General features: G+C 45.1%; 1 long non-coding RNA gene across 2 annotated transcripts; it reads left to right on the top strand.

Annotated features, from left to right (window-relative positions):
• The first annotated feature begins 13,132 nt into the window (after positions 1-13,132).
• Positions 13,133-71,344, top strand: LOC137383659 (uncharacterized). Of its 2 annotated transcripts, XR_010977431.1 has the most exons (3): positions 13,133-13,469; positions 49,389-49,449; positions 71,148-71,344. It is a non-coding gene; the product is annotated as an uncharacterized lncRNA (long non-coding RNA). The 2 variants fall into 2 exon arrangements; XR_010977432.1 differs by lacking the exons at positions 13,133-13,469; positions 49,389-49,449 and adding an exon at positions 70,087-70,198.
• The last annotated feature ends 745 nt before the right edge of the window (positions 71,345-72,089 follow it).

Below are 72,089 nucleotides of genomic sequence, written 5' to 3'. Positions count from 1 at the left end.
TATGATTATCACCACATCGATCTCTTACCAGTGCCTACCTCAAATTTTATGAAATGGAAAGACTACTTCTGGACCTCACCCATTTCCACATTATCCTCTCTTAACCTAATAGTCTTTGAGTAAGCTGGAAACTATTCACTGATATTACTCACCCTTATGTTTCACAGCTGAGGGGGAAAACTGAATTTTAGCTACAAGTACAGTTTTGGGCTTTGAGGTACATGATGATATCACTCATCATATTATAGAAACTCATACATTACTCTTAGTAATATTGCTACATAGTTATGTGGTTTCTGTTGTGGTTCCACTTTCTGCATATTTTACATTTTTGACCTACTGCGAAATAATTTTCTGTGTTTTTCTCTTCAGCTTTAAGGAGTTAAGGCAGACAGCTTTTCCTAAAATGGCATTAACACCATCACTCAAAGCAACACTTTTTATATTTGAACACATGGGTAAAGAGGGATGCCAATTCTGGTTCTGTGTATTCCTGGAGGTATCGTGACATGCTTTCAACAGCCTTTCCGAAACAGCCTTTTTTTCCCACCTTTAATATTTTTATAACTATTAAACTAAAGTATTCAAGGATTATGAAAACACGTCTTTTTTACTGCCCTGGTGATTTTTCTCACAGGTTGTTTGCAGCAGTATCCAGAAGATTAAACTTTAATTCCTAGAGACTCTAGAACAATCCTAGAAGTTTGGCAGTCCAAACTGAGCACTATTTTATCACAATACAATGCACGAGCAATTCATTGAAGCTATTTTTAAAATTGAACTCTTTTTTTTGTTAAATTTCTCTGCCTCATTTCTTGCAAGTATTGACTTTCTCACTGAGGTACAATTTTATGGGCTGGTACGTAATCCAAGTGGCTATAACTGATTGATATATTGATCAAGCGGAGAGTTTCTGGGGAATGAAGTAGGGCATTTGAAGTATGTCTCAGTGGGAGAACATCTGGGTAACAGTGATTGTAATAAAGTTACGTTTGAACTAGTTATGGAAAGGGACAAAAAAAATCAAAGATGAAAATACTATTCAGAAAATAGAAGCTCACAGTATTAAAGAAACAGAGATAACCTGGGTATGTAATTAGCTAACAGAGAGGAGACAGAGAGTTTTCTTATTTGTTCTTGGGATGTGGGCCTCACTGGCCAGGCCAGCATTTATTGCCCATCCTTAATTGCCCTTGAGAAGGTGGTGGTGAGCTGCCTTCTTGAACCATTGCAGTCCATGTGGTGTAGGTACACCGACAGTGCTGTTAGGGAGGGAGTTCCAGGATTTTGCCCAGGGCGATATATTTCCAAGTCACATTTTTGTAAGATTACAATTCTACCCCCCACTAGGACACGTGCTTTACTTCCAACAGTGCCATGGGATCATTTAAGTTCAACAGAGAGGGCAGACAGGGCCTCAGTTTAACATCTCATCTGAATGGGTGGGATTACAGGCATCTACCCATGCCATTCTACTCTGTAGCACTGCACATTGGTATTCTAACTCTCAGCTTCACAACTGAGTCCAGATTTAGATTTTTTAAATTCTTTCAGGGGATATGGGTGTCATTGGCAAGGCCAGCATAATTGCACATGAGAAGATTGTGGTGAGCTGCCTTCTTGAACCACTGCAGTCCATCTGGTGCAGGTACACCAACAGTGCTGTTAGGAAGGGAGTTCGAGAATTTTGATCCAGCAACAGTGAAGGAACAGTGATATAGTTCCAAGTCAGGATGGTGTGTGGCTTGGAGGGGAACTTGCAGCTGGTGGTGTTCCCATGCATCTGCTGACCTAGGTGGTAGAGGTCACAGGTTTAGAAGGTGCTTCGAAGGAGCCTTGGCAAATTGCTGCAGTGCATCTTGTAAATGGTACACACTGCTGCTACTGTGCACTGGTGATGGAGGGAATGAATGTTTAAGATGGTGGATGGGGTGCCGATCAAGTGGTCTAAGATGGTATTAAGCTTCTTGAGTGTTGTTGGAGCTGCACTCATCCAGGCACGTGAAGAGTATTCCATCACACTCCTGACTTGTGCCTTGTAGATGGTGGACAGGTTTTGCAGAGTGAAGAGGTGATTTACTCACTGCAGAATTCCCAACTTCCCCTGCTCTTGTAACCACAGTATTTATATGGCTGGTGCAGTTAAGTTTCTGGTCATTGGTAACCGTCAGGATGTTGGTGGTGGGGGATTCAGCGATGGTAATGCCATTGAATGTCAAGGGGAGATGGTTAGATTCTCTCTTGTTGGAGATGCTCATTGCCTGTCACATGTGTGGTGGGAATGTTACTTGCCACTTATTAGTCCAAGCCTGAATTTGTCCTGGTCTTGCTGCATGCTGACACGCACTGCTTCAGCAGTGATGAACAGAGGCATGCAGTATGTTCGAAGTGTGTGGATGGTACAAAACTTGACAATTTAGTAATTAGCGAGCATGATAGTAGCAGACTTCAGGAGGACGTAGACAAACTGATGAAATGGGCATGGCCAATGCAATTTATTCTGGCTAAGTATGAAGTGATACACTTTAGCAGGAACAACATAGAAAGGCACTATAATCTAAATAGTATTATTTTGAGTGGGGTGCAAGAACAGAGAGACCTGGGGGTGCATATTTACAAATCTTTGAAATTGGCAGGGCAAGTTGATAAGGTGGTTAAGAAAGCACTTCGCTTTGTTACTAGGGACATTGCATCCAAAAACAAGGTAGTCATGCAAAACCTTTGCATGCTCTGGTTAGGCCTCAGCTGGAGTACTATTTACAGTTTTGGGCACCACACTTTCGGAAGGTTGTCAATGGTTTAAGAGAGAGTACAAAGGACGTAGCTTGTGCACACTACTGAGTCAGCGGCGCTTGAGATGGCTTGGCCATGTGAGCTGCATGGAAGATGGCAGGATCCCCAAAGACACCTTGTACAGCGAGCTCGCCACTGGTATCAGACCCACCGGCCGTCCATGTCTCCGCTTTAAAGACGTCTGCAAACGCGACATGAAATCCTGTGACATTGATCACAAGTCATGGGAGTCAGTTGCCAGCGTTCGCCAGAGCTGGCGGGCAGCCATAAAGACGGGGCTAAAGTGTGGCGAGTCGAAGAGACTTAGTAGTTGGCAGGAAAAAAGACAGAGGCGCAAGGGGAGAGCCAACTTTGCAACAGCCATGACAAACAAATTTCTCTGCATCACCTGTGGAAGAGCCTGTCACTCTAGAATTGGCCTTTATAGCCACTCCAGGCGCTGCTCCACACACCACTGATCACCTCCAGGCACGTATCCATTGTCTCTCGAGATAAGGAGGCCAAAGAACAAAGGACGTTTACCAGGATGATACCTGGGATGAGGGATTTCAGTTATGTGCAAAGATTGGAGAAGCTGGGAACATTCTACTTAGAGCTGAGAAGGTTAATATACAAACTATTAGCAGGAGTAGACCATTCGGCCCCTTGACCCTGCTCCACCATTTGATAAGATCATGGCCTCAACTCCACTTTCCTGTCTGCCCCCATAACACATGAAGAATCAAGAATCTATCTAAGAAGAGATCTAATAGAGGTGTTCAAAATTATGAGGGGATTTGATAGAGCAAGTAGAGAGACATTGTTTCTTCTGGCAAGTGGGTCAGGAACCAGAAGTGATAAATTTTAAATAAGTGGTAAAAAAATGAAGGTGAAATTAGGAGACATTTCTTCACAAAGAGGTTTGTTAAGATCTGGAACACTACCTGAAAGAGTTCTTCTTCTTTCTTTTGGGCCTCCTTATCTCGAGAGACAATGGATACGCGCCTGGAGGTGGTCAGTGGTTTGTGAAGCAGCGCCTGGAGTGGCTCTAAAGGCCAATTCTGGAGTGACAGGCTCTTCCACAGGTGCTGCAGAGAAATTTGTTTGTTGGGGCTGTTGCACAGTTGGCTCTCCCCTTGCGCCTCTGTCTTTTTTCCTGCCAACTACTAAGTCTCTTCGACTCGCCACAATTTAGCCCTGTCTTTATGGCTGCCCGCCAGCTCTGGCGAATGCTGGCAACTGACTCCCACGACTTGTGATCAATGTCACACGATTTCATGTCACGTTTGCAGACGTCTTTATAACGGAGACATGGACGGCCGGTGGGTCTGATACCAGTGGCGAGCTCGCTGTACAATGTGTCTTTGGGGATCCTGCCATCTTCCATGCGGCTCACATGGCCAAGCCATCTCAAGCGCCGCTGACTCAGTAGTGTGTATAAGCTGGGGGTGTTGGCCGCTTCAAGGACTTCTGTGTTGGAGATATAGTCCTGCCACCTGATGCCAAGTATTCTCCGAAGGCAGCGAAGATGGAATGAATTGAGACGTCGCTCTTGGCTGGCATACGTTGTCCAGGCCTGAAAGAGTAGTAGAATCAGATTCCATGGGAACTTTCAAAAGACAATCGAACATACATGTGAAAAGGACTAATTTGCAGAGTTGTGGGAACACAGGACTAAATTGAATAGCACTTTTAAAGAGGCAGCATAGACATGAAGGGCAGAATGGCCTTCTTCCATGCTGTGAGATTCAATCATTCTATAGTGAATACCATCAGGCTGTCCATCTGCAGAGTCTGATTCTGTGCTCACTAGACGTGCACACACGTGCACTATCAACACAGTGGGGGTTTACTGTTTGATGAGAAGGGCCCTGAAATTCCTTGGGGGCTCTTCTGGCCTCCCACTGTAACTGCTGCAGAGGATCAGCCATATCCTCAGGGAATTTCAGGTAATAAAGTTTGTTAAATGGATCCAAGCCAAACACTGAAGAATGAAGCTAGATGCAAATCTTTGCTGGCCAGTCAGTTTATTGACAGAATACAGCATTACACATCTCTGCCTTCTGTTCACCAGCCATCCTTGTGTCCAGCAGGCTCGCTTTATATTCCCTTCATATAATTAATTGAACAATACCCTTCAGCTGTTTACCTTTAACATAATTAACTATTAATAAAGTTGTCCAATTTTTTCTTCTCTAATGCAGAGGCCAATTGCAAAGCTCCTAACATTGCCCTGCTGAGGTCAACTAACTCAAGACAGATCAGGCATCAAATGCTCTGTATGGTTTACAGATGTAGAATTTACCCCTGAACCATTGGGATGGTTATGAAGTGTTTTAATGAGATTTATGTCATTGTGATGTATGTTTACCAACGAAAGGTTTTCTCATGGAGATGATCTTCTGCTCTGAGGCACTGTTTACACATCATTTCAAAGACTTAATTGCCAAACGGTGACATTTCAACACTGATCCTTGGCCTCCCAGCACTCCCCCACTCCTTCAGAAACCAATAGAGCATGTCTCAAATCAAAGCTTTTCACAATTTTTACAGCTGGGTTTCCAAACATATCCAGGCGATTCCTTCAAAGGTGTGTTCCTAAAGCTGCTTTTCAGCAAATAAAGCCTATTATAAAAGGGCTAAAGGAAATCTATTAGAAAAGGGCTAAAGGAACTCTCCCCTCCAGGGCATTTTACCTAAAGTCTGCTTCCAGCCGTGTTTTGTTATGTGCAGATAAAGGCAATTGCAAAATCTGCACTTCTTTAACAGCTTTTCAGTTCCATTTTCTTTGATGGAACAACAAGAAACTTGGAGTAGCTAAAGCCGATCACTGAAACATCACATTCCCAGTCTTGGAAATCAAACAATAAAGGCATCAATTGGGCTACAGTCATCACAAGCCAAAAATGTCAGGTGGAACTTTCTGAGGCACCATGTTAGAGGAAGGGCTATGTGTACAATGGGAAACCTATTGAACGTTATGGTTGTGTAGCCTACGATTTTTGGTCCACCAATATCTAGCACCTATGATTTTTCATTAAGTTGCCCACTGCACACAATTATTGTGGGGCCTTGATTTAAATAAAAATTGAATGAAACAAGCCAGCAATAAATTAGGTCCTGGTGGGCAAGGGGAGTGGGAATCACAAAGTGGGGTGGAGTCCTGGAGAAGTATTCCTGTTCCTCCTGGCCCCACAAAAATAATTTTGAACTTACCTATTTGGTGCCTCTTGCGTTGTACCGCCAGTAAAACTAGGCAGAGTCTGCACAGAGCATTCTTCGCCCAGATGACCATCAAAATTGCAATTAGAATCCTGTGTATGTCATAGGACCGTGATTTACACAATTAAAGGGCCTATCACCTTAAATAAGTGGACACTTAGAGTGGCTGGCCAGTGAACGGTACCTTTAAGGATAGCAGTGAATATTTTCTGGGCTACGACTGCTCCATTTACGGGGCTGGCCCAAGTTAATGTCTAACTTGTTATTGAACCATACAGGCCAGAAAGTCATGGGTTCAATTTTCAATCTCAACCAGGATGGTGATTCGGTGATTCAATTGGCCTTAGCATCTTTGAGCCAGGGAAAGGAAAATTAGTTAGGATTTGTTTACATCCCACTTTATCACTATGCAAACAGGTTGCCAATGCTGAGTGGATGTATCCCTGGTGCTTTCATTATATGTCCCGCTCCCACACTCCTGCCACTAGTCGCCTGACACGACTATTCTCATGGTGCTCTGCTTTCCCAGGCGAATAGGAAAACAAAGAGACTCTTCATTACCTGATTCGATGATACTTGAGTGTCAGTCAAACATCTTTTATTTTGCCCCAGAACTAATATTTTTATAACCAATAAACAAAAATGTTCAAAGAAAATGAAATAAGCCCACTGTTTCTTTCCATGCCCCAATGGTTTTGCTTGGAGTAGTGCTCAGGAGATTAGGTATAATTCCTGGAGATTCCAGGACAACTCGGGGAAGGCGGGTGGTGGCGGTGGTTGGCAAGCCTATCATGTGAGTCAGCGCCTTCTGGAAAGGAGATGTTAATGTTGGAGGGAACAGCAAGCTGGAGTATATTGTTTGAAGGAACACTCATAGATCTGCTATAGGCCTCACTTAGAACTGTTCCTATAAAATGTGATTTTTGTGTATTAAAAAATACTTCCTTAAATAAACAGAAATTCTTCTACCTTGTTAATGTTTAGCTAGTATACTAGCTACCCTTGTATTGAAGTCGTGCCCAGGATTAGTAGAAACTTTTCAGCTGTTTTGTATTGGAGAGATCAGAGTCATAACTTCTTTTCAGCATTGCCACAACGTTTGATTAGCAATGTTGCTGCTACTTAGTGTTACAATCACCATCTTCATGCTTTGTATTAATTTTCTACAGGTAACTTTGAATTTGGGAATTGATTTTTTTTAATGCAAGCCAAATGAGAATGCTTGGCTTGAGAAGCTGGCAAACAAACCTAGAGTGGTTACAAATCAAAGGGTGGCCCATGTTTATTTAGTAGGGTCATAATGGGGAGTGTAAAGACCTTAAACAATGGGAACTTCTCTGAATTTCTTGATGGAGACAATGTGTCTGCAGCTGCCTCAATCAGGGGTTTAATTTATTCATATGATTTCTCAGAACAAAGAGAAGATTTGGAGTTGGAAATAACTAATTTAAATTGCTATTTAGGACATCCCGCACGTAGCACATGCTATGGAGATAAATGTTGTTCAGAAGATGCCTTTTGGGTCAGGTTTTTTTTTGGTGCTTGCTGACACAGTCAGTTGGCTTTTGGAAAGCTGTTGGACACAGACAAACAGTTGGCTTTTGGAAAGCTGTTGGCTTTGAAATCAACTGAGCTCAGGAGCAAAGAAGTGTTCAGGAACCAGGGGTGTTTCTGTTTTGAGTAAGGCTTGTGTTCAAACTGGGAAGTTCACATTCGGGAGGGGAACTGGAGGATTTGCCAAGCTGGATGGCTAGAGAATCCCCAAGAGATCTGTTACTTCAGAAGACAGCTGAGAAATTAAGGAAAATTAAAATGAATTCCTAAGGGCTGTGGTACACTTTGGATTGGTCCCAGGAGACATGAACAAACTGCCAAAGTCCCGTAACATATAGGGGAACTCTTGGGGTGGAAGTAACAGTCGAACAGGAGTGTTTTGTTGAGATTTAGAGTTTCAAGTATATGTTTTCATGTTTTGTTACGATTTTAAGTTTAGAGAGTAAGTGTTTCCAAATTGTAGTGCTAAGTTAGTAGTGTTTTGCTTTGTTTAACTCTTGTACAGTAAAGCTTTTGTTTAAAACATGAAATCTTGTGGCGTAATTCTGAATATTAGTAGACAGCCTATCTGGAGACAGAGGTCAAGTGTGTACATGTGGCGGCGCATGGCACTGAGTGTGGATAATATTCATTATAAGCTCACCCACTCTCATGGATACCTTGACTACACTTCCTCACACCCTGTTTCCTGTAAGGACTCCATCCCATTCTCCCAGTTTCTCCATCGCTGACGCAACTGTTCCAATGATGCAACCTTCCACAACAGCGCTTGTACATGTCTTCCTTTTTTCTCAACCGAGGATTCCCCCCCACTGTGGTTGACAGGGCCCTCAATCTGCCCTCACCCCTTCCTCTCCCTCCCAGAACCGCAACAGGGTTCCCCTTGTCCTCACTTTCTACCCCACCAGCCTCCACATCCAAAGAATCATTCTCTGCCATTTCTGCCACCTCCAGCATGATGCCACCACCAAACACATCTTTCCTTCCCCTCCTCTGTCAGCATTCCGAAGGGATCATTCCCTCCACGACATCCTGGTCCACTCCTCCATCACCCCCGACACCTCGTCCCCTTCCCACAGCACCTTCCCATGCAATCAGAGGAGGTGCAATACCTGCCCTTTTACTTCCCCTCTCCTCACCATCCAAGGCTCCAAACACTCCTTCCAGGTGAAGCAGCGATTTACTTGTACCACTTTCAATTTATTATACTGTATTCGCTGCTCAATGTATGTCCTCTTGACAACTTACTTTCCTACCTATCTTTGTGTCATCTGCAAATTTAGCAACCATACATTCGGTCCCTTCATCCAAGTCTTTGATGTAGATTGTAAATAGTTGAGGTCCCTGCACTGATCCCTGTGGCACTCCACTGGACACATCCTGCCAACCCAAACATTATGCATTTATCCCTACTCTCTGCTTCCTGTTAGCTAACCAATCCTCTACCCATGCTAATATGTTACCCCTTACACTATGAACTCATATTTTGTGTAGTAACCTTTAATGTGGCACCTTATTGAGTGCCTTTTGGAAATCCAAGTACACCACATCTACAGGTTCCCCTTTATCCATGTTGCTTGTTACTTCCTCAAACAATTCTAATAAATTTGTCAAACACAATTTCCCTTTCATAAAACCATGTTGACTCTGCCTGATCACATTATGATTTTCTAAATGTCTTGCTATAAACTCATTAATATTGGATTCTAGCATTTTCCCTATGACAGATGTTAGGCTAACTGACCTATAGTTTCCTGTTTTCTGTCTCCCTCCTTTCTTGAACAGAGGTGTTACATTAGCTATTTTCCAGTCTGCTGGGACCTTTCCAAAATCTAGGGAATTTTGGAAGATCACAACTAATCCATCTACTATCTCTGCAGCCACTTCTTTAAAGACCCAAGGATGTAGGCCATCAGGTCCTGGGGACTTGTCAGCCTTTAGCTTTAATAGTTTTCTCTGATGATTGTGATTGTTTTAAGTTCTTTCCTCCCATTTATCACTTGTTTTTCAGGCATCTTTGGTACTTTTTGTGTCTTCTAAGGTGAAGACTAACACAAAATACTTGTTCAACGCTTCCGCCATTTCTTTGTTACCCATCATTAATTCCCCAGACTCACTCTCGCCTATGTTACTTGAAAAGGAAAATACTTGTAGAAACTCTTACTATCTGTTTTTATATTTCTAGTTAGCTTTCTCTCATACTCTAATTTCTTCCTTCTTATTTTTTAGTCATTTTTTGCTGGTTTTTAAAATCTGTCCAATCTTCTGATTTGCCACTAATGTTCGCAGTATTGTATACTTTTTCTTTCAATTTGTTACTATCTTTAACTTCCTTAGTTAGTCACTTGTGAAAGTTCATTCTGCCATCTGTGTTCTAGTCACAAAGTAACAGGAAGTTACTAATAGAACATTTAGATATGAAGGGTTTTTATACTTTCTGTGAAATATACATTCATAAAATACAAGCACACACGGACACATGCAACCATACAGAGTCTCCTCTATTTCAGCGATTAAGTGCACTGCCAATGTGAAACAGAATGGGAAGGTCCAAAGCTGTAGCCTGTTAGTTAGCTGATCCCAAGTTATGGACAGTGCAATTGGCCTCTGGACCTGGGAATAAATGTGTTCATCAGCCTAGGCTGCTGTTCCCGTGGGAAAATGCTCCTGACAGTGACCGGTCAGTTTGTGGCTACTTGGAATCGTCTACGGACACTCAATGACCCATGAGCAAAGCCGAGGAACCGCAACCGCAAGGCATTAGTGCAGTGAATAAAAATTAGAAGAAAAATATAAATAAAATTAATAAACAAACCAACTATTACAACTCATGAAATACTTACTTGGTAGAACAGTTATGAGGAAAAGCAACGCTTTGAAGGGTGCTGTTTTGGTCCATAAGGAACACTAGGAATCAGAAGCCATGTTCATGTTTTATTCTGTGTGTAGGTTCTATATTGTACCAAAGTATATGCTGCACATACAAGAAGTTTATTATATCCAACTACCGCGTTTGTCTTTACATGAGCATTAATACGAGATTATGGGCAACATTCAAATCACAGCCGCTAGGTTATTTTAAATTACAAGTTTAAAGACTTGGAGCAAGACATCTAAAATTACCGTGGACCTCAAAATTTTTACCATGGCATTGGTGTCTGTGTACGGACATGTTGCCGACCCCTGACTTCCTGAATAGGATGGAGAGTGGGGTTATAATGAGGGACAAGGGATGCAAATCGCATTGGGTGCAATATTAAATATTAACAACTGCTTGGGCTAGAAATTTGTTTGACTTAGACCTCCTACAAGGTACTACCCCAATGGCTGCAGCATGGCCTCATAAGATGCCTTCCAGCAGCTTTGGGCCTTGCAGGTCTGGCTTTGGACTGCACCCCTCAACATGGACGGCAGCAGTCTGGGCTGGCTGGCTGAGAGGCAACAGCAAGGGCACTGGCAAAGTGGCAGTGGTGGGATGACGAATGCTGTTCTCCTGCAAGAGGACAACATGTTCGTTCTTCACGGTGCCACTGCCACTCCTATGGGTCTTAGTAAACTGTTGAAGGACAGATTGCTTTAAGAATCTGCATACTCCTTTGTGCACTGAGATCTGCACCCATAAATCATGGCCCCCATGCCCAAAAAATGGGGCTATCCAATTTCTAGCCCCCAGCATATATATTGTGCCTTCAACATTGGAAAATTCCCCAAGGTGTTACAAAGTGATGATAGGGGAACAGATGCCAAGCCATGGAGTTCTAATGGCTGATGTCTCATGTAGGGTTTAGCTATAACTTTGGTACCTTTCCCACTTACCCATGCTTCATGTAGGACCCTAGGCAGTGAGTGTTGGCTAGGAGCATCACAGCTGAGCTTGATCTTGCTCTGAAGCAACATTCACATGCACTCATTTTCTACCAAGAGTTACTGGATAATGATCAACCATAGAATTGTACTGCACTGAAGGAGACCATTAGGCTGTCATGCTAGTGCTGGCTCTCTGAAAGAGCTATCCAATTAGTCCTACTCCCCGGCTCTTTCCTCATGGCCTTGAAATTTTTACCTTTTCAAGTATATATCCAATTGTCTTTTGAAAGTTATTATTGAATCTGCTTCCACTACTTAATCAGGCAGTGCATTGCAGATCATAACAACTCACTGTTATAAAAATGCCATCTCACCTCCCCTCTGATTCTTTTGCTAATTATCTTAGATTTATACCTTCTGGTTACTGACCCTCCTGCCATTGGAAACTGTTATCCCCTATTTAGCCTATCAAAACCCTCATAATTGTGAACACCTCCTGTTCAATCTTCCCTTAACCTTCTCAGTTGAAGAACTGTCCCAGCTTCTCTACTCTCTCTGCATAACTGAAGTCCCATATCACTGGTATCATTCAAGTAAATCTCCTTTGCACCCTTTCCAAGGCCTTAACCTCCTTCCTAAAGTGTGGTGCCCAGAGTTGACACAATACACCCTGGCTGATTTTTCTTCATCATTGTTCAAGGGTACTGAAGTCAATTCCAGTAGCTTCCACCACTGAGCTCAGCCTAAGCAGACACACTTGGATCAAACCTGGGACCTGTATGTCTCTGTAGTGCACCAGGTGAAACCCTCACCCATCAGGAAATAGGGGCAAGTTAAGCTAAAAGCAGGTTCAGTAACAAAATAGCTATTCCACTAAAGGGTTATCCAGGAATGAACTATGCCTGGTATTCATGTTGGCAATTCTCTTTCAGTTACACTGTATTTAAGATAATAAATGAAGTTCAAAACTCTGTATAATAGCAGAGTAGCAGAGGCAGCACAATAGCCACAGTTACCAATGTCATGTCAGACGTACATTAGTGAATATAAATAGACACGTGCTACTGATCACTGTGTGTCAGGAGGTTTGAAAGTTAGCACTATAATGGTGAATCAATAAGTAGAACTACAAAGAAATGCCTATTTCTCTCTCCCTTAATTTTCCCTGTCTCCTGCTCAACATATTCTCTCCCCCTTGTAAACACACAAGGGGACACTGCAAAAATGCAAGTTATAGCTGGTTTAAATTGGGCTAATGGCATCTGGACTCACCCTGGCTGATCCAGCTACTTTATGTAGAGTATCTGACTTTTGGCTTGGTTTTGAAGTAGATTCTGACATTCCAGTGAACACTCCTTGGGCTACTCTTGACCGAAGTACACATAAGTATATGAGTGAAATTCCAGTGATACAGATCACTTCCTATGTAACTTGGTTATGTAAATTCCTCATCCAGGAAAAACATTGGTAGGAATATTCTTAATCCAAGCATAACAATGATTTTCCCTGGATTATGTTTTCAGTGCTCAGTGGGTTAAATCTCCCTTCAGCTATCTGCTGCTACTGAATCTTTTAATTGTACTCTTCCTTATAAAGTGTATGTTTAAAATTTGCTTCAAATTATATTTGCAAAATGGCAAAATTCGTGTTATGAACAATGGACCTTGTAACATGATTATGTTTAGAAAATTATGATTTTTAAAACTTCAAGATGGAGTGCAGAAGGTCAGGTGATTTCACCTCCACTCTGTGGAAGGTTACCAGGACAACAGAGAACACAGATGAAAGATTTTCTTTTGCAAATCAGAGAGGGAGGGCTAACAACGGTTACGGCCTCGAGAGAGAGACAGAGAGGAGAGACAGCTGCTTTTGGAAGCCTGCTACCGTAAAAGGCTGCAAAGTCTTGAACCTGTTTTGAGAGTCGTAGCTTGCACAAAAGTGGAGGACCGGTAGGAAATGCCTTATTCATGGACACCCAGGTCAGAAGTGTTTGGAGAAGTGAGCGAAGAGAACATTGATTTTTGAAATAGTCTGGGAGATCCACACCATTGCTACTGGGAGGAATTTGGGACTTTAAACTGCAAAGGATTTCATAATTAAAAAGGACTAAACATGTAAGTGTGGTGTGACGTTTTCAAGCACTTTTAATAAGTAAAGAAAATACCTTTCTTAGTAATTTGAGGTATCAGCCACTTACAAAGTACTATTCAGTTAATTGGGGATTTCTTTTAGTTTTGTTGTTATAATAAAAGTCTTAAAACCCGAAATCTTATCGAGCAATTCTTGAAATTGGTCTGGGGTTCATATCTCGTATTTTTTCACATTAACGATCTCACTGTGGTCGTAACAATTGGTTTTGGTTGAAGTATTTCAAACTGGTATTAATTTCTTGCATGCAGTGGGTAAGGTACCTGCAGAAACCATGGTTGGAATTTTCTCATTAGGTAAGTAGTCGTGCCGCCAGGACTAAACGTAGGGCCCCAAACCCATGCCAGCAAACGCCGGGACCCCGGGTGACATTTGACCGGCAGTGCCAACTAAGAGGCAGCACTGGGACTGCCGTCCAATTGAAGATGGTGGTCCGCTTCCCAGAGCTTCTGGCCAAATCAGAGGACTGGCAGTTTGGCAGACTCGGCAGCACCACCAATAGAGGTGGCCACTGCTGAGGCTGCAGGAAGGAGAGAGCATCTCAGCATGGATAACGAGTTTCCTACTTTCAAAGCTTCCCACTTCCCCTATTTAAGCCCATCTACTGCTGAAACCCTCGCCCATGCCTTTATCACCTCCCAATCAATTTCCTCCTGGCTGAGCTCTCACCCTCTACCCTCTGTAAACTCTGCTCTCTCTGTCCTACCTGCACTCAGTTTAAGTCACCCATTCTTGCTCCTGATCTCTGAAGGTCTAGGCACCTGGATCACATCTTCAGAAACCCAATGGTTGATGGTTGCTCGTGTTGACCTGTGGCAGGTGTTGTACTTCTCCTCTGCATCCATGTGTGGGTTCCTCACGGGTGTGAGTACCCAGGTCTTTCGTGGGTAGTCCTTGGCTTCAAGTATCCATCCCTGAACTCATGCGGGGGATCAGACAAACTGCGGCACCTGGGTGTATGTAGGCATCGTGGCTGCTTCCTGGGAAGTGTGCACATTCTTGAAGGATCCGCCTTCAGTGGTTGCAGACCAGTTGGACATTGCTGGAATGGAAGGCCTTCTTGTTGATGAAGGCTGCTAGCTGCTCCATGGGAACCTTGATGGCAATGTGTGCAGTCGATGACGCCTTGCACCTGGGGGAATCCAGCGATGGCCCTTCTCCGACTGACTTCCCGGATCGGTGCGCAGTGCACATAGTCATGAGCCCTTTTGAACGTGGCATTGGTCACCTGCTTGTTGCACTGAAGAGCAGCAAACTGGGAGATCCCACATATTTCCTCAGTGGATCCCCGTAAAGATCCAGAGACGTAGAGGTTGAGAGCCACAGTGATGTACAGGGCGATTAGCATTGGGTGTCCACCAAACCCCATGGGTCTTAGCTCGTCCTGCAGCATGGTGCAGAGATCAGTGACGGCCTCCCTGGAGAGCTGCAGTTTTTGCTGGCACTGCCACTCAGACATTTGGAGAAAGTACAGCCTTGTGTGGTACACTGTCTCTTGTGGATAGTCTCTTCTGCACGCAGGTCCCTGTTGGCATGTCACTGTGCCCTGTTCTGACATGGCCACCCTGAGGCTGACTCTCTAGCTGTTCTGAAGTTGGTGAAGTGCCCCTGCCAGTGCCTGGACCTCACGCCCTCTGAGCTGCGCCTCCTCCTCAGTGGGGGCTCCAAGGCCTGGGTGGGTGAGGCCCATGGCAGGTGTCCTCTCTTTGACTCATAGGCATTCTATGTAAATGGTCCCCAATCCCAAACCTGTCCCTCAGTTCTTTCCTTGGACCAAGTGCCACTGCCCCTATGTGATCCTGGCAACACGCCTCCAGAGTAGTGGCACCTTCTTCCCCCTTCTGCCGACATATGGCAGTGCCATTTTTGCATCACCCTTCCTGCCATTGCACGCTGGCTCTCCCAATGGCTTCCTGAGAGAGCCAGTTCTTATCCCCCTCACCGCCCTGTTTCACCAGGCAGAGCTCCAAAGACCTATGGGTACTGTGCGCCATTGATAAAATTAGAAATATGCCATAAAATTAGAGTTTATCGGCCTTTCAGGTACCTTAACTGGTATCCCGCTGCCTCGATTTCAGAAGTCTGTCCTCCATGGTTCCCGCCGCTGGTAAAATCTGGAAGCGAAGTCAAGACATCAGACTTCTGGCCAAACACGGTCTGCTCCCATTTTATGGCACCTCCAAACATGTTCTAAATGGCCCGGTAGAATTCTGGCCTCTGTTACTATGGCCTCTTATGCATTCCCTCTCATTTTGCCCCCATCATTGGTGGCTGTACCCTTAGCTGCCAAGGTCCCATGCTCTGGAATTCCTTTTCTAAAACACCCATACCTCTCCACCTCCCTCTCTGCCTTTAAGAGCTTCCTTAAAACTCACTTCTTTTTGATCACTCCTCCTAAATTCTCTTCTTTTGCACTAGCATCTATTTTCCTCACGTTTCTGTGAAGCATCTTAGGATGTTTTTATATGCAAACGTTGCATATAAATGCAAGCTGGTGTTGTAAATAGGATTATTATGTGCAAGTATTGTGCACTTAAATTGCCGTATTACCAAATTTTGTCATTAAAACAATTGAGAGTTTTAACTCCACAGCATGCGTGTGATGTCACCGACAGGTTCCCCTGCCTGGAAGCCAACCTGATCAGGCTGGGGTATTGTCATTTCTGAGTGGGGGTCCAATTCTGGGTTCCCAGGGGAATCGAATCATGGGGTCCTCTGGGTGGTGCTTGGAGGCCTGGAGGGTGATTGGAGGTCTGGTTGGGGTGGGGGGAAGAGGGAGATCAGAGGCCTCAGGTTGGGGTTTGGAGGCCTCAAAGGAAGATCAGAGGCCAGGGAACTGAAGTGGGGGAGACATCAGAGGCCTCAGTGGGGAGGGGTGGGGGGGCGTGGGAGAGGGAAGGAAATTGTAGGCTGGGGAGCTGGATGGATGAGGGAGAGATAAGAAGCCTGGGAGGGGGTTTGGAGGCTTCAGAGGAGAGACTATAGGCTTGTTGTGGGGAGGAGGTCAAAGGCCTTGATGGGGAAGGTAAAGAGGAGGTCAGAGACCTCCATGGGGGGGGGAACAGAGGCCTCTGAGGGTGGTGGCGGGGGGGGAGGGTGGAAGAGATCGAAGGTTCTCTGGGGAAAATCAGGAGGGAGATTGGATGTGGGGGTGTCTAATCATGGGGGTGGAGGTTTGTTCAGGTAGGCACGATGGATCCAGTAGGTAAGTGGAAAATTACCTCCTGATCCAACAAGCTCTCGTCTTGGTTTAGCTGGCGTGTTTCCCAAAGTCTGTGAAACCCAGTTGGCCAGAATTAAATTTCAAATGGTGACTTTAAATGAGGCACGTAGCCAGATTATAATATTTAAAGTACCAACCCGCTTCCTGTCAGTTATGGCTCAGTTGGTAGAACTCTGAGTCAGAAGGTTATGGGTTCAAGTTCCAGTCCAGATATTTGAGTACATAAATTTAGGCTCACACACCAGTGCCATATGAGAGAGTGCTACACTGTTCGAGGTGCTGTCTTTTAGATGAAATGTTAAACCGATGCCCTGCCTGCTCGGGTGGACATAAAGGATCCCATGGCGCTATTATCACTGGTGTCCTGGTTCTTATTTATGCCTCAATCAACATCACTACACAAACAGATCATCTGGTCATTATCACATTGCTGTTTGTGGGAGTTTACTATATGCTGTATTTCCTACATGGCAACAGTAACGACACTTCAAAATTGCTTAATTAGCAGTAAAGAGTTTTGGGATGTCCTGAGGTCATGAAAGGCGCTATATAAATGCAAGTTGTTCTTTCTTTCCTTGGAGCTGGTTGCTCTCCCCCCGCACCCCCTGTCCCACCTCCATTAAAACTGGAAGTGTGTTGGAGGCAGCTACAAATAGCAATGTGATAATGACCAGATGATCTGTTTGTATAGTGATGTTGATTGAGGCATAAATAATAACCAGGACACCAGCAACAATAGCGCCCGCCCCAGACCAATCAAGGCCCTTAAGTGGCCACTGAACGGCCATTTAAGGGCCTTTGCCCGCCTCCACGCGGATTTTACATGGGGAAAGCAGGCGGCCAAGGACCCAGAGAAGCCTCATAGAAATACCAGGCGGCTGCTGATCGTTCCGGTGGGGTGATGATCGGGTGCCCAATGGAGGGCCACCCCCACTACCCTGACCACCCTTGCCTTGCCGGGACCCGACCAATTATCCCAGGCGAGGTACCCAAAACTTACCTTAACTCTCGGCTGCATGTCTTCCTCTGCGTTCGGCTGGGCGGCAGTCCCAGCAGTCGCCACTGCTCTCAGATCCCCAGGCGAGGCGGAAGCGGGTTCACCACTGGCTTTTCAGTCGGTGGCCAGCTCCTGTCCGCCCAACGTAAAATCCTGGCCATTGACTGCACTTTAAAAGTACTTTGTTAGCTGTAAAGTGCTTTGGGACGTGTTGAGGTCGCGAAAAGTGCGATTTAAATATGAGTTCTTTCCTTTCACAATCTGTTCTGACAAATGGTCCATACCCACAACTTTAACCTGTTTTCTTCGCTTTTGATCATATCCAAGTTGTATATTTTCTGTTTTTATAGCACAACGAAATAATAATAGTGACTCTTCATACAGATACAATTAAATACTTGTAAAAGCATATTGGTAGAAAAATGAGGATTTTCACCAGTCTCTTGTTGAATACAAATAATGGGGCGAATAATTCAGGTGCTGGAGGTTTTGGTGCTCCTTAGATGGATATAATTTGTGTTGAACATCTGACTGCTAGTTCTCTGTTTATTTTCAAATCTATTTTATTGGGAGGGAGTTTTTCTATATTTCAGGTCCTTTTTCTAAGAACTAGCTGTATACTGAAAGGTCGGGGGAGGGGGATCAGGGACAAGGGAGTTGGTTGGGAAGGGTGTTGTGGGGGAGCCTGGGACAAGGTTTTCCTGTGGGCTCTGTGACAAAGTTGTCAATCTGGCCGTGTTCTGGTGGGTCACTGAGAACATTCCTAGAAATGAGGCCTAGCTATTAAGATCGGGCCAGGCCTCCAAGTTCTTGGGTTCCCCAATTTGGCTCCATCTAGGGCTTGTGCAGACTGCACCTGTTCCCCTCCCTTTAAAGTCAGGGCCTAGGTCTTTCAAAACATTCTGCAATGTCACTAATAACTGGTGTTGTGTTCAATCATGTGTTATTAATTCCTCAGGTCACCTTTGTTAAGCAGTCATTTGAGCTTTTTCCACAACCATAGAATTTTTAAACAGTTTCTGCAAAAAGAGACAGTCTAATATTTGAACCATCCAGAGGAAATGGAACTAATTACTGTATAAACCACAATTGTGGTTGGATTAGGATATAAACATCCATATTTGCCGACGGGATTCAAGTCACTTGCCTTTATTAGTCAGCTTGCTTCAGGGTACGTGATTACCATAGTATTTCTGATGTTTTAGTTTTTTTATGTTTTAGAGATACAACACTGAAACAGGCCCTTCGGCCCACCGAGTCTGTGCTGACCATCAACCACCCATTTATACTAATCCTACACTAATTCCACATTCCTACCACATCCCCACCTGTCCCTACATTTTCCCCACCACCTACCTATACTAGGGGCAATTTATAATGGCCAATTTACCTATCAACCTGCAAGTCTTTGGCATGTGGGAGGAAACCGGAGCACCCGGAGGAAACCCACGCAGACACAGGGAGAACTTGCAAACTCCACACAGGCAGTACCCGGAATCGAACCCGGGTCCCTGGAGCTGTGAGGCTGTGGTGCTAACCACTGCGCCACTGTGCCGCCATATATAGCAGAGAATCTTAAATAGAAAACGACATTTATTTCTCTAGTTTGTCTGTGCTGAGTAAGGTGAAGGAAGGGCAGTCTAAAAATACTCAGTCACCTGTTATTAAAGGTTATATTTTTATATCAGTAAAACAGATGATCTGGTCATTTCATTGCTATTTGTGGGACCTTGCTATGCACAAATTGGCTGCTGCATTTCCTACATTAGAACATGGACCGCACTTCAAAAAGCACTTAACTGGCTGTAAAGCAATTTGGAATGTTCTGAGGTTGTGAAAGGCGCTATACAAGTGCGAGTTCTTTCCTCCACAAATAGGCCGACAGTTCAATCCACAGGAACTATCCAGATAAGCAGAGACACTGTAAAACAGGAAAGCTTCCTGTCAGCAGTTTCTTTGGCTATCTGGAGAGAGACCAGCAACGTTTCCTAAAAAAGCAAATGGCGTTCTTAATTTATTGGTTTGAGGGTATAAACAATCCTCTCTGATAGGGTGATTTGCTCTCCATGGTCAATTATTTTTATCTTCCTCATTAATATTTATGAGATCCAAGTCAAGGCGAGCCTCAGCAAGTAATCGTGTCACAGAATCCTAATTCAGTTGTTGTAGAAGAGGTGGGTAGACTATTAGAATAATATTTATGAATGCACGAGTTTTTGGCTGGTCCTGTAAAATTTCTAATTTAATTGCAGCACAGATGATCATTTTTCCCTCACTGTATTTCTGAAAGGTTGTCAGTTGGGATTTCAGTTACGTTTAATTGAGTGAATCGTGACACTTTGGTTTCAGGCCAGCTGATTATGCGTATGCATTGGCTGAACTCAAAAGTGTTATCGCTGTGCGTTATCTGAACATGGGAGTATTAGCACTGTATTATCTGAACTGGGCAGTGCGAGCACTGTGCATTATCTGAACTCACAAAGGTTAGTACTCTGCCTTGTCTGAACTGAGGAGTGTTAGTGATGAGATGCCATGAAGCAGAAATATTCTCCTGCATCCTGCTACAACTCTGTAGCCTGCCTGCCATTGACTAGATCAAATTACAATAACAACAGCATTGTTGTAGATCAAATTACACTGAATTTAGCCATGTAGAGAACTTCAAAAACACTAAAATTCTGGGGTCAGCCTAATGTGAATAGTTTTGGCGGGCACTTGATGGGATTGCTGGCATTGCAAGGGAATCCTGATAGGGGTGAAGAGGGAGGCGGGGCCAGAGGAGGGATAGGCACTGACATGTTGCACCATGGACATTTGACAAAATTATTGACTCAGCCATGGATATGGGGGCAATTAATTTGTATATAAAGTGTATAACCAACCTAATATAATCAAAACACAGTCCGATTTAAAATGCATTTCTCCCTATTAAGTGAGATACCTGGCATTGCTTTTGCTCGTACAAGTAATCAATGTCTGCCTGCACACTTGATGTAGTGATGCGGAGAATTCGGATAGATGCCCATCTGTCAGGTGTGATCTTGATCTCTTGCTCTCGCTCGCTCTCTCCCTCTCTGTCAATCCCTATTCCCTCTCTGTGTCCATCTCTCACCCCCCTCTCTCCTCCCTCTGTATCCATCCGTCTCCCCACTCCTGCCCCCCCCTCCACTTTCCCCTCTCTATGTCCCCCCTCTCTTTCTTCCCCCCCTCTCTTTCTTCCCACTCTCTTTCTCTGACAGTGGCAGAGAGCGGGAACTCTCCTCGGAGCAACTTTGTAAGTGGTCAGTTTTTTAAAACAAAATTCACAGCTGACAGGTGCTGGGAGCGGGAACAGTACTTTGGGGTTTTCAGCGGGCTTTTTAAAAGGAATCGGAACCCGCTGGAAAACCCCGAACCTGTCCTGAGTTCTGAAGTCGCTGTTCCCGCTCCCAGCACCTGTCAGTGACAAACTGAAACTGAAGCTGAAACTGACAGCTGTGAATTTTTAAAAAGTTGGACTTGTCTGGGGAAAGAAGAAGAAATCATTGGGAAATTTCTCATTCCTGAAATTGCCAGTCATGGACCTCAAACTTTTTACCACGGACACCAGTGTCCGTGTACAGACACGTCGCCGACCCCTGGGCCAGAGGGAAAAAAACATGAACCAGCAGTGCAGGGCTGACTCCTTCTGTGGTAGTGGGCCTGCAGCAAGGTAAGTCCAAGCAATGGGGAAAGGCCACTGTGTAAGGCCCTCCTGCCGTAGTATACCGAGGGGCTGGAACCTGTGTAGAATCCCTTGGGCGGTATGCACCAGAGAATATTTGGCATGTTATGTAAATGTACATTGTAAATATAACCTGTAATGGCAAGTGTAATGAGACACCTCATTGAAAGAAACTGATTTGTATTGCACTTTATGTAATGTCGAATTTGAACAGTTATTTTCTGTTTTTCACAAATTTTATGGATAAAGTATATTTTTGGAAAAAAGAGTACAACCCCTTGTGGGGTGTGGGGGCCGGGGAGAGTGGGTTGACGATGGCCTGGGCACCATCACCCTGAAATGGAGTGCTCCTGATTTATTTGGTGGGGCCCAGAGGAGTATTCCTTTTCCTCCTGACCCCTCCAATTTCACTACTCTTCAGCTCTATTGCTAGTGAAATTGGTCAAGGAATGCATGATGGACCTGCCAAGCAGATCATGACTATAATGAGAATCAGGGTTATATGTATTTTTTTCCCAAAAATATATTTTATTCATAAAAATCTGTAAAAAATACATTACAAAACAGTACAAAACAGCACCGAGTTGACATTCCAAAAAGTGCAAAGGACAGTTTTCTTCAACACAAGAGTGAGTTGCCTCACTACCCTTCCATTCCATTTTACATGCCATGTACATTTTACAGCAAACCCATCTTTGGTGTATGCAGCCCGAGGGGTTTCCCATGTGTCCAGCCTCTCGGTTCACTATGGCGGGAGGACCTTACACTGTGGTCTTTCCCCATAGAGCCCTTGCAGCAGCTGCCCCAAGCTTTAGTGTGTCCCTCAGCATGTAGTCCTGGACCTTGGAATGTGCCAGTCTGCAACACTCGGTCGTGGACAACTCTTTGCTCTGGAAGACCAGCAAGTTTTGGGCAGACCGAAGGGCGTCTTTCACCGAGTTGATGGTCCTCCAGCAGCAGTTGATGTTTATCTCGGTGTGCGTCCCTGGGAACAGCCCGGAGAGCACAGACTCCTGTGTTATAGAGCTGCTTGGGATGAACCTCGACAAAAGCCACTGCATCTCTTTCCACACCTGCTTTGCAAAGACACATTCCAGAAGGTGGTGGGCAACAGTCTCTTCCCCACGACAGGGCAGCATGTAGAGGGGGTGAGACTCTGGGCATGCAGGAAGGATCTGACGGGGAGGGCCCTTTTCATCACCAGCCAAGCTACATCTTGGTCCTTGTTTGAAATTTCTGGTAATGAGGCATTCTGCCAAATGACCTTGGCAATCTGCTCGGGGAACCATCCGACAGGATCCACTACCTCCTTATCCCATAGGGCCTTGAGGACATTCCATGCGGACCACTGCCTGAGAGATTGGTGGTCAAAGGTGTTTTTCTGCAGAAACTTTCCCATGAAGGATAGGTAGTACGGCACGGTCCAACTGGATGGAGCTTTCTGCGGCAATGTGACCAGATCCATCCTTCACAACACAGATAGAACCTCAGCACGTAGTGACACTTGGTGTTTGTGTAATGGGGCTCTACGCACAGCTTGATGCAGCCACACACGAAGGTGGCCATCAGAATGAGGGCGACATTGGGTACATTTTTCCTGCCTTTATCCAGAGGTTTGAACATGGTGTCTCTCTGGACCCAGTCCATTTTGCATCTCCAGATAATGCGGAAAATGACTCGGGTGACTGCAACGGTAGAGGCCTGCTTTAGGTTGGGAAAAGTAACTCGGCCCGAACCCGACGGAACCACAGCGGGCCCGAGCCTAACCCGGCCTGAGTCCCTATCATTTTGCTCCGAGCCCAACCGGACCCGAACCCGCCACTACACAGCCCGACCCAATCCCGACCCGACCATCCGTTTACTTACCTTCCTGACATCGAACCTGCGAGAAACTGCAGCGCATGCGTGAGACGTCATAGTGACGTCACTCCGTTTTTTCCAGAACTCCCAGCTCAGGTAAGTTTTTTTATATTTAATACTAACCAGCAGAGCACTTACCTTGTGTGTCCGGCCAACCCGACCTGTCTCGATCTGGATTTAGCCCGACCCGAGCCCGAAAGCTGGCCCCGGAAGATGTGCCCGACCTGACCCGAACCCGACACATGTCGTCGGGTCCCGTCGAGTTCAGGTCGGGTAGCAGGCCTCTAAGCCACGGTGCAGGCGTGGGGTGTGGGCCAAACCTGCACCACATACAGCAACAACGTGAGCGTCTCGCACCTGATGACCAGGTTCTTGCCCACAATGGAGAGAGAATGCTGCTCCCACATGCTCAGTTTATGGCTACTCGCTCCTTCCAGGTTTTGGCGCATGTCCCGGCCCTTCCAAACCATATCCACAGCACCTTCAGGGAGTCTGACCTGACGGTGAAGGGGACAAAGGATCGGTCGGCCCAGTTCCCAAAGAACATGGCCTCACTCTTGCCGTGGTTAACTTTGGCTCCCGAGGCCAGTTCGAACTGGTCGCAGATGCTCATCAGTCTGCGAACAGACAGTGGATCCGAGCAGAAGACGGCGACATCGTCCATGTCCAGGGAGGCTTTGACCTGAGTGCCTCCACTGCCTGGGATTGTCATCCCTCTTATGCCCGCATCCTTCCTAATAGACTCAGCAAAAGCTTCTTTACAACAAACAAGACAGGGGAGAGAGGACAGCCCTGTCTGACTCCAGATTGGATCAGGAAACTTTCTGATTCACACCCATTGATTGAGACTGCACTACTGATGTTTGTGTAGAGCAGTTTGATCCAATTGCAGATTCCCTCCCCAAACCCCATTTTGGAGAGCACGTCCATCATGTAAGTGTGCGATATCCTGTCAAAAGCCTTCTCCTGGTCCAAGCTGATGAGGCAGGTGTCCACCCTCCTGTCCTGTACATAGGCGATCGTATCGCTGAGTAGTGCAAGACTATCAGAGATCTTCCTGCCGGGTACAGTACAGGTCTGGTCAGGGTGAATCACCAACTCCAGAGCAGACTTGACCCGACTGGCCATGACTTTGGACAGAATCTTGTAGTCTACATAAAGCAGTGAGATGGGCCGCCAATTTCTGATTTCTGCCCTCTCCCCCTTCCTCTTGTAGATGAGGATGATGATGCCATTCCTCATGGATTCTGACATGCTGCCGGCCAGGAGCATACTCTCGTATACTTCCAGCAGGTCGGGGCCGACCCAGTCCCACAGGGCCGAATACAACTCAACTGGTAAGCCGTTGCTTCCAGGAGTTTTACTCATCTCGAAGGACCTGACGTTGTTTGTCAGCTCATCCAGAGTTAGCGGTTTGTCCAGTCTCTCCCGCACACTGTCATCTAAGACCTCTGTGATAGATGACAGGAAGGAATGGGAAGCTGTGTATCCATGGGCTTCACGTCGTACAGCCCAGCATAAAAGGATTTGCTGATCCTTAATATGTCGGACTGTGAAGACATTACCGAGCCATCCTCTTCCTTCAGGCTGCTGATAACAGAGCTCTCTCTCTGTACCTTTTGGAAGAAGAAACAAGAGCACATCTCATCCTGCTCAACGGAGTGGACTCTGGACCGGAAGATGATCTTGGAGGCCTCTGTGGCAAAGAGGGAGGCCTGCTGGCTCTTCACCTCTTGGAGATCCTCCTTGACCTCAACCCCCATCGACTGCAGCTGGAGCAGATCTTGCATTCTTTTCTGGAGTCGGGACATTTCCCTCTGTCTCTCGCCCTCTGAACACCTTTGAAGATAAAGAACCTCTTGATGTTCTCCTTGATCGCCTCCCACCAGTGAACTGGAGACTCAAAGAGGGGTTTCACAGTTCTCCAACCTTTGTAATCTCTTTTGAGTTCCTCAACGTTCTCTGGGATTAGCAGTGTAGCATTGAGCTTCCATGTCCTCCTGCCAACCCGCTGGTCGTCCTGTAAGTGACAGTCGGCCAGTAGGAGGCAATGGTCAGAGAAGAACACCGGCTTGACATCGGTGGATCTGACCATGAACGCACGGGACACAAACAGGAAGTTAATCCTGGAATGGGCAGACCCGTCCGGTCTTGACCAGGTGTATCAACGCTTCACTCTGTCTGCAGGGTTGCTGAAGATGTTGTGCAGCTTGGCATCTTTAACTGTTTCTATTAGGAATCTGGACGTAGCGTCCAGTTTGCTGTCGTCACTGCCGGATCGTCCAGCTGCATCGATGATGCAGTTGAAGTCACCGCCTAGAATGACCGGCCTGGACGTCGCCAGCAGCAGTGGGAGCTACTGGAGGACCGTCAGCCGCTCGCTGCATTGAACTGGGGCGTACACATTGATTAACTGGAGTGGAGCATTGTTGTACATTACATCTGCTACGAGGATGTGACTGCCCACCACCTCCTTAACTTCGGAGATGATGAGGTTGCCTCCCACCACCCCCCCCCACAGCAGAATACCCAGGCTGGAGGAACGGGAATCATTTCCCCCTGACCAGATTGATGGCCCGTGCGACCACCATCGTGACCATTGCCTGTAAGTGTTGAGGTGTGGTATTCCACACTCCTGCAGAAACAGCAGGTTGGCTTTGACCTTGACGAGGTAGTCCAAGGTTGAAACACATCGTGTAGTGGATTTAATGCTATGCACGTTAATCGAAGCAAACTTCATATCCATTTTAAAGTTGGGTGTTCCTTCCCACACCAGTTGTCCTTGCTAGTCCCAGTCCTTGGGTATGTTCCTGCATACCCATAGTGTACACAAGCTGTTTCACATTTGTTAGGCTCAGACACCCATCCTGGTTATTCATGGGGGGTTTGTTCCACTGGGGTGACATCGGGGAGGCCTTGAAGGCAGCAAGGCGTGGGCTGTCCTCTGCTGTTGCTGTCTTTCCCCTCTGTTCTTCCTCGAAGACATCACTGCTCCCGGCTTCCCGGAGCTGGAGTGCGCCACAAGCTTCTTTGCCCTCGGTGTTCCGGAGCTGGGATGCGCTGGGCATGTTGCTGGGTTCGGCGTTTTGGGTTTGGGGTGCGCTGGGCCCATCACAGCTTCCAGTGCCCCGGAGCTGGGGGGATTTATCTTCCAGCTCCTTGGAGTTCTGCTGCTTCTTTTGCAGTTGCCGTTGTTCCGGTCCTTTCTTGTCCAATGAGGAGGAGCTGCCATAGTCTGTCTCAGACGGTAGCTTCCTCTTGCCACTGGTTTGGGTGGTGACCTATTCCATTTTTGGAGGCTTTTTCTTTGTGGTTTTCCTTTGTACCACTTGCCACTGACCACTTTGTCCATCTGCTGCCTCCTCCTCCATTGATTCTGTCTGTAGAGGAGGGGTTTCCAGGCACAGGGTAGGTGCTGGGTCTCTGGTTTCAGCTGCCTCCCTTTTCTTCTCCTTCTCAGGTAGACTTTCCTCGCTGCGGAGAGGGTTGCTTGTCTCCTTCCCAGCACCAGACGCATTCGTCATTCCTTCTCCCGGCCTTTTCTTGGACCTTGCTGCTTGAGCATAACTGAGGCAGCGTTTGGGGCAGGTTTTGTAGAGGTGGCCTGCCTCACCGAACAGGTTACAACACTTACTCTGCCATCAGTCCGTGGTCTGATGGCCTTCCTTCTTGCAGTTCTTGTAGATGACTGTGCTGCAGTTAGCTACCATGTGACCAGATTTGCCACAGGTGCGACAAACTCTGGGCTACCCCGCATAGACCAAGAAGCCTCGACTTCCCCCGATAGCGAAGCTGGAGGGAGGATGGATGATAGCTCCGTTGACATCGACCTTCAAGGTCACCTTGACCTGCCACTTGCTGGTCCAAATCCCAAATGGGTCCTTGCCATCAGTGCTGCTGCCGGCCACCTCGACATACCTGGTGAGGAAGGTGAGTACATCCACGACAGGAACATGGGGGGTTGTAGAGGTGAATTGTCACCACCCGGTCACATTGTGAAGGCAGCGTGAGGAGCGGCTCCACTGTGAGGATCAACAGTGGCACCTGGTTTCCCTTCTCCTTGAACACCTTCAGGAACTTGATGCATCCCGCCACGTTCTGGAATGTCATGTTGAAATAGCCACTGCTGGGGAAGTCCTGCAGACAGAAGATGTCTGCAGCCTGGAATCCACAGCAATCAATAAGGATTTTCCTAATGAAGGAGGTTTGGTCAACAGGTGCATCTCCTTCCTTATCCTTCACAACCACCCGAACGGTGTTACACACTCCCTGGCCTGAAGCTCTAGAATTGGTTACAGCCATTTTACTCAAAACCTACCTGGAACAGGATCAAAGGCCACTGATCATGGTTTCTCCCCTGCCAGGTAAGTATCTATGTATGTCATAGCACCTGATATGCTTATTAAAATGAGCTTTCTGTACCAAGTCAAGTAGCTCTGACTGATCATCTGTATCCCTGAACCTTACTCATTTGAATGCTTCAATAATATCCCTTCTCATTCATCTCCTTTTAACAAGGAGAGCCCCAGTTTTGTGGATCTCTCATCTGCTTTGTTCTCTATTCCCCTAATCAGTCTATTCGCCCCTCCCTGCATCTTTTGCACCCGACGACATTCTTCCTGAAATAAGGGTTCCAGAACTGCACAAAATACTGTACTGCATGTGGTTGGACCAAGACATGATAGGAAGAAAGAAAGACTTTCATCTATAGAACACTTTATACAACCTCAGGATATCTCAAATGACAATCAATTAAGTACTTTTGACCTGTAGTCACTGTTGTAATGTAAGAAACATAACAGTTAATTTGCACGCAGCAAGGTCCCATATGTTAACTGGATCAAAGTCAAATGGTGAAGAAAGAAGCTAGACACAGATCCTTTTCTTGACAGTTGGTTTATTCACAGAAAGCACCATTACATGGGGCGGCACAGTGGCGCAGTGGTTAGCACCGCAGCCTCACAGCTCCAGCGACCCGGGTTCAGTTCTGGGTACTGCCTGTGTGGAGTTTGCAAGTTCTCCCTGTGTCTGCGTGGGTTTCCTCCGGGTGCTCCGGTTTCCTCCCACATGCCAAAGACTTGCAGGTTGATAGGTAAATTGGCCATTATAAATTGCCCCTAGTATAGGTAGGTGGTAGGGAAATATAGGGACAGGTGGGGATGTGGTAGGAATATGGAATTAGTGTAGGATTAGTATAAATGGGTGGTTGATGGTCGGCACAGACTCGGTGGGCCGAAGGGCCTGTTTCAGTGCTGTATCTCTAAACTAAACATATCTCTGCCTCCTGCATTTCCCTCTGTGCCCAGCAGGCTCTCTTTAAGTTCTTAATTAAGCAATGCCCTTCAGCTGTGTATCTTAAACAACATGATTAACCTACCATTAACACCACAAACAGCAATATGATAATGACCATATAATCTGTTTTTCAGCAATATTGATTGAGGGATAAAAATACATCTCATTTGACAAATGGCATCTCCGAGAGTGCAGCACTTGACTCTCAACCCTGAAAGCTTCTGACTCAGAGAGGAGAGTGTGACCAGTGAACCACAGCTGAGTCTATACCATACTACAATCATTTTCTTTGATCTATGCTGTATTCTCTTTTATGCAACCTAACATCCCATTTCATAAAAGCAGACAGACATTAAAGTGATGTCCTGAGGAAGCAATCTACTTTTCTCCCAGATCCTTTTCCTGATTTGGCCCTGACAACATTCCGCATTAATTCTATAATCTTTACATTTATGTACATTATTTTCTATATACCAATTGCCCACCCACCTCTTCAAGTAGTTTAAGTCCCTCTGTAACCATTCACCATATGAATCACTCCTACTATTATCGTATCATCCATAGCATTCAACATGATGATTAGGGTGGGTACGGGAGGGCTGCCAGTACCCGTTGGAACCATATACATGCCACGTTGCCCTAGCATAAGTCAATATCCTCAGGGGAGGAAAGGTAAGTGAAGATGATCAGACAAAATGAAAATAAACTGAAAGTCAAGGCCTGTACCTAATTCCAATCAAAAAATAATCACAGTCACATTTCTGGATCCTAAATCTGGTGCAACATTAGAACAAAGAACAAAGAACAAAGAACAGTACAGCACAGGAATAGGCCATTCGGCCCTCCAAGCCTGCACGGATCCGAATGTAAACAATTTTTAAAAAGGAGTTACGCGAACAGACAAGTTACATTCTCCGTGTGGAAAAATGCTATGAAAACACAGGAAATTATGTAAAACCTAAAAATAATTCCTGAAAAAATATGTTATAAATAAATCACTTTTCTGCAGCAGTAACATGGCTTTGATCTGAATCACTGGCTTCACAGGAAATCTTAAATCTTTAACAGTAAGTGAAACCAAATGGCTCCTTTGTGCTGAATATGCTCCTTATGGAGATCTCAAACACACAATCCACATATATGAGGGAAACTCATAACTGACAGATTTTTTTCTTTCCCTTTGTGCACCAGTTAGTACAAAATGTGGGAATAATTTTGTGGTAGAGACTAATATTCAGTGGGAATTAGGTTGATACTGTCCAAACTCGTCTCACACAACAACTTTGTATTAAAGATCCTATTAGCTCACCTGTCTGGGCTGGAATCACAGAATTGTTACAGCACAGAAGGAGGCCATTTGGCCCATTGTGTTTGCACCAGCTCTCCAAATGAAAGGAGATCAAATGACAATGTCCTTGGCACAGGCTGTTAGCTCCAGTAGCAGGGCATTGGAAAGCCCAAGCAGAGGCTGACAAATTTGAAGTTCAACCTCCATCAATTTTTATATTAGAGAGTTTTGTCAGTTCTCTAAGCATTGATTGGCAGATAGCACTTAATCTTTTAACATTCATTCTTGGGACATGAGCATCACTGGCAAGACCAGCATTTATTGCATATTCCTAGAGAAAGCCCTTGAGAAGGTGTTGGTGAGGCTTCTTCTTGAACTGCCGCCGTGCACGTGGTGAAGGTGCTTCCACAATGCTGTCTGGTAGGCAGCTGCAGGATTTTGGCCTAGCGACAATGAAGGAATAGATGATCTATTTCCAAGTCAACATCTAGAGGGAAACATAGAGATGATGGTGTTTCCATGTGCCTGCTGCTCAGATCTTTCGAGGTGGCAGAGGTCGTGGGATTGGTGCTGCCACAGAAGCCTTGGTGAACTATTGTTAGTGCTTCCTGTAGATCGTATTCATCTCAAATGACACTACTCTACAAAAGCTCACACTGCATGGAACACATTTGTCCAGAAATCTGTAGCCTTAAAAATTCCTTCCCCCATCAGAGGAAGCATGGAGGCAAGAAATATGGAAAAAGTAACATATTCAATTGATTCCTCAAAGCTCAGTGACTAAATGGTTGCTAAGTTATACAAGTAAGAAAGTCCTAGAATTCATTCATGGCCTATGGGGAGTCTAATGACTCTAGGCAGAGTGGCAATAAGTGTACTACGATCGGCCTCCATATCACTAGTTTATAACTGTAACACTACTACCAAATAATTCTCAGCATGAAAATTTGTTGTGGTGATCCAGACAGCCTAAGTAATAAAAAGAACAACATGCACGTACATTGCAGCTTTAATATAGGAAAACATCCCAAGACTTTACCATGAAAATGGGCATCAAAACAAAACAGAAGACATTTAGATGATGGCCAAAAGCTTGATCAATGAGATGGGATTTAAGGAGGGTCTTGTGGCAGGAACTAAAAATGATGGTTAGCTAGAAGAAATTGCGGGTCATCCAAAATGGGATGTCAGAACATCAGGCTGACAACATAGAGACAGTGGAGGGGTTAAGACAGGTGGTGCAGAGATAGAGCTGGGTCTCATCAGTGTTCATGTGGAAACTGGCCTGATTCTGTGGATAACGTTGCCAAGGGTCAGTTAGTAGATGGGGAAAAGGAAGGAGCCATGATTAGGTCATGGGGGGATCTGGAGGTAGCGGTAAGTGATGTGTTTCCTGGAGATGTTCTGGCAATGATTGCATAGGGTAAGAGTGCAACCAAGTGAGCGCAGGCTCACCAAACTGGGCAAGGGAGGAGAGATGTTGGAGGAGGATGGTGTGGTTGGCCATGTTTGCAGAGAGATAGAGGAGGATCAGAAAGGATAATACACAACGGTCGCAGGGTATTGTGACTGTAATCAATTTCTTAAATACAATTCCCCTTTAAATCATGTCGTGTTGAGCAGCTACAACAGTATGTGAAAAGGGATTGCTGCAAAGTTACACAGAGGTGAAATTTTATACTATTGCGTGATGATTTTATATGAATTCTGTGACATAAGTCACCACCTGGCGCAGAATACATTATTGTTGGGGATGCCTCATTTCCTGTAGACCTGCTGAATGGCAGCAAATGTTATGTTTGTACATGCAGATGAACTGCTTTAGAGCTGTAAGGTTCTGACTTTCTATGCCTTTCACAAAGATGCAAGACAGAGATTGATCCACCCTGTATGTTGCTGTTGAAATCAAATCCCAACATGGGTATTGGATGTGCGGTGGAATAAAACATATCCTTCTTGATAAAGAGGGGCTGTACAGGTTTATTGACTGCTCTGACCTGCACTGTTTTGCGAGATTTGGATTCACCTATAAACTGTTTTGTGATTATTTGAGAGAATGTAGAACATCAGCTGTCATAAATTATGCATTGCAAGAGACAATAATTATTGCTGCCACCGATTTTCTATGGCCACTGTCTTTGTTACTGACAACTATGGGCAATCAATCAATGCCCCAAAAGTCATTTTTAAATCAGCATGGTACTTTCTCCCCAGTTTCTCCTCTTAAAATCTCTCCTGAATGTGGTATTTTATGGTGGGCTAGGATTCTACTTTCTAGTACTTCACACAAACGGTCATTTTTCATATATGAGCTCATAAAATAAGGTCCAACACAAAGTATTTCACAATGGGATCTGTGATCCTGTCCTCATCCGATGTGCACTTATAGCAGAGTTCACGGGACTAGAAACAAGAACTGGAATGCTGAGCCAATTGCAACAAGCGAATGTTGCCTTATCTGAGACCAGCTAACTCAGCATAGGTTAGCAATCAAGTCTGGGAATTTTCTAGTCAGTGCCAGACCATGCAGTTCACTTATCTACAGAGCCACTGGGGAAGAATCAAGTAGTTCATTTTGTGAGATTAACTTCCCAACCTCTCATTAACAGCAACCGATTGATCAGGGGTTATTTGCCAATTATGGCTTATCCAGTATGCTAGATGCTATTGGTTATATTTGCAGACTCATTTATGTACATACACTAAATGAATATGCTTACTGTGAAAGGCTTGTTCCTGATAAATACAATGAGCAGGTGACATGTGGTTATCATCATGGATATGAGCAATTTCCCAACTTCAGTCATGCCTCATTCATTCTTGTCAAAACATGACTAGGCAGAAGGCATCTTGAAGAAGAACCTTTCTTTCTTATCTCTACGTAAGGGACATGCTGTCTGCAAGTTAGTGTCACTGTGTGTTTTTGCTGCAATTCTATGCTCCTGAAGTGTTACAGAGAAAAAGGACATGGATGGAAACTGCTTCAAGACTCCTATGTCAAGTGTCTAAAGCTGGAGAAGCCATCAGGACTTTACTAAAGCTCCTGAGAGCTCCTGTTGACATTTATCACCGTAAGAAACTATGTATGGTCACACATAGATTAATTCTCAAAGGAATTGTTGCAAGATGTCATATATCAGTCTGGAGAAAAGCTAGCTTCGGAAGTAAACCTTGCATTGTTAACTGTAACAGATAAAACATTTTAAAAGTAAATTAACAGTAAGAATCCTTATAATGTCTTTCTATTCTTTGGTGTCAACCTGCCACTTATTCATAAGAAGGTGGATGGTCTGCATGCTCCCACCCTCCACTGATGCTGATCCCTGAGGAATCTGTCATGCTTTTTTTAATGCAATGTTATGTAAAGTGCAACATACAGTGAAAGGTGTTGTATGGTTGCATTTAACAGTGATGTCCCTTTAAGATCTCAGTGTGCTAATGAGCTGAGCACCAACAGGTAGTCATGTGACTACAAGCCTTATTGACTCTGCAACTGTAACACCCAGAGTAAGGTTCTGTAAATAGTTAGCTCTGTACTGTGTATAATATTTAGCTGTAATAAACCTGTTAGACATCTTCAACCAACTGGATTCCATGTATCTCATTTATACTGCATCAGACAACATAAAAGAACTCATTACAATAGAAAGGCTTCTGAAGAAGCAGGCATTTGCATGTCACTTTGATGCCACTGAGTGGTCTGTTGGCACAGCTCAATGGGAAGAGGAACTTCCACCAACATCCCTCAATGCCACCTATGGGAAAAAACACACAAGGAAGGCCTTTAAAAGATCTACCCCAATTAGATTGAAAATATGTGGACCTTTTAAATATCCTCCCATCTGCAGATATGTCTGAGGACTTGTTGCCATCAGGTTTCAGTGTGCATGCTGGAGACCCATCTCCACCACTTCTTGTATATGCTAATATTGCTCCTGCCTGCTTTGGACAGGGGCTTCTTGCCCCAAATCCAAACAGAAGAGTGGGACCTTAAACATGCAGGAATCTAGTGAAACTGATTTCCGCTGAATTTCCAGATCATTACTATACCACTGGCACCTTAAATCGGAGTGGGTAGCTGGATGAAAATCACCCACATTAAGTTCCAATGTGCTGTCCCACAACAACGTTTCTTGTATCATTCTCTGTGTCTATGTTGCTCGTGTTAAAAAATAATTAAAATATGTTGCATGCAAAACATTCGAAAGCCTTAAATAAAAATCTTCAAAATGACTTGAGTTGTAATTTTGAAGGATGTGCTGGTATTCAGCTGTTTGCTTCAGTCCTGAGTAAAACAGCTTTATTTGCAAGCCCTTCAGCAATAATGGCAGAGTTCTGAATTACACCATATTTAGGTTTTCTACTTGTGCACTTGCCAGCTGTGATTTAATTTTGCTTTGGCCATAGTCCCAAAGGACCATTAGAGAGAAACAGTTGGTGATGTATAGCTTGAGGGTCACCACTCCTCAAGCACAGGGCAGGGTGAGGAGGCAGTCCTCCATGAACTACCACAGCTGGTAGGGGGATTGAACCTGTGCTGTTGGCGTCTTTCTGCATTTCATGCTAGCTGTCCAGCCAACTGAGCTAACCAACCCCCACTTGTGATCTAATAATGGACAGGAAAATCATCGGCTAATGAACTTGCAGTAGAAAACTCCAACCAAGGTGTTTTATAACTGCAATTTTCTGCCCTCCTTTGCTGAAGGCCATGGTACCACAGACAGGTGATACCTGCTGGTACCTTGCTCAATTTACCATATGTGCAGTAAGTGTGCATAGACTCTTTGGTCTGGAAGGCATCACAGTTGAGCCCAGTCTTATTCTCAACTGCTGTCCATATGGTACTTTCAGCAGGATTTTAATGATCTATATACATGGACCCCTAAGTGTCTTTGGACTTCCACTGTTTCTAGCTTTTCACCATTTAGAAAGTAACCTATTCTATGCACTGAGGTCCAAAGTGGATGACCTCACATTTGCCCACATTGAAATCCATTTGCCACAATATTGTCCATAAGATTAATTTATTAACATTTCTTTGTAATTTTAAGCTTCCATCTACATGGCTTACATTGTCACCTACTTGTGTCATTGGTAAACTTGGATATGTGGCTCTCTACTTCATCATCTAAGTTGTTAATAAATATGGTAAATAGTTGAGGCCCTAACACAGATCCTACTGAGACAAAAGAAAGCTGAGATTGTTCTCTTTAGAGCAGTGGAGGTGAAAAGGAGATTAATAGAGGTGTTGAAAATTATGATGGGTTTAGATGGAGTAGATACAAAGAAACTTTCCATTGGCAGGCAGGTTTGTAACCAGAGGAAATCTTTAAGGCAATTGGCAAAAGAACCATAGAAGAACAATTTTCATGTAGCAAGTTGTTATGATCTGGAACACACAGCCTGAAAGGGTGATGGAAGCAGATTCAATAATAACTTTCAAAAGGGAATTGGTTATATACTTGAAAAGGAAAAATTTGATGGGCTATGGGAAGAAAGCAAGGCAATGGGACAAATTGGATAGCTCTTCCAAAGAGCCAACACAGGCATGAAGGGCCGAATGGCATCCTTCGCAGCGGTAAGATTCTATTATCCTATGAATGTCTGGCAATCATTTGCCACCATATTTTCCCTCCCATTCATGAGGGAGTGTTTAGCCACAACTCACTCTTTCCCCACTGTGTCCTTTTAAAATTTGCATAAAAGATAAATGCTCTATTTATTAAGTAGCATTATGGTTCTGACAGTGTTGTGATATTCAATTTCTACTTTGGAACAGAGGAGAATATGAGCCATTAAGCAACTCCAAGACTTTGAATAAATACAGAAGCTGTAGGCTGAACTATTACTTCTGGCTCTGTTTAATGTCAAATAACCTCCCATGTTCCACTACTCATTGCTATTAAAAGTGCATAACATCATTGAGAACAATCAAATATTTACAGCTAATTTATGTTGCTATAATGTCAGAGTATAGAGGCGATATTTTCTCAGTTGGGTCAACAGCTGGCAGAATATGGAGGCTTTCCGTCCAGGGTGGGGTTGGGGCGGGGCCCAGTTTTCACTGCCTTTGCCTCTGCTATTCATGGGGCACTAACATCATCAAAATGGGGTTGGCAGTTTTACCACCCCGTTAACATTGGCGATTGCAGCCGGCTCCACTTTGAAAGGGGAAAGGGACCTACCACCAGGTGTGCAGAGTGCCCACCTATTTCATGTGATGGGCCCTTTTTAATATAGAAACTGGGGTCCTATGATGTAAATAGGAACCCCGATTGCCATTTTACGTACAAACTCAGACCAGTTCAAGGAGCAATGCAACTGAGGGGCTGCCAAAGGTAAGTGTTAAATTACTTTACCAAAGGAGCAGCAGGACTTACAAAAATAATCTGAACCACTGCTACCCCTGGACCCCCACCTTTGTAATCATGATCCACCCAACAGTAGCCCTCGCATCCACCCCCACCTCCCCCCCCACTGCCCCCCTATCACTAGCTGCTTACATTGTTGGTGAATGCTCCACCCCAATCTTGAGGTGACCTAGAGGCTGCCAAACTAGCAGCAAGGTATGTGCAGGCCAGGAGGGGGAATTCACAATGGTAGGGGATAGAGTCCAATGGACCAGATTATTTTTGTGAGCCCCAAAGGTGCAATACTGCTTCTCCTGGTCCTGCAAAAATAATATTTTCACCTTCCTTTGAGGGCCTTCACTTCTCGGACAACAGGTTCCAATGAGTGGAGGATCCACAGCAGAAGATTCACCCAGTAACCCAACAGAGCCCAACAACGCAATAGGACTCCAATTTAAATGTATTCATGAGGCACTCACCTGAGTCAGGAAGGCATCTTTGCTGCCTATTAAACCAATGTTGGGAAGCTGGTGGAGGGGCAGACAATGAGTGGGAAGTTACACTTACTGCTTGGAAGAAGGGAATTAAAATCTTTCTTCTGTATCTTCTGATGTGCATTTTTTTCTCAAAAAATATACTTTGTTCACATATTTACAGTATACATTTTATGTCAAATATTCTCTGGTGCATCCAGCCCAATGGGTTTTACACAGGTTCCAGCCCCTCGGTATACTATGGTGGGAAGGCCTTAGACTGTAGCCTTTCCCCACTGAGCCTTTGCGGTAGCTGCCCCAAGCTTTAGTGTGCCCCTCGGCACGTAGTCCTGAACCTTGGAATGTGCCAGTCTACAACATTCAGTCGTCGACAGCTCTTTGCACTGGAAGGCCAACAAGTTTCGAGCAGACCAAAGAGCATCTTTCACTGAGTTTATGGTTCTCCAGTAGCAGTTGATGTTTGTCTCAGTGTGCGTCCCTGGGAACAGACCGTAGAGCTTCTAATGTGCAAATTAAAAAAAATATATACCTAATTCATAACAATTTATAGAAAGTACATTACAAAACAATTCAAATGGAAGCCTCATAAAGTGCAATCAAGATCAGTTTCTTTCAGTACAGTAACTTGAGGTGCCTCTCTATTTGCCATTCTATTTTATATACAATGTACATTTGCATTACCTACCAAAAACATTCTCCGGTGCATACAGCCCGAGGGGTTTTACACGGGTTCCAGCCCCTTGGTATACTATGGCAGGAGGATCTTGCACAATGGTCTTTCCCCATAAAGCCTTTGCTGCGGCTGCCCCAAGCTTTAGTGTCCCTCAGCACATAGTCCTGGACCTTGGAATGTGCCAGTCTGCAACATTTAGTTGTTGACAGCTCTTTGCACTGGGAGACCAGTGAGTTTCAGGCAGTCCAATGTTTATCTTTCACCAAGTTAGTTCTCCAGCAGCAGTTGATGTTTATCTCAGTGTGCGTCCCTGGGAACAGTCCGTAGGGTGCGCTGAGCCCATCGTTGCATCCAGTGTTTCAGAGCTGGGGGGGGGCCTTCTCTTCCAGCTGCTTCGCGTTTTGCCCATTCTTTTGCTGGTGCCATCTTTCCTGCCCTTCCTCATCCAGTGAAGAGCAGCCGCTGTAGCCCGTTTCCAACATGAGCCTCCTCTTGCCACTGGATTGGGTGCTGGTCTGTTCACTTTTTTGCACCTTCTTCTTTGTGGTTTACCTCTTGACCATTTGCCGCTCACCCGGTTGTCCCTCTGCTGGCTCCTCCTCCATTGATTCTGTCTGCTGAGGAGAAGGCTTTGGGCATTGGGTTGGTGTTTGGCAGCTTGCTGCAGCTTCCTCTTCCTTCTTCTCCTTGTCTTCCTTAGAGAGATTTTCCTTGCTGGGTGGCCATGTGGGGGGAGGGTTGCTGGTCTCCTTCGCGGCACCAGCCACATTCATCGTTTCCTCCTCACGCGTTGGGCCGAAGGGCCTGTTTCTGTGCTGTATAACTCTAAAACCCAAAGTCAAAAACACCCAACAGCTGCCATAGGTTCAAGGTCAAGCCTAGAGCATGATCAAGACTTTTCCCCTGCCAGGTGTGCAAATTGCCATCAGAGATGTTAAATGTTAGGCACCCCGAAATATATATATCATTAATATAAAACATTCTGTGACTCAGGAGGATACCTTTTATCCTGAAATGTGGAAGGTTGTTTTAGTTTCCTTTCATTGTGACTATTTTTTTTTCTTGTGAATATGAAGCATTCACAAGCTAGCTGGCATCTATTACCCTGGTGCAGCATTTTGAGAAGAGTATAAGGATATTCTTGCATTGGAGGATTGATGGGTGTGATGTTTTGAATAAATTAGCATATTTTATTATTGCACGGAATCATAATTGGTTTATTCATTTAAGAGGAGATAAATTCCATTTGCAATTGGTTACATTAAGATAGCATAAACTAGTGTCTTAAAGTCACTGTTGTGAAACCAGTCATGTGTTCTTAAATCTCTCAGCCAAGCATTCATATGTGCTCCGATTTGCCAAGATTTGTTTAATGTCAGATGTAGTTTGGTTCAAATCATTATTTAGCATTTTATACTCAACCATAGGATTTTCAGTGCTCAGTTGCAGTTGATTCCTTGCTGCAGTTGTTATTTTGCTAGCATAAAAGTGAACTTGCAATGGATTGAAACACCCCAGTAAAATTAAATCAGTAATGTGAATATGTACTAGCAGATCACCTATGCCATTGCTCACAATGTGTCAGGGCTGTTTATCCCATGGCATGCACAATATATTCATTCAGGGATGTGGGCGTCACTGGCCAGGCCAGCATTTATTGCCCATCTCTAATTGCCCTTGAGAAGGTGGTGGTGAGCTGCCTTCTTGAACCGCTGCAGTCCATATGGGGTGGGTACACCCACAGTGCTGTTAGGAAAGGAGTTCCAGGATCTTGACCCAGCGACAGTGAAGGAACGGCGATATAGTTCCAAGTCAGGATGGTGTGTGACTTGGATGGGAACTTGCAGGTGGTGGTGTTCCCATGCATTTGCTGCCCTTGTCCTTCAGGTTGGTAGAGGTCGCGGGTTTGGAAGGTGCTAAGGAGCCTTGGTGCATTGCATCTTGTAGATTGTACACACTGCTGCCACTGTGCGTCGGTGGTGGAGGGAGTGAATGTTTGTAGATGGGGTGTCAATCAAGCAGGCTGCTTTGTCCTGGATGCTGTCGAGCTTCTTGAGTTGCTGGAGCTGCACCCATCCAGGCAAGTGGAGAGTCTTGCTGCATTTCTACACGGACTGCTTCAGTATCTGAGGAGTCACGAATGGTGCTGAACATTGTGCAATCATCAGCAAACATCCCCACTTCTGACCTTATGACATTACCCTGAGGAACTCCTGCAGTGATGTCCGGGAGCTCAGATGATTGACCTGCAACAACCACAACCATCTTCCTTTGCCCGAGGTATGAGTCCAGCCAGCGGAGAGTTTTCCCCCTGATTCCCATTGACCTCAGTTTTGCTAGGGCTCCTTGATGCCATACTCAGTCAAATGCTGCCTTGATGTCAAGGGCAGTCACTCTCACCACACCTCTTGAGTTCAGCTCTTGAGCCCATGTTTGAATCAAGGCTGTAATGAAGTCAGGAGCTGAGTGGCACTGGCAGAACCCAAACTGAGTATCACTGAGCAGGTTATTGCTAAGCAAGTGCCGCTTGATGGTACTATTGATGACACCCTCCATCACTTTACTGATGATTGAGATTTGACTTGGCTTGGCCATGTGAGCCGCATGGAAGATGGCAAGATCCCCAATGACACATTGTACAGCGAGCTCGCCACTGGTATCAGACCCACCGGCCGTTCATGTCTCCGCTTTAAAGACGTCTGCAAACGCGACATGAAATCCTGTGACATTGATCACAAGTCGTGGGAGTCAGTTGCCAGCGTTCGCCAGAGCTGGCGGGCAGCCATAAAGACGGGGCTAAAATGTGGCGAGTCGAAGAGACTTAGTAGTTGGCAGGAAAAAAGACAGAGGCGCAAGGGGAGAGCCAACTGTGCAACAGCCCCGACAAACAAATTTCTCTGCAGCACCTGTGGAAAAGCCTGTCACTCTAGAATTGGCCTTTATAGCCACTCCAGGCGCTGCTTCACAAACCACTGACCACCTTCAGGCGCGTATCCATTGTCTCTCGAGATAAGGAGGCCCAAAAGAAAGAAAGAAAGAAAAAGAAAAGAGAGTAGACTGATGAGGCAGAAATTGGCCGGGTTGGACTTGTCCTGCTTTTTGTGTACAGGACATACCTGGACAATTTTCCATATTGCAGGGTAGATGCCAGTGTTGTAGCTGTACTTGAACAGCTTGGCTAGGGGTGCGGCAAGTTCTGGAGCACAGATCTTCAGTACTATTGCCGGAATATTGTCAGGGCCCATAGCCTTTACAGTATCCAGTGCCTTCAGTCGTTTCTTGATATCACGCGGAGTGAATCGAATCGGCTGAAGTCTGGCATCTGTGATGCTGGGGACTTCAGGAGGAGGCCGAGATGGATCATCAACTCAGCACTTCTGGCTGAAGATTGTTGCAAATGCTTCAGCCTTATCTTTTGCACTGATGTGCTGGTTTCCCCATCATTGAGGATGGGGATATTTGTGGAGCCACCTCCTCCAGTTAGTTGTTTAATTGTCCACCACCATTCACGACTGGATGTGGCAGGACTGCAGAGCTTAGATCTGATCCGTTAGTTATGGGATCGCTTAGCTCTGTCTATTGCATGCTGCTTACGCAGTTTGGCATGCAAGTAGTCCTGGGTTGTAGCTTCACCAGGTTGACACCTCATTTTGAGGTATGCCTGCTGCTGCTCCTGGCATGCCCTCCTGCACTCTTCATTGAACCAGGGTTGGTCTCCTGGCTTCATGGTAACGGTAGAGTGGGGGATATGCCGGGCCATGAGGTTACAGATTGTGCTTGAGTACAATTTTGCTGCTGCTGATGGTCCACAGCGCCTCATGGATGCCCAGTTTTGCATTGCTAGATCTGTTTGAAATCTATCCCTTTTAGCACGGTGATAGCGCCACACAACATGAAGGAGGGTATCCTCAATGTGAAGGCGGGACTTCGTCTCCGCAACGACTGTGCAGAGGTCACTCCTACCAATACTGTTATGGACAGATGCATCTGCGGCAGGCAGATTGGTGAGGACGAGGTCAAGTATGTTTTCCCCTCTTGTTGGTTCCCTCACCACCTGCTGTAGACCCAGTCTAGCAGCTATGTCCTTTAGATTTCGGCCAGCTCAGTCAGTAGTGGTGCTACCAAGCCACTATTGGTGATGGACATTGAAGTCCCCCACCCAGAGTACATTCTGTGCCCTTACCACCCTCAGTGCTTCCTCCAAGTGCGGTTCAACATGGAGAAGTACTGACTCATCAGCTGAGGGAAGGCGGTAGGTGGTAATCAGCAGGAGGTTTCCTTGTCCATGTTTGACTTGATGCCATAAGACTTCATGGGGTCCGGAGTCAATGTTGAGAACTCCCAGGGCAACTCCTTCCCTACTGTATACCACTGTGCCGTTACCTCTGTTGGGTCGGTCCTGCTGGTGGGACAGGACATACCCGGGGATGGTGATGGCAGTATCTGGGACATTGTCTGTCAGGTATGATTCTGTGAGTATGGCAATGTCAGGCTGTTGCTTGACTAGTCTGTGGGACAGCTCTCCCAACTTTGACACAAGCCCCCAGATGTTAGTTAAGGAGGACTTTGCAGGGTTGACAGTGCTGGGTTTGCCGTTGTCGTTTCCGGTGCCTAGGTCGATGCCGGGTGGTCCGTCCGGTTTCATTCCTTTTTATTAACTTCGTAGCGGTTCGATACGACTGAGTGACTTGCTAGGACATTTCAGAGGGCATGCAAGAGTCAACCACATTGCTGTGGGTCTGGAGTCACATGTAGGCCAGACCAGGTAAGGACAGCAGATTTCCTTCCCTAAAGGACATTAGTGAACCAGATGGGTTTTTACAACAATCGATAATAGTTTCATGGCCATCATTAGACTAGCTTTTTAATTCCAGATTTATTAATTGAATTCAAATTCCACCTTCTGCTGTATTGTACTATTAGAGCCACAGTGATTGAACAATTCATATTGTGTATTTAATTGCTGTGGGAGTGTTATCTTCAGGTAGAATTTTATAATTATGTGCATATTGTTACAGACACATGGTAAGTGGTATGGATGATTCCCACTATTCACCTCCCAACTGACCACAATTGTGCTTTGTTTAAAATGATGAGTTAGTCCCTGAGCATTTTTTTTTGGGGGGGGGGGCGCTGGGGGGGTCAAATAAACAGATAAATGACAGGTTTTCTTGTAGGTTAAAAAAAATAACTATTTTACACAATTCCCAAAATGGTCGTAACTGCACTCACGCACACGTTTGCTCAAACACACATACCCAAGAATAGATGGATAGAGAGGAAAAGAGTAAGTGGTTTAAAGTAAGGTAGGTGTTTATGGTTCATGGTAAACCTGTTGAATCTTCCATGAGGGACAGTCTCTTTTAAAGGTGCAGGCCTGGATGTTTGTAGTCTTAAACTTGTTGAGGTGTTTTAGATATTCTGGTGGTTAAAACTTCAGACTGGAGGTGGTGGTCACATTCAGTTCTCTGCTGCAGTAAGTTGAAGTGTAGAATTAACAGCAGGGTTTCTTCTTTTTGCCTGGCTGGATCCTTTCCCAGTCCCTGGCTGTACTGTTTTCTATGATTTTGGCTTGATCACTCCTCTCTCTCCAGATGGCTACCTTTTAAGGTCAAAATCCATCATATTAGAATTTCTGTTAGATGGCACATAGCTTGCTCCCCTGTTGTGACCAGATAATGGGCCAGGATATGATAACCTTGGCAATCGATTAATGCTTGAATGGATACTATTCTGTTATGATGTTGTTACTGCACACCCATTCATTCTGGTTTTGCTGTAAGACATTCATCCTCAGGCGGTTCGGGGTTAAGACCATCAATCACCTTCTTTGTCTCAGAAGAAACCCATTCAATTCAGGAATGTCTCTTGATGGCTTTAGGATGGGTGTAATTGACACCTCTTAGTCTGGAATGTATCCTTTTGTCCTTTCAAGACAAGGAGGCCATTCTTGAATACACAGGTCCTGCCATCTGACCTTTGGCGGCCATATTTGCAGCACATTGTCCACCTTTTTTTAAGGCTGTGTTTGCTGACAAAGCAACCACTAGGTGGCGCTGCACTGGCACATGTGCAAATGCAGCTTGTTCCACTAAACGTCACAGTCTGCAACGTTCCGGCAGCTGCCAGGACTACAGATGGCGCTGCTCAAATAATCACACAAAGGCAGCGTAAACCCATGGCAGCACACAATGGCCGGAGAGTGCGGGCGGGGGAAGCGTGGTTGCGAGTGGCCGCAGAGAGTGGGCGGGGAAGGCGGGGGAGCAGGGGGGAGTGGGGGGAGAGAGCAGGTGGGGGGTGGGGGGAGAGCGTGGGCTGGAGGACAGGGGAGAGAGCGGGTGGGGGGGGGGAGAGCGGGCGGGAGCGGGGAGAGAGCGGGAGGTGGGGAGAGCGCGGGCAGGATGGGGGGGGAAGAGGAGAACGCACCCGCCGCAACCAAGGTCTTCGGCTGCTCTCTCCCTGCTTCCCCCCTGCTACCCCCCCACTCTCTCCCCGCTTCCCCCCCCCACTCTCTCCCCACTTCCCCCCCCCACTCTCTCCCCGCTTCCACCCCCCGCTCTCTCCCTGCTTCCCCCCCATTCTCTCCCCGGCTTCCACGCGTTACGCGATGACATCATCTGCACATGCGCCATCCAGTCCTGGCAATGTGGAACACCGTGAATGCGCAGAGAGCAGGGGCCCATTTGCGCATGTGTGCATCTTGGCCCAGTTTGATGACATCAACAACCGGCTGCGTTGTCAATAATCACTTTGTTTTTTTTAAAGGAAAAGTCAATTTCTAAGAGCCCACATTGGATAAAGTTTGTATCTTAAAAGTTAGGAATTATGATATGTCATTTCGGGGCATAACAATATTAAAAGGAAAATATAAAGCAGTGACCTAGATTATTCTTATGTTCAATGAAGTATGTAGTACATTTTATCTCTTTCTTTGTGTTTAAAGCTTATGATAGATGAAGATGGTAGGGAAGATGTTCCAGGATGCACTTTCTTTTTCTTATGAGTATTAAAGCATTCATAGGCCAGCCAGGATTTATTAGAAAAAAAATTGCATTTACACAGAGCTCCTTTCAAGGCCTTGGGATGCCCCAAAGAGCTTTACAGCCAAATAAGTACTTTTTAAAAAGAGTAGTCGTGATTGCAAGGTAAGAAACCCAACAACCAATTTGCGCACCGCCAGATCCCACAAACCGCAATATGACGTTAATCTGTTTTTAGGCGTTGGATGAGAGATAAATATTGGCCAGGACACTGGGAAGAACTCACTTGCTCTTCTTCGAAATAGTGCCATGGAATCTTTTACATCCGTCTGAGAGGGCAGATGAAGCTTTGGTTTAACGTCTCTCCCAAAGGGGGGGGAACATCATCCCTCAGTGCTGCAGTGAGGTATCAGTCTAGATTTAGTGTTCAAGTCTCTGGAGTGGGACCTGAACCCAAAACCTTCGGACTCAGAGGTGAGAGTGTTACCATGATGATCCCATTGCAGCATTAGGAGAAGAGTATATACAAATATTCTTGCATTGTCAGTGCTGCTTACAATGTGGGGAGAGGTCGCATGTTCAGGTACTGTGAGAACATTGACGCTGGGGGCTTCTGGTTCAGGAGATTCTTATTTCTGACCCTGGCCCCATTATTTCCCTTCAAAAGGACTGATGGACGATCTGCCCTTACAAGTCATATTAGAAACACTGGGGATCCGATGTAAATGGGTTGCCTCCATGTTCTTGGGGGTTCTTCCAGTCTTTTTCCAATTACAGTGGGAGTGCCAGTAAAACCCCAGCTCAGGGTTTGGGTGCTGGCAACGGGGGTGTACTCAGCTGGGTCTGGATTCTAAAAGGAGCTGTTGCTAGAGGGAGCTAGGTAAGATAAGGCAGAGAGAAAGATACAACCTACGTTGGAGGCTGGGAGGACTTAATTAATATATCTGGTAAATATAGATAGCTAGGGGCTTTCCAGTTTTTAGGCCCCCATAAAAGGGGTTGTTTGAGCTAGTGGGAGTGAAAATAAGGGCAGACCTGGTTACAGAACTGCCTTCTGCCCCTTCTGCCATCTGTTGAAATTTCTTGGCCACTTGTGGGCAGACACGTGATACTCCCAGTAAGAAATGAATAGAAGCATGAGAATTCATCCCCACATTTATGCCCTTTGCAATGGTGGGCATTTATACAAAGTGTTGCCAGGTGATTCAACTTTGGAAAGCATCACAAAACCAATTGTGCCCTCACTCAAAGTCCATATACATGCACTTTACAGTCAGAATTACAGTATGCTGATCAAGGATAGAAACTTTCATTATCCCAGGGACGCTAAGACTAATAAACACTAATAAACACTAATTATAGTGTTTATGTAGCCATCCCAACCAAGAGCAGGGAACTCAGCAGAACCTCGACTTTCCTGGTGAATATGGCTGATTACCCAGTTACCCATTAGTTAGACTCAGGGAGTGAGTTCAAGGCATTAACATAATTCTGGGTTTCTTTTCATTTACAGGTGCGTTCAGGTACATGTGCAATTCCTTTTTTTCTCTTCATCCTTTTTCTGCCAACTTATTTTGCTTCTCATTCTCCTTTCCTGTCAGCATGGTTAACTTCCTGCTGTGGCACAGTCCTCCACTATCTTGCCTAAATGACAACTTTTCAAGACAGTGAGGGAAGCAAGTTATTTGATTTGGGGTCACATCATAACCGAGCTGGTTCCTTGCCTTACCTAAGAGCAGTGTGCAGCACCAGGTGCAAGAATCATGGCTGAATTTTCCTTGCCCTAAGCCAAGGGCACTAAGGTCAATTGTAGCACTGAACTGTGGCCCAGTATAGACCAGGGACTGGCCTAGTCCATATGACTCAGCTACACTCTGTCTTAAAGACTGGGGCGAGTCAGTAATTTTGGGTTTCGCATGATGTTTATGAAACATGCTCATTTTGTTCTTGTTGTTTATGATGACACCTAACTCTCTTAATTAGATTATCACTGCTGTCTCTCATCATGTATGCTTTTAATTTTAATTAATCATCAAATTGTGCTGTGAAATTTTCATTAACACCGATAGAATATGACGTACTATTTAATGCCAATAATAATTTCAAATGTCTATGCTGATCAGTGACCTTGCAATCAGATTTTACCCAAGTTTGAATAACTGCTGGTTGTTCAAATCTACGATAAATGTACATCTTTCCGAACGTCAGTGATGATGCTGCTGATGAACTCTCTGCTGGTGGGATTTCAATACCCTAAAGAGTAACTTCAAGGTTTGGGTGGCAACACTGCAGCATTAATCCTCTGACCCATGTTCCCTTGGAGCCCAGGATCATCAACAGCTTGCAATTATAGAATTGAGTCATGGAATTATGCAACACAGGAGGAGGCCATTTGGCCCATCATGCCTGTGCTAGCTCTTTGAAAGAGCTATCCCATTCAGCCCACTCCCTTGCTCTTTCCCTATAGCTTTGCAAATTTTTACCCTTCAAGGATCTATCCAATCCCCTTTTGAAAGTTACAATGGAATCTGTTTCCATCACCCTGTCAGGCAGTACATTCCAGATCATAATGGCTCACTGTGTTATCCTTCCATTGGTCAGATTTAACAATCTAGGCTGGGATTTTCAATCGCCTGTGGGGGTGAGATTGGTGCAAGCTCGCTTTGAAAATAACACTCCCCGGGTGACATTGCAGTGTCCCAGTGCCTCCAGGAGGCACAGCTATTTTTCAAAGCGCGGCTGAGGAGCCGGGAATCCGCTCACCTCCAATCAACGGCCCTTTAAGCTCCTTGAGGAGCTTGTTAGTGGGCTGGGGAGGGTCAGAAGGGGATTTTCGAATCGCTGAACATGAACAGTCTGGTGCAGCTTAACACTCAGCTGTCGCCAGCAATGCGGCGAAGCCATCAAGTCATGTGAATGGTAAAGAAAATATTTTGGCGAAAAGGGTTATTGTGTCAATGAGGGTGTTGTACCTTGTCATTGGCTGTTTGGCCACTTCTGTGCGCCGTGAGGCTCCCTCCTCCTCTGATGTCCCACCCCCTCTATCTTGCAAGGCAGCGACAAACCCAGTTTTAGCTGCAGCCTGCCTTTGAGGATTGTACTCAGCGGTCAGTTCCCACCTCCTGATATAACTTGCGCCACTAATTGGGCACCGAGCTGACCTCCAGCCCAATTAGATGATCTGCATTTGAAGATAGCGTCGCGTTTGCGATGCAGACGCGACAGGAGATCGGGACCCAGAAATGATCCGCACGTCGGGTTCCCAACCCCAGAGTGAAAATCAAACCCCTAGTGTGCTTACATTCAGATTGCTGATGATTGAGACACTGGCTTTGCATGTCAGCATAAGAGCAAAATAAGTTGTGTGGAGGGCCTCACTTGTGGAATTGTAACGTTGTAAATGATCTGATGGTGAATTTGCCCATATGTTTTTGTAATTTATGTTTTTGTTTTAAATTTAACTCCACACTATCCACCTCAGATTCCCTTGCTGAGCTCCATCTTGGCCTCACTCCACATTCACTTTCCAGGAGAGGTGTGTCTCTAACTGGTGGGGAAATGCTATCCTGAGGAAACTGACCTTGAAAGAGTTAAAATGGGTTGTAAGTTTAACAACTCCCCCTGTATAGAATTTACAATGGTTCCTCTTTTCAGTGCACCCCAGTCACTGGACTGCTTTCAGAAGTTTTTAAAGAAACAAGAGAGATAATATCTCCTTTTTAAGCGAGTCAGGCCAAAATGCAATGAATTGCACTCCTTGTGCCAAAAAATCAGCAAAATTGTTTCTGTAGTTTACTCTAGCATTTAGTTGATGCAGCTGGTCTTCATCAATGGAAATTTCAACATCTCACCACTTCCCCACTGGGACTGACAAAATAAACCTCATGGCAGTGGTGACAATAACGGAAGGGGGAGGGGCTGCATCTGCTACAGCTGAGTTGGAATCATTCTCCAATTTTGCCTCTTCATTGTATTTCTCCAACCCCCCTCCCCCATCTTCGCCATTCCCGCCACACAGTTTTCTATCCTCTACTGAGCTCTGCTGGGTATAGTTCAACTGTCTTTTGGTTGAGAGGTTAAAACGAGGTCCTTGCTGCCCTCTGAGGTGGATGTCAAAGATCCTGTGATGCTATTTTGAAGAAGAGCAGGGGAGTTCTCCTTGGTGTCCTGGCCAATATTTATCCTTCAACCAAAAAACAGATTGTCAGGTTATTGTTATATTGCTGTTTGTGGAGCCTTGCAGTGCGCAAAGTGGCTGCCACATTTCCTACATTACAACAGTGACTACATTTCAAAAGTACTTCATTGGCTGTAAAGCACTTTGGGATGTCCTGAGGTCATGAAAGGCACTATATAAATGCAAGTCTCTTCTTTATCATAGAATAATACACCACGGAAGAAGATCATTCAACCTATCATAACTGTGCCAGCTCTTTGAAAGAGTTATCTCAGTCCCACTCCCCTCTATCCCCATAGCACAGCAAATGTTTACCCTTCAAGTAGTTATCCAATCACCTTTTGAAAGTTACTACGGAATTTTTTTTTAAATTCGTTTGTGGGATGTGGGCATCATTGGCTAGGCCAGCATTTAGTGCCCAGCCCTAATTGCCCTTGAACTGAGTGGCTTGCTGGGCCATTTCAGAGGGCATTTTAAGAGTCAACCACATTTCTGTAGACCTGGAGTCACATGTCGGCTAGACCAGGTAAAGACGGCATTAGTGAACCAGATGGGTTTTTACAACAATCAACAATTGTTTCATGACCACCATTAAACTAGCTTTTTTAAAATTCCCATATTAATTGAATTCAAATTTCACCATCTGCCGTGTTGGGATTCGATCCCATTTCCCCAGAGCAGTAGCCTGGATCTCTGGATTACTAGTCCAGTGGCATTACCACTACGCCACCCTCTCCCGTTTCTATGCCCCTGTCAGGCAGTTCATTCCATATGTTAACAATTAACAATTTGCTGCGTTATCTTTTCATTGGTCAGATTTAATGATCTGCTGTGTTTATATTCAGATTACCAATGTTTGCGTGAGACACTGGCTTTGGATACTGGATGCACTAGCATCCCTATAAGGTCAGTATAAAAGCAAAATAAATTCTGTAGAGGGTATCACTTTTGGAATTAAACATGAAATTAAACATAAAATGCTTTAACCTGTGGTTCTTGCTTTATTCAATGGATGTGATATTTTCACTTCCCAGGAATGTGATAATTATGTGCCATGGGAATTGGAATGATGCTTAATGCAGTTTATTAGCATACAGTGGACAACAGCATGGGATGGTCCTGAAATACTGGGCCAATGGGATGTTATGGGAGTTATTTTACTCAAGAATTATCACATTATTCTCACTTCTGAAATAAACAGTGTCATGCACACCAGAAGTGCAATGATACAACAATCATGGACTAATCTGAAGAGTTATGAACAATGTACTTTGTCTTCAAAAAATTAACATTTACTTTAAAAAGTGAACAATGGTCCAAAATGGCCACCGAAGAAAAAAGGGAAAAATTGGCCCTTTGTGTATTCAAACTGTCTGACAAAGGTCAAATCTTCAAAGCTAAGAGGTGTCAATTGAACCCATCCTGCAGCTATCCTAAAACATTTCAGAATTGAATGTCTTCTTCTGGAACAAAGGAGGTGTGAAGTAGCCACATCCTGGGCCATTGTGCGATCACCATGGGTTAGAGATGAGAACGTCTCCTACCAGGAGGCGAGAGGCAACAGCTTTACCTTAAAAAAAGAGCCAGAGAGAGAGAAAGAATGATGCAACATCCTAACAGCTTGTGTTCCAGCCAAGCCAGAAAGCACATGCCCTGCTACAGAATCCTACATCTACATTATACAGCAGTGAGAGCTAGAAGTAACCCATCATCTTTAACAGAACCTTCAATCAAGGGAGAAATCTACATTCATCTCAGGCCTGCATCCATCGAGAACTTGATTTCCAAGATAATTGAACAAGTTTATCATAACCTTTCCTCCCACTAAAAGCCACCTTCCTTTCTCCCTTCTCTATCTATTTGTTGTGTGTGTGTGTGCGAGCAAATGCGAGAGTGGATGAGGTTACGACAATTTCGGGATAAGGCGTATGGGTCAATAAACAACTGACTTTCTGTTTTGTAAAACCTACAAGAAAACCTGTCACTGTCTGTTTATTTCAAAAATAAAACACCAAGGGGCTAAACTCTAATATAAATACACTTGCTGCAGTCAGGCAGGGAGTTGAACAGTGGGAACCCCCTACGTCGCACCATGTGGTCATAACAAATGATTTTTTTGATGACTTTCCAAACTATCTGCTAACTATAACAGAGTTTAGAAAATTTTGGCCATTGTATTCATCTATTCCAAGATGCACAATGTATGTGTGGCTGGAATTGTTAGCAGTGTAGCACTGAAGGGGTTAAGTTCCTAGAATAGCTCTCTTGTGGCATCTGCAGGCAATCAGTTGCTATTACAAAAGCACAGAAATTAGAACAAAGAACTCAGGCAAAAAGCTGCAATCTGAACAGAAACGTGCCTTTTCAGCAGACAAGTATAAAGCAACATTCCTCTTTACTGAGCAGGATATGAGCAAAGATCTGGCCCAAATTACTTCACACCGGTGATTCAAAAATAAATGATGCAACTCAGCCACATATATAATTTTTACAAAACAATGGCAGCATAATACCCGGTGATAATGGTGTGAAGTCAGTTTTGCTTCATTCCTGGGTCTCCAATGCTTATTTCAATAAGCACAGTTGTTTTTCTTTCCTCTAGTGACACAGCATTGTCAGTGACTTGCTCGTAGATTTATATCATTTTTAGATATCTACAAAAGCAAAAGAGGGCGGCACAGTGGTTAACACCACAGCCTCACAGCTCCAGCGACCCGGGTTCAATTCTGGGTACTGCCTGTGTGGAGTTTGCAAGTTCTCCCTGTGACCGTGTGGGTTTTCGCTGGGTGCTCCGGTTTCCTCCCACATGCCAAAGACTTGCAGATTGGTAGGTAAATTGGCCATTGTAAATTGTCCCTAGTATAGGTAGGTGGTAGGGGAATATAGGGATGTGGTGGGGATGTAGTAGGAATATGGGATTAGTGTAGGATTAGTATAAATGGGTGGTTGATGGTTGGCACAGACTCGGTGGGCCGAAGGGCCTGTTTCAGTGCTGTATCTCTAAATAATAACTAAATTAGGGAGGACCCGTTTCTCTCCATGGTTGGGAAGTACCCAACCTCCCCACAGCAATTCAACTGAGATCAGGAGGTCAGCAGAGAAAGTAATCAACCCATTTGTCTCGCACTCCCCCAATACACTGCTCATTTTTTCTCCTTTCTCTCCAAGGCATATACTTCTCATTGGGTAAAATTGTAGAATTGTACAACAGCGAAGCAGCCATTTGGCCCATCTTGTCTGTGCCAGCTCTATCCAATTAGTCCCACTGCCCAGCTCTTTCCCTACAGCCCTGCAGATTTATTTAAATTTTATTTAGAGATACAGCACTGAAACAGGCCCTTCGGCCCACCGAGTCTGTGCCAACCAAGAACCACCTATTTATACTAACCCTACAGTAATCCCATATTCCCTACCATCTACCTACACTAGGGGCAATTTACAATAGCCAATTTACCTATCACCTGCAAGTCTTTGGCAGTGGGAGGAAACCGGAGCACCCGGCGAAAACCCACGCGGTCACAGGGAGAACTTGCAAACTCCGCACAGGCAGTACCCAGAATTGAACCTGGGTCCCTGGAGCTGTGAGGCTGCAGTGCTAACCACTGCGCGCACTGTGCCGCCCAAGTATAATCCAATTCCCTTTAGAAAGCTACTATCGATTCTGGTTCTACCACCCTTTCGGGCACCGCATTCCAGATCACAACAACTCACTGCATAAAAAAATTTCTCCTCATCTCCCCTCTGGTTGCTTTGGGCAATTACCTTAAATCTGTGTCGTCTGTTTACTGACCCTCATGCCAGTAAAAACAATTTCTCCCTATTTACTCTAAATCCTTTCATAATTCTGAACATCTCAAGTAATTCTCGTCTTAACCTTCTCTGCTGTAAGGAGATCAATCCAAGCTTGTCTAGTGTCTCCATATAACTGAAGTCCCTCATTGTTGGTACTATTCTAGTAAATCCCCTTTCACCCTATATTTCTAAAATGTGGTGCCCAGAATTGAACACAATACTCCAGCTGAGGCCTAACCAGTGATTTATAAAAAATTAGCATAACTATAGGGTAGTTCCATGGACATCTGCCAACTGGTCAATATTGTGTGTGATTTGCAGCTGGAGTGTCAAAGGTTATTGGACAGTAAGTGCTTAATTCTGTTTTCACCTTGTTTCCATTAATGTTCATTTCCTAGACAGCAATCAGGAGCGGCAACTGTGACTGATGTTTTGCTCTCCTTAGCCAGGGAAACAGAGACCAATTGCAGCAACCCAATTGCTGGCCTGATTGCTATAAGCACTGCTTAACTTACAGTGGACCATTGGGGGAACAAACCAGGAAACCAAGGGGGTGAAGTTCCCATTTCCCTGCCGTAACTTCACCACAGGTGCATCAGAAACCTGATTTACACATGTAAAGTTACTGCGGCAGAGAAAGAGCAACTCTGAGAAAGTTCTCAGCCCAAGTTTTTTTAATACAAACATTCCTTTTAGGGGGCAGCTTTGCCAGTCTTGGCCAGGTTGTCCAGAAGTGAGGGAAACTGTGCCATTTAAGCACACCTCCTAGTTACACAAGTTAGCATTTCTCTACATTACAACAGTAACTACCTGTTAAAAGTACTTCATTGGCTGTGTGGCATTTTGGGATGTCCCAAAGTTGGAAGATACTATATAAATGCAAATTCTGTCTTTATTTCTGAACAGAGAATCATACCTATGAGCTGGACCAATAAGGGGGAGAAAGAACTGTTTTTCTGAATAAGTGATTTTAGAAAATGCACAGCAAGAATCTTCTCCGTGTTTGTGCCAACCCACTGTAAAAACTTTCAAAGAATATTCTGTGAGCCTCATGGAAGGTGGCAGGATCCCCAAAGACACATGGTACAGCGAGCTCGCCACTGGTATCAGACCCACCGGCCGTCCATGTCTCCGCTTTAAAGACGTCTGCAAACGCGACATGAAGTCCTGTGACGTTGATCACAAGTCGTGGGAGTCAGTTGCCAGCGTTCGCCAGAGCTGGCGGGCAGCCATAAAGGCGGGGCTAAAGTGTGGCGAGTCGAAGAGACTTAGCAGTTGGCAGGAAAAAAGACAGAAGCGCAAGGGGAGAGCCAACAAACAAATTTTTCTGCAGCACCTGTGGAAGAGCCTGTCACTCTAGAATTGGCCTTTAAAGCCACTCCAGGCGCTGCTCCACACACCACTGACCACCTCCAGGCGCTTACCCATTGTCTCTCGAGATAAGGAGGCCAAAGAAGAAAAAGATCCTTTCAAGATATAAGAAGCACTTGGTTCCAAGTGGGAGTTTTTATGTAGCTTAAGAATCCTCAGCATTTTAAAATGAACTTTATTTTCATCACAAAGGAAATATTTCAGGAAGTTGAATGTCTTGCTGCAAAAGTTGCAATATGTTGTCAAAACAAGAAGAAATGGAATCCTGCCACCTACTGTTGCCACTTGGCAATTATAAAACAGCTACATGTTACACTATACTCTTAATCAAGCTTTGTGATTGTTATTTATATTCTGCTGTTCTCCCTGCACCATTTTTTCCCACTCCTCTCGTGTAGCTGGTGATTCATGTTAGTCTGTACATGGTGCTGTGGGAGCCTTTAGGCGAGGTAAACCTGTGGGTCTGATGCTGACCCCATCAAATATCAACATGTCTGGAAAGCAAAGAAGGAAGTTAAAGGTTGAAATGGGAGGAATAATCTGAAAGAAAATAAAAGAAGAGAGCAGTTAAGAATATAGCAAAAAAACAGTCAAAAAGTGCAAAGCAACGAGGAAGGGAGGTGGGATCAGAGAAAAGTAAAAGCATTAGAGATTTTCTGGGCCAGTGGCCAGAGACACTAGATGACTTGGGTGCAGCCAATATGGAAACAATGGGACACCCTCTCCCTCACTTGCCTGCAAAGGCATCCTGCAACTGCTTCCGAGCTGGAGAGCTTCCTATTGGCTCTCCAGCTTGAAAGGCCCGCCTGCCATCCTTAATTGGACGGCGAGCCCACCTTCTGGCCACTAATTTGCCAATTCAGGGCAAATCACAGATAAGTGACTGCTCCCCCCACAGTGCAAGCTTCTGACGACCCATTTGAGCCTGACAGCAGGGTCCTGACGTTTGCGGGGAAAATCCTGCCCAATGGAAGGAGAATCAGGTGGGTTCCTACTCAGGCAACATGCCCGATTTTCCAATGTACACTGTGCCCAAGCGAATGCTGCACCCAAGCAGAAATCCAGGAAAATCTCCACTTCTAAAAAACAAAAAACAGGCCATTCACCTCATCTTGTAAATCCACCAATCTGAATTACCTTTCAGGAATCCATCTGATAATTTTTAATTTCTCTGTCTATAATACCCAAACCCAACCTTCCTACACTCTGTTGAATCAGGAATGAATCCAATTCTCTTCTGAATACAAGAAGGCATAACCTCTACTCAATAGTAAAGTAGGAACAATTACCACCATATAATGATTGAGTCACACTGAAAGGAATTGCAATTCACCAAATATATTTGTCATAAGTTATCCTCATATAATAAAGAATGGTCAACTTTCAACATTACATAACTTTGTCAAAGAAAGTGCTTCCAGATAGTACCTTATAAACCATATCCACCTGACGTCTCAAATCACCTCACAGCCAATTCATTACTTTGAAGTGAGATAACTATTGTTTTGTTGGCAAACATGACTACCAGGAAGGTATACAGAAAGGTTTCACAATCAGCAGTGAGATGAATGACCAGTTTTTAAAAAATGTTTTATTTGTTTATGGGATGTGGGCGTCGCTGACTAGGCCAGCATTTATTGCCCATCCCTAATTACTCTTGAACTGAGTGGCTTTGCTAGGCCATTTCAGAGGGCATTTAAGAGTCATTGCTGTGGGTCTGGAGTCATATGTAGGCCAGACAAGGATGGCAAATTTCCTTCTCCAAAGGACATGAGTGAACCAGATGGGTTTTTACAACAATTGACAATGGTTTCATGTTCACCATTAGACCAGCTTTTTAATTCCAGATTTATTAATTGAATTCAAATTTCATCATCTGCCATGGTGGAATTTGAACCCACATCGCCAGAGCATTAGCCTGGGTTCTGGATTACTAGTCCAGTGACATTACCACTACGCCATCTATTTGAAGTTGTGTTGTGGGATCATTTTTGACCAGGACGTCAGGTGATCTCCCTGTTCTTCTCTGGAAAAAGTGCAATGGGATCTTTTACATCCACCTGAACTGGCAGATAATTTATCTGTGAGAAAGGCATCCCTGGACCTGACCCATTTTCACCTATTTCCTTCTCCCCACAGTAGCATGCTACTCTTCCATGCCACTGCATAAGTTTAAGAAACAAATCAGACACCCAGTTGCTATCGCAATTTCACATTGCCAGTGGCTACAGTAAGACATTTCCAGTAAATATATTGAATCAGTGAGGAAATTAAAGGTTCTCCCGCTTCCTGTTTCAGTGTGTAAGTAATTAAGCTGTTTGGATCAACCAAAAATATTGCCATGGTGCTGGCGCCTGTGTGGGACCAAGTACAGTGTACAGCCCCTAAAACCAATTGCACATAGCTACCAAAGTGCTTGCGGACCATAATCCATAATTTTCCAAATCGAAAGAGTTGACCATGCTGGAAGTTTGGTTGGAACTTCTTCTTGAATACAGACAGTTTCAGTTCCCTGTAGAGAATATTAAAACTCTCAGGCATTCTTTTATATAACTGGGTTGTCATTGCCTTTTATGGTCAGCCTCAGGCAGCATTTCTTTCCCTGGGTGTGGCAACAACAACAACTTGTATTTACATAGTGCCTTTAATGTAATGAAATGTCCCAAGGCACTTCACAAGGGTATTATAAAACAAGATATGACACCGAGCCATATAAGGAGATATTAGGGGAGGTAACCAAAAGCTTGTTTAAAGAGGTAGGTTTTAAGGAGCATCTTAAAGGAGGAAAGCAAGGTAGAGAGCCGGGGAGGTGTAGGGAGGGAGCTTAGGGCCTAGGCAGCTGAAGGCTTAGCCACCAGTGTTGTAGCAATTAAAATCAGGGATGCTTAAGAGGCCAGAATTAGGGAAGTGCGGATATCTTGGAGGGCTGTAGGGCTGGAGGAGATTACAGAGATAGGGAGGGGTGAGGCCACGGAGGGATTTGAAAACAAGGATGAGACTTTTAAAATCGAGCTGTTGCTTAACCAGGAGTCAATGTAGGTCAGTGAGCACAGGGAATCTCTTGTCCGAGATCACCCAAAATGGAAGAGAAGCATCCGCGAAGGTGCCAGCCAGTTTGAACAATGGCGACATGCCCAGGCAGCGACCAAGTGCAAACAGTGGAAGGAGCGTTTGGAAATTTGAGCATCCCATTCACTCGCCTCATTAAACATCACCTGCCCCACCTGTGGCAGAGTGTGTGAATCCAGAATTGGACTAGTCAGTCACCTAATGACCCACAACTCTGGAATGGAAGAAAGTCATCCTCGTTCCCAAGGGACTGCATAAGAAGAAGAAGATGAGTGAACGGGACTTGGTGCAAGTTAGCACATGGGCAGCATAATTTTGGATGACCTCAAATTTATGGAGGGTAGAACATGGGAGGCCAGCTAGGAGTGCATTAGAATAGTCAGGTCTAGAAGTAACATCTGATGATAGTAAGTTTGCGGACGACACAAAGGTTGGTGGAGTTGCGGATAGTGATGAGGATTGTCAGAGGATACAGCAGGATATCGATCAGTTGGAGACTTGGGCGGAGAAATGGCAGATGGAGTTTAATCCGGACAAATGTGAGGTAATGCATTTTGGAAGATCTAATACAGGTGGGAAGTATACAGTAAATGGCAGAACCCTTAGGAGTATTGACAGGCAGAGAGATCTGGGCGTACAGGTCCACAGATCACTGAAAGTGGCAACGCAGGTGGATAAGGTAGTCAAGAAGGCATATAGCATGCTTGCTTTCATCGGTCGGGGCATAGAGTATAAAAATTGGCCAGTCATGCTGCAGCTGTACAGAACCTTAGTTAGGCCACACTTGGAATATTGCGTACAATTCTCGTCGCCACACTACCAGAAGGATGTGGAGACTTTGGAGAGGGTACAGAAGAGGTTTACCAGGATGTTGCCTGGTCTGGAGGGTATTAGCTATGAGGAGAGGTTAGATAAACTTGGATTGTTTTCACTGGAACGATGGAGGTGGAGGGGCGACATGATAGAGGTTTACAAAGTTATGAGTGGCATGGACAGAGTGGATAGTCAGAAGCTTTTTCCCAGGGTGGCAGAGTCAGTTACTAGGGGACATAGGTTTAAGGTGCGAGAGGCAAAGTTTAGAGGGGATGTGCGAGGCAAGTTTTTTACACTGAGGGTGGTGAGTGCCTGGAACTTGCTGCGGGGGGAGGTGGTGGAAGCAGGTACGATAGCGACGTTTAAGAGGCATCTTGACAAATACATGAATAGGATGGGAATAGAGGGATACGGTCCCCGGAAGTACAGAAGGTTTTAGTTTAGGCAGGTATCAAGATCGGCGCAGGCTTGGAGGGCCGAATGGCCTGTTCCTGTGCTGTACTGTTCTTTGTTCTTCGATGCGTACATATGGTTGGAACAAGGGTTGGCAACGTGTCCGTACATGGACACCAGTGTCTCTGGAATAAAATTTTGAGGTCCATGGTTTCCATCCAGCTTGCCAATCCTCTGTGACTAACAGCGGGCTGCCCGTGAGTCAGCTTTGATTGACAGCTCTTCTTTTAAAGTGTACATCAGGCTGAGGTGGGACCTGCGTCTGACAGATGGCGGATGCCTATCTGCGATTACTCAATGTCTGTGACTGACAGTGGGCTGCCTGGGCGGGATGAGTGCTGATTGGCAGTTCATGGTGCAGGCACACTGGGATCAGCTGCCCCTGCTTTTTTCACACAGTTCAGGGAGTGAGCACGAATGGCTGCTGCAGAGGAGAGGGAGGGAGCGAGAGGTCAGGGGGGAGAGCAGGAAGCGGGCCAATGCATAGTGGAGGGAGCACGCTGAGAGTCAGGCAACCCTTTAAACAAGCACTGACCCAGGTAGTGGGGGGGGGATGGACACAGAGGTGAGAGAGGGTTGGACACAGTGGGGTAGAGGGGGTTGGACACGGGGGTGGGGGGGAGAGGGGGATGGACACGGTGGGGAAGGGGGTTGGATACGGGGGGAGGGGGATGGACACGGGGGAAGAGGAAATGGATACGGGGGGGAGAGAGGGTTGGACACGGGGTGGGGGGGAGAGGGGGTTGGACACGGGGAGGGGGGAGAGGGGGATGGACACGGGGGAGGGGGAGAGGGGTTGGACACGGTGGGGAAGGGGGTTGGACACGGGGGGGAGGGGGATGGACGGGGGAAGAGGGAATGGATACGGGGGGGAGAGAGGGTTGGACACAAGGCGGGGAGGGGGTTGGACATGGGGGGATGGGGTTGGACACAAAGTGGGGGAGAGAGAGTTGGACACGGGGGGAAGGGGGATGGACATGTGTTGGGGGAGAGGGGATGGGCACAGAGGAGGGAAGAGGGAGATGGACAGAGGGGTGAGGGGGAATGGATACGGCGGGGGAGAAGGGATGGACAGAGTGGGGGAGGGAGGATTGACACGGTGGGGGAGAGGGGGATGGACACAGGAGAGAGGGAGATGGGCACAGAGGGGAATGAACATGGAGGGGGAGAGGGGAATGGACATAGAGAGGGGGAGAGAGAGAGATAACGATCACTCCTGACAAATGGACATCTATCCGAATTCTCCGCATCGCTACATCAAGTGTGTGGGCAGACATTGACTACTTGCACAAGCAAAAACAGTGCCAGGTACTCACTAAATAGGGAGAAATGTGTTTTAAATCGGACTGTGTTTTGATGGCATTAGGTTGGCTATACACTTTATATACAGATTAATTGCACCCATGTCCATGGTTGAGTCAATAATTTTGTCAGATGTTTGTGGTGCAACATGTTGGTGCCTATCCCAGCTGGAAGCTGATCCTGGGGTCAAAAATCACACCAAGGTTGCAAAACTCTGGTTCAGCCTCAGACAGATGCAACAGAGTGGCCAGAAAGCAGAGTTTGGAGCAGGGACTAAAGACAATGGCTTCAGTCTTCCCAATATTTAATGGGAGGGAATTTCTGCTCAGCCAGTACTGGATGTTGGACAAACTGTCTGACAATTTAGAGACAGTGGAGGGGTCGACAGAGTTGGTGGTGAGGTAGAGCTGGGTGTTGTCAGCATACATGTGGAAAATTACATTGTGTTTTCTGATGATCTCACCAAGGGGCAGCATGTAGATGAGAAATAGGAGAGGGCCAAGGATAGATCCTTGGGGCACACCAGAGGTAACTGTGCGGGAGTAGGAAGAGAGGCCATTAGAGGTAACTCTCTGGCTAAAATTAAATAAAATTGGTCGTGTGGTAGATAGCGAGGAGGATGGCTGTAGGCTGCAGGAAGATATTGATAGTCTGGTCAGATGGGCAGAAAAGCGGCAAATGCAATTCAACTTGGAGAAGTGTGAGGTGATGCATTTGGGGAGGTCAAACAAGGCAAAGAAATACACGATTAATGGGAAAATACTAAGAAGTGTAGAGGAAGTAAGGGACATTGGAGTAATGTCCACAGATCCCTGAAGGTAGCAGGACAGGTCGATAAGGTGGTTAAGAAGGCATATGGCATTCTTTCCTTTATTAGTTGAGGTATAGAATATAAGAGCAGGGAGGTTATGCTGGAACTGTATAACTCATTAGTTAGGCCACAACTTGAGTACTGTGTGCAGTTCTGGTCACCTCATTACAGAAAGGATGTAATTGCACTAGAGAGCGTACAGAGGAGATTTACGAGGACGTTGCCAGGACTGGAAAAATACAGCTATGAAGAAATAAAAACAAGAAATGCTGGAACCACTCAGCAGGTCTGGCAGCATCTGTGGAAAGAGAAGCAGAGTTAACGTTTCGGGTCAGTGACCCTTCTTCGGAAATACAGCTATGAGGAAAGATTGGCTAGGCTGGGGTTGTTCTCCTTGGAACAGAGAAGGCTGAGGGAAGATCTGATTGATATGTACAAAATTTTGAGGGGCCTGAACAGAGTGGAGATGAAGGGTCTATTCACCTTAGCAGAGAGGTCAATGATAAGGGGGCATAGATTTAAAGTGATTGGTAGAAAAATTAGAGGAGAGATGAGGAAAAACTTTTTCACCCAGAGGGTGGTGGGGGTCTGGAACTCAGTGCCTGAAAGAGTAGTTGAGGCAGAAACCCTCAACTCATTCAAAAGGAGGCTGGATATGCACCTCAATGCCATAATCTGCAGGACTACGGACCTAAAGCTGGAAGGTGGGGTTAAAATGGGTGGATCGTTTTTTGGCCGGCACAGACACGATGGGCCAAGTGGCCTCTTTCTGTGCCTTAAACTTTCTATTACTTTCTATGACTCGTAAAATAAAATAGAACCAAGCGAGCACAGTCCCACCCGGCTGGACGATGGTGAAAGGGTGCTGAAGAGAATGGTGTGATCAACCATGTCAAAAGCTGAAGACTGGTCAAGAGGGGGTAACTTATCTTTGTCGCAGTCACATGGGACATCATTTGTGACTTTGATAGGAGTCATTTCAGTACCAAGGCAGGGACAGAAACCTGATTGGAGGGATTCAAACATGGAGTTCCTGAATAGATGGGCACAAATCTGGGAGGAGACAACACGTTCAAGGAGAGTCACCTGTATGTACAAATCAACTTCTGAAGAGAACATTAATGAAAGATTAATTTTTTTGCTCCTCTCTCTGCCTATTGCAAGGAGTAACTGAGACATATAGACCAGGCTTAATCTATGGATATTGCTAAATTCACTCACTTTAGCTAAAATGGCAGGTACTACAATTGGCTACAATAGCCCTGGATAAGGGAAGTGAAGACTGCTTATTGCAGTTTTCAACGGTTTGATTGATCAGTTTGATTGTTGTAGTCTGTTCACTGATCGATATTCACTGTGCTTAATTGCTTAAGCCTGCTCGTGAAGTTTAAGAGTTAAGGAACTGAAACCATACAGAAAGTTCCGGATAAACAGACTTGAGTTCTGTTTGACACAATGTGTAGACATCTTGTAAGTGCTGAGATATTTTAAAGTATTGTATATAAATCTGTTGTTGATTTAGAACTAGTGTTATCTCTGCATTGCTCTGAGATAATTCTGACAAATAATATATCCAGCAAACCGGTGAATACACTTATGCTCTCACCTTCTGATTACTGATCAGGAACCCTGCTGGAAACGTGATTGTGTAGAATTCAGATGACCATCTGGAATTCAGCTGTGGTCTCCTCCTGCTCCTCACTGCTAGTCAAATAGGCTGTCACTGTCAAAGGCCCATACATGAATATCTTTATGCCCCTTACGCCCCCACCGCAATGAGTTTTGCGCTCAGCATGACGTTGAACTCTTCTTCCATTGCCTTTGCCTCCGGACGCACTTCTTTGACCAGGAGTCCTCCCCCCGACCAGCAGACCCATTCACCCACCTTCAGCATTCTCCCTCCACCTGGACCCCTCCCTCTGGCCTCTTAAACACTCTTGATCATTTCATTGAAAACTGTCGGTGAGACATCGGCCATCTCAATTTCTCTGCCCCCCTCACTCACTCTCACCTGCCCCCCCTCTGAACTTGCTGCACTCCATTCTCTCAGGTCAATGTCAATGATGACATTGTCATCAAACCTGCAGACAAGGGTGGTGCTGTTATTGTCTGGCGTACCAACCTCTACCTTGCAGAGGCTCAGCGCCAGCTCTCAGACACTTCTTCCTACTTTCCCCTGGACCAAGACCCCACCACCGAACATCAAGCTACTGTCCACAGGACTGTCACTGACCTCATCTCCTCCAGAGACCTTCCCTCTACAGCTTCCAACCTCATAGTCCCGCATCCCTGGACAGCCTGCTTCCACCTCCTTCCTAAAATCCACAAACAGGACTGTCCTGGCAGACCCATTGTTTCAGCCTGTTTCTACCCCACAGAACTTATTTTTTCCTATCTTGACTCTATCTTTTCTCCCCTGGTCCAGTCTCTTACCACCAACACCTGTGACTCTTCTGACACCCCACGTCATTTTGACAATTTCCAGTTTCCTGGCCCTAACTGCCTCCTCTTCACTTTGGACGTCCAATCTCTCTACATCTCCATCCCCCACCAGGACGGTTTGAGAGCTTTCTGGTTCTTCCTTGAATAGAGGCCCAACCAGTCCCCATCCACCACCACCCTCCTCCACCTGGATGAACTTGTTCTCACAATCAACAACTTCTCCTTCAACTGTACTCACTTCCTTCAAGTAAAAGGTGTTGCGATGGGTACCCGCATGGGTCCTAGTTATGCCTGTCTTTTTGTGGGATATGTCGAACATTCCTTGTACCAGTCCTACTCAGGCCCCCTCCCCCAACTCTTTTTCCGGTACATTGATGACTGTATTGGTGCCGTTTCCTGCTCCCGCCCCGAACTGGAAAACTTTATCAACTTTGCTTCCAATTTCCACCTTTCTCTCACCTTTACATTGTCCATCTCCGACACTTCCCTTCCCTTCCTCGACTTCTGTGTCTCCATCTCTGGGGATAGGTTGTCTAGTAATATTCATTATAAGCCCGCCAATTCCCACAGCTACCTCGACTACACTTCTTCACACCCTGCCTCCTGTCAGGACACCATTCCATTCTCCCAGTTTCTCCGTCTCCAATGCATCTGCTCTGATGATGCAACCTTCCACGACAGCGCTTCTGATATTTCTTCCTTTTTCCTCACCCGAAGAGTTCCTCCCACTGTGGTTGACAGGGCCCCCAACCGTGTCCAGCCAATTTCTTGCACCTCTACCCTCACCCCTTCCCCTCCCTCCCAGAACCGTGACAGGGTTCCCCTTGTCCTCACTTTCCACCCCACCAGCCTCCACATCCAAAGGATCATCCTCCACCATTTCCGCCACCTCCAGCGTGATGCCACTACCAAATGCAACTTCCCCTCCCTTCCCCTGTGAACATTCTGAAGGGATTGTTCCCTCCGCGACACCCTAGTCCACTCCTCCATTACTCCCAGCACCTTGTCCCCTTCCCACGGCACCTTCCCATGCAATCGCAGGAGGTGTAATACCTGCCCTTTTACCTCCTCTCTCCTCACTATCCAAGGCCCCAAACACTCCTTTCAGGTGAAGCAGTGATTTACTTGTACTTCTTTCAATTTAGTACACTGTATTCACTGCTCACAATGTGGTCTCCTCTACATTGGGGAAACCAAACATAGATTGGGTGACCGCTTTGCGGAACACCTCCGCTCAGTTCGAAAGCATGACCCCGAGCTTCCAGTTGCTGGCCATTTCAACACACCCCACTGCTCTCCTGCCCACATCTCTGTCCTGGGATTGCTGCAATGTTCCAGTGAACATCAACATAAGCTCGAGGAACAGCATCTCATTTACCGATTAGACATGCTACAGCCTGCTGGACTGAACATTGAGTTCAATAATTTCAGAGCATGATGGGCTCCCCTTTTATTTTTAGTTCTTTTTTATTTTTTTATTTTATCTTAGTTTGTTTTATCTTTTTTTTTTACCATTTTTTTCATGATTGTGTTTTGGGCCAGGGCTGTTTTTTTCTGTCAAATAACACCCTCTCTGCACTAACGCTTTGTCTTTCAGCACACCATTAACATACTGTTTGCCTTTGCTCCATGACCTTCTGGTCAGTTGTTCTCTGTGACCCTGTCCCTTTTGTTATCTCTTGTCCCACCCCTGCTTTATTTGCTTAAAACCTATTACATTTCTAAACTTTGCCAGTTCTAATGAAAGGTCACTGACCTGAAATTTTAACTCTGCTTCTCTCTCCACAGTTCTTGCCAGACCTGCTGAGTATTTCCAGCATTTCTTGTTTTTATTTCAGATTTCCAGCATCTGCAGTGTTTTGCTTTTATTACATGAATATCTTTGATCAGTTACTGGAAGGAACTAGAACCTTTGGCGGTGTATCCCAGCAAAGAATCAACTCTTTCTGGAGGAAATATAATATTGGCAACAAGAATAAAAATGTAATTACTCAGCAATAGAATTTCAGGAAATAGAATCTGAATTACTACAGTTAGAAATATTCTAAATATGTTTGTTTGTAACTACCAGTTGTAAAAACTTGATAATATGGATGCACAGGTTCATTTACTTGTGATGTTAATGATAAGTCTATGCCAATGACTAACAATGAGAACCCAGCTCTCTGGCTTTACACCATGCCCACAGGTCCTTGAAATTTGGTGAATTCAATTTCTCTTGGAGGCTTATTGACAGACTTCCTGGTTTCACTTGCACACCAGATGTTGGATGATTCCAGGAATTGCTATTTTAATAGATCTTGTAATCGAATACAAATGGCCTATTCCCACAATTATTTTTGTAATGCTGACTAGGTTGAACCTAACTAACAAACTAATATTCCATCATCGTGTTAATAGTCTCAATGAGTGGAATTGTGTACAGGAGCCTTAGCGATATGAAGTTTGTCATGTGCTTAATTCCACCAGCGGCAATTTCTTTCTTTCACTCTTATCCATATGGCTATTGATGACTATATATTGAAGTACAACGTTACGACGGCACTAATCATTAATACTAACTGCCCTGATTGTTATTACTTAGATGCTATTTCCAGAGCTCCATTAAGAACAATTAACATAATTCCCATCCACTGGACATTTGAAAGCTTTCAGAATACATTGATCCCTTGTTCTTTGAACATGCTACTCAGCTGATGGAGTAAATTGCACATTTTTAAGGAGGTAGCACGACATTGAATAAATATGCTTAACTAGAAAGGCATCAGAGTAATATTTGACTACAATTTTCAATGTAGGCATTCATTCATTTATATCCATGACCTGACCTTCTAACTGAAAGAGGTCATGTGGGGGAGAAAAGGAACCAATCAAACATCACTAATGAACTATTATCTTTAATTAGGCGCCTGGCAGAAATTCAAACATATGGACAGTATGCTTTTTGTTTCTGAAATGATTTCAATCCAGACCTGCTCAAAGCCCAGATAAGCAGAGGTTGAATTTAAAATGTTGGGGAGGTGGAAGCTTTTTGGAAGAATTTCTGAGGGGGAATTTTCTGGGAGTTCTGCTGTCAACTTAAACTTCAACAATAACAACACCGTACATTTTTATTGCACATTTAATGTAGTAAAACATCCCAAGGCATTCCAGTGGAAACCCTCTGTACATGTGCAAGCCGAGTTGCTGCCGAACCTCCGCCATGGTTACAGCAGTGGAGCAGAAGTTCCAAGGAAATGTTACATTCGTGCTCTGCTGATCTCCTGGTGGCTCAGTTGTTAAATACAGTTAAGTGCTATGATAGGAAGAGCTTGTATTTTATATAGAACCATATCACCTTCACAGAACAACTCAAGGCACTTCAGCCAATATAATGTTTATGATGTGCAGGCATTGTTGTTTTACAGGCAAATCTGGTTGCACAGCAAGGTCTATTAAATGTGATAAATGGTCAGTCAATTTGGGCTTTTTGGCAATTAGTTGAGGGATGAATGTTGGCCAAGACACTGGGAAAGCTCCCTGCATTCCTTCATATAGTGCCTGGGATTTTCATGTCCACTTGAACAGGTTGGCAGTGCCGTGATTTAAGTCCATCATCCAAAACAACACCTCCAATAATACAACAATACAACACTCCCTCAATTACTGCCTACCAGCGTCCTTCCAATCATCAGAAAAGTAAAGAATGAAATCATCAACAGTCCCATGTAATGACATTTACCGCTGCTCACTGCCAGAACCACTGAGCTTCTGAACTTATCACAGCCCTGACCTGAACGTGGATTCAGAGGAGAGTTGAGGATCCACGTCGCATTCGACTCAGCATGGCACCAAGGACCCCTAGCAAAACCGAGGTCCCTGGGATCAAAAGGTAAAAGCCTCCAGTGACTGGAGACATATCTAACACAAAGATAGTTATGATTGTTGGAGGCCAATCATTGCAGTTCCAGGAATTCCTCAGTGAGGCATCTTCAGCCCAATCATCTTAGGAACATCGGAACAGGAGAAGGCCATTCAGCCCATCGAGCCTGCTCTGCCATTCAATTAGGTCGTGGCTAATCTAAAGCCTGGCTCGGATATAAAATTAAAACCCAACCCGGGCCCGACCTGACAACAGCCAACCCGAACCCGACCTGGGCCCGAGTTCTTTAATTTTTTCAAATGCCCAACCCGACCCGAATATATCAAACATATTATTGAAACAGAAAATAATCGTAGATTCAAACGAAAACAATATGAAACAAAACAGTGCAGTCCAGCCCGCCCTGACCCGAGCCCGAATGCTGGACGCAGAATACAGACCCAACCCGAACACGAACCCAACACATGTAGTCGGGTTTGGTCGGGTTCGGGTCAGGTAGCCAGGCTTTAGGCTGATCATCTACCTCAACGCCATCTTCAGGTGATTCATCAATGACCTTCCCTGCATTATAAGAGGGGATGCTGGCTGACATTTCTATTCCATGTTTAGCTCCATTCACAACTTCTCTGATAATGAATCAGCCCGCGACAACCTCCAGCAGGGCCTAAACAACATTAAGGTTTAGGCTGACAAATTGCAGGTAACATGAACACTGCACAAGTGCCAGGAATGACCATCGCCAAAAAGAAAAGGCCCCACTATCTCTACTATCTGCTATCCATAACCACTATAACCATCCATTGCCATATCCATAATCACCATCATCAGGCCTTAGAGTTACCATTGAACTGAAGCTTAACTGAACTAGCCGTATCAATAAACATGGCTACACAAGCATAACAGATGTTGGGTATTATAATGAGTACCTCACTTTCAAATCCCGCAAAGTCTCTCCACCCTCTACAGGGCCTAAGTCAGGAGTGTAATGGAATACTCATAACTCACCTGAAATGTTAAAGCTATAACAGCACTCAAGAAGTTTGACAACATCCAGACAGAGCAGTTCACTTGATTGACACCCCTGCCAGTGGATTTAATATCCTCCCTCTCCACCATCAGCACATTATGGCTGCAGAATACACTGCAACAAGTCATCGAGCTTATTTCTACAGCAGTTCCCACTCCATCCTCAATCTCTACCACCAAGAAGGATATGAAGAGTAAGATCATGGGAACAAGTTGCCTCAAGTCACAAACTATCGTGACTTGGACATACACTGTCATTCCTTCACTGTTTCCTTACATAACTCCACGGTGGGAGCACAATCAGCAGAATGATTGCAGCATTTCAAGAAGTCTGGCCATCACCTTCTTGAGTAAGCTAGGTACAGGCAATAAAAACTGCATAAAAATTATATATAATAAAAACTGCAGCTTTTCCCGTGTTTGTGCCGTCACAGTGATCAAAAACACAGTTCCTGCTGAAGGTATTGGTGGATGTATGTAACAGTAGGTTTCTATTTCACATATTGTCCTGGCTCTGCTTTGCTGTATAAAAAGGAGAGTCGTGCACATGGGCCACTTTCCCCAAAGCAGGACCTGGTCCAAATCTCAAGGTAACATCACCATGTACGGTTTGATATTGAACCACACAGACTACAGGGGTGCCACTCTCAATCCTTAGCTTACATTGACATAACTGATCTCAGCTGAGCAGATGAAGGGGAAGCTTCAATTAGTCTCAAAAGTCTCTGGGCTTGCAGTGTGGGGTTGGGAGGGGAGAGAGAGGGTTGGGGGAAAATCAAGTGAGGAAAGAAATGGGCTCAGCCATGATGCATCTCAAATAGCTCGATATTCACTCTTTTAGGCCCCCACCTGTAGATAGTTACACGGGTAATGTACCAGTGAAGGCTGCTGACACATTTGGAACTATACATAGGTTGATAGGTAAATTGGTCATTGTAAATTGCCCCTAGTGTAGGTAGGTGGTAGGAGAATGGTGGAGTTGTGGTAGGAAATATGGGATTAATGTAGGATTAGTACAAATAGGTGGTTGTTGGTCAGCACAGACCTGGTGGGCCGAAGGGCCTGTTTCAGTGCTGTATCTCTCTATACAGAGTGAAAATGAGGAAAGGAAAGGGAGAAACTTGGAAAATAAGTTAGTGTTGTCTAATTGCAATGCAGTTCCAGTTTGTTGCTCACCACAATATACAAGTCGGGCAAGGCAGTTTGTCATAGTCGCCTCACAACTGAGGAAGCATTTCCTTTGCTGACTAAGTCTCGAGATTGTACCTGCACATTTCTTCCTTTTATGGTGGCTGTTGCAGAACTTAATCGAGGAACGCCCTTCAGGCTCTGTGAACAGTGAATTTTACAAGCTTTGTAAAGACATGTAGTTAATGATTGATTTTTGTGAAAGAAAATGTTCTGAAACGGTACAGATGGCATGAATGCCTTGAACCTCAGTGTAAACAATCTCAGAGCTAGCTGCATAACCACAGTTTGTTATCAATACATTCCTATCAGTTTTATGGATTCTCATGTATTTGCCAATTCAGTTAACAGGAAGAAGGTGAGATGGATAAATGGTACCGTGATCAGTTAAGGTTTCCACTGCAACCGTCGGGTGGAATTTAATTTGCAGTGATGGGATTTATAAACCTATATATTTTGCGACACAGTGCCTGCTTTTCGCCACGAACCAGATTATTGGTGCGTAAGAAGCATGTTATACATTTATGACTGGAACTGCACTGCCTGCCATGTTGCACATGGAAAAAAGTCATTGTGCCGCGTCCATGCCCGAAACAGGCGCTAGGCACTTCGCATATCTACACAAGGAGCCTAACGCTTGTTTGAGGCCGCCATTGCCAAGAATGGTTTTCCCAAGGCAGCAGATGCTAGCCTTAGGACCACCTCTTACCCACATGGTAATGTACTTACCTGTATGTGGAACCAGGAGGAGCAGGAGTGTTCCTCTCAGCTCCAAATTTAAAGAAGACAGACTGTTGCTCTCCTCAACCTGGCTTATGATGTCCCCCCCCCCCCCCCCCCGTCTCAGCCTCCAATCTCCACCTCTCCCCCACCCTGGCTTCTGATTCTCTCCTCCTGATTTCCACCGCAAGTCTCAGATCCCTAGAAGCGGCCTGCTTCTTGTCTGTTCTTCCTCGACAGGTTGTTTGCGCATGCCAGCTTGATGTTAATGAGGCCCACGACCCAAAAATTAACACCTTGGGCCTCACTATTCAGGCGCAGGGAATGCATCCGTCCCAGCACACCGAATTTTTACTCCATTAAGTACAAACTATCAAGCTGACTTGATACTCTCCTGAACAAATGCATTGACCAGTGTAACATGAAACCATACCCACAAAAAGATCTCAGGTTCAATTGCTGGTTTGTGTTTAGTTAGCTGATCTCAGCTGGGGTAGCATTTGGTGCGCTTCATTTGGCCTCAGCAAATGTAGGACAGAAACCCTTGAAACTGGCCTGCAATCAATTTATATTGCCCTGGGATTTCTGGGGTTTCCCCTGAGGAAGGGGTGAACTGACTGCGCTAACAATAGAGGCAGGCTAATGAGCAGGGGATTTCCCAGCCCTGCTGTCATATTTTCCAGTCCCTCCCTGACAAAACATCTAATTTTGAGGGCCATCCAGACAAAGTGGGCCTTAGAACCTGCAGCCAGCTCCTCCAATCCTCTGGTCAATGAGGAGCAGGCAGCAAACATGAAGGCCTCAAGGTAAATCTCTATTTTTGCCCTTAATATTTAAATCAGGTGAGAGATTGGTGCTGAGGGCCTGCTGCCTGCTGTTTTTGAACAGTAGCCATAAGACCCCATAATGTCTCCCATTGTTACTACCTTTCAGGACAGCAGTAGCTGCTGATTTTACTCTCTCCATTTCCTCGGAACTAGGCCCTATGCCTGGGCCATTTAAATAACCTGAATCTACAAACCCAGATGGGTTCATAACTTAGACTGTTGGTTGCTTTAAAATCACATCGTTCTGATGTCCAATTATTTGCTTTGATAATAAATGTGTGAATTTCTTAGCAGCTTGATATGAAAATTCTTCACAGGTCAAGGAGTCTCGATTTCTGTCAGATGCTGGATTGTCCAAAAAGAAAAAGTTATTTTGATTATCAAATATTCAGTGCAGCATACTTTGGAGACACAGTGCCTGACTAACACCCAGACACAGGGATCTCGGGTAAATCCCCAGTGTGTCATTCCTTGGATGACGCAGTTAGTAAATTTATGGCCCAGTGTTGAACTGAGGCACACAGACCATGAAAGTCAATTGCAGGCCTGTGCTTAGTGATCCCTGCACAGGCAGTAGTAGCAATACTGTGATTGATCTCAGATCTGCCTGTATGAATTTCGTAGCAGTTTTGTATGAAAACTCTCAAGTATGGTGGGTGATCAGTTTCCATGTCTGTCACACTAAACTGGTTTATTCTGGTTATAAAATATTCTATTCACTATGGTGTTCAGATATGGTGTAATTGTGCAGCTTCCTGGCTAATTTGCTTGCTTGGTGTCTCCCAAAGTGCAATAATGTTGCACTCATTGAACTCTGGCTTGTTGAGATTAAACTCCCCAGCCCCCCCTCCTCAATACGTAATGGGTAGAGTGTAGCAAGAAAACTAAAGAGTAAAACGTCATTTGATTGTTCATTTTGTTATTGCAGCATCATCACCACAACAGGAGCTAAGGGATTGAAACAAATGCCTATGACAGTTCTGAACAGTGAATCTGTGGAAATAATGACAGTCCCTTGACACCCACAACTGCAACATTGCCTTAAATGAAAACAATAAAAACAAATATGAATTTATTGTAACTTTCCACACATGTATCTCTGATGCAATAAAGCTTTTAAATCAAGCAGTGTCAATTTGATTTTCCTTGCCTATTTTCTCTATCTCTCCTGCAAAAAAAACAGTCCTCTTGCTATGGTAAGGTCCCAGAGATACTGGTTGTCTTCCAGTACCTTAGCTAAAGTAACCTTAATTCATGTGTAAACTTTAACGGTGAGTGCTCGTCGACTGTTTTATCATGGGGAGCATCACAGCCAAGCACAATCCAGTTCTCACCAGACATCTACTATCCTCTGTCACAACCAGATGCTATATTTGAATGTCTCTGCTTTATATTAATATTACATTCCCTGCCAATCACTATTCTTCCTCCAACCCCTAATTATAGATAACAGCACGATTTTTTTCAGTTTTTTTTAGGTTTAACTACTGTTTGGGCCCCTTTTTTATCATCCTATTCTCCTGTTACCTGTGTACACATCCAACCAAAATCTGCCTTCCCAAAGTTAGAGGATGCAAAATTCAACTCCATAGTGCCCGAGGGAGGCCCAGTGCTGCTTTGCTGGGGCATGCAGTGCTACCAGCTGCTTCTGGCATGGACTTTGCAACATGGCCTCTTCAAAACTATGCCCGCACAGGAGTCCCAGCATGCGATGGAAGCCTGTGAAGCAGCACTATCCTGATGTTGCACACCTCAACTGCCCGATGTGATGTTAGGATACCTAATTTGGTCCACGCTGGACCTGGCAACAAATGCTTACATCACTCTGCAAATCACAACCGCAGAGATGCAAGATGAGCCCAGTACGAGC

Source organism: Heterodontus francisci, chromosome 24 (assembly GCF_036365525.1).
Source record: "Heterodontus francisci isolate sHetFra1 chromosome 24, sHetFra1.hap1, whole genome shotgun sequence".
In the NCBI taxonomy this organism is placed as follows: Eukaryota; Metazoa; Chordata; class Chondrichthyes; order Heterodontiformes; family Heterodontidae; genus Heterodontus; species Heterodontus francisci.
Note: the sequence above shows the minus strand (reverse complement) of the source record. Positions and strands in the feature narration are given on the sequence as shown.